The sequence below is a fragment of the Oncorhynchus tshawytscha genome, linkage group LG33, assembly GCF_018296145.1.
Source record: "Oncorhynchus tshawytscha isolate Ot180627B linkage group LG33, Otsh_v2.0, whole genome shotgun sequence".
Lineage (NCBI taxonomy): Eukaryota > Metazoa > Chordata > Actinopteri > Salmoniformes > Salmonidae > Oncorhynchus > Oncorhynchus tshawytscha.
In genome coordinates, this window is record NC_056461.1 from 31,275,748 (window position 1) to 31,336,695 (window position 60,948).

Genomic DNA, 60,948 nt, shown 5'->3' on the forward strand with positions numbered 1-60,948 from the left:
ATTCATACCCGGATCTCACAGCTAGCTAGCTGCTATCCGTGTGACTATCGGCCTTCGTCGATTCCGGAGCGAACATCAATTATTCCGGAGCTAGCCAGTTCCGTCAATCACTCCTGAGTTCCATCAATCACTCCTGGGCTGCAGTCACCTATCCGGACCCGTTTTACTGCCTACGCGGAGCCCCACCGGGCCTTCACAACTGGACTGCCGACGTTATCTACCCGAAGGAGATCCGGCTGGCTCCTCCGTTGCGACGTTACCTGAAGCCCATCTGCGGCCTGCTAACCGTTAGCTGTCTTACCGGCTGCTATCTGAATAGACAATCGGACAATTTATTTATTTTTATTATTATTATGTTTTCTTCTTGGGCCTCTATAACTATATCTATTGTTTTTATTTTTGTTGTTGTGTGATTTGGATTAATCCCCTCTACCACACGGAACCCCACTAATCTACTGACGGAACGCAAGAGGTGGCTAACAACAGACCTCCATCCTATGCTAGCTTGCTACCGATGGCCTGGCTAGCTGTCTAAATCACCAACCAACCTCTCCACTCACTGGACCCTTTTGATCACTCGACTAAGCATGCCTCTCCTTAATGTCAATATGTCTTGTCCATTGCTGTTCTGGTTAGTGTTTATTGGCTTATTTCACTGTAGAGCCTCTAGTCCTGCTCACTATACCTTATCCAACCTATTAGTTCCACCACCCACACATGCAATGACATCTCCTGGTTTCAATGATGTTTCTAGAGACAATATCTCTCTCTTCATCACTCAATACCTAGGTTTACCTCCACTGTATTCACATACTACCATACCTTTGTCTGTACATTATACCTTGATGCTATTTTACCGCCCCCAGAAACCTCCTTTTACTCTATGTTCCAGACGTTCTAGACGACCAATTCTCATAGCTTTTAGCCGTACCCTTATTCTACTCCTCCTATGTTCCTCTGGCGATGTAGAGGTGAATCCAGGCCCTGCAGTGCCTAGCTCCACTCCTATTCCCCAGGCGCTCTCTTTTGACGACTTCTGTAACCGTAATAGCCTTGGTTTCATGCATGTTAACATTAGAAGCCTCCTCCCTAAGTTTGTTCTATTCACTGCTTTAGCACACTCTGCCAACCCGGATGTTCTAGCTGTGTCTGAATCCTGGCTTAGGAAGACCACCAAAAATTCAGAAATTTTAATTCCAAACTACAACATTTTCAGACAAGATAGAACTGCCAAAGGGGGCGGTGTTGCAATCTACTGCAAAGATAGCCTGCAGAGTTCTGTCCTACTATCCAGGTCTGTACCCAAACAATTTGAACTTCTACTTTTAAAAATCCACCTCTCTAAAAACAAGTCTCTCACCATTGCCACCTGCTATAGACCACCCTCTGCCCCCAGCTGTGCTCTGGACACCATATGTGAACTGATTGCCCCCCATCTATCTTCAGAGTTCGTGCTGCTAGGTGACCTAAACTGGAACATGCTTAACACCCCAGCCATCCTACAATCTAAACTTGATGCCCTCAATCTCACACAAATTATCAATGAACCTACCAGGTACCTCCCAAAGCCTTAAACACGGGCACCCTCATAGATATCATCCTAACCAACTTCCCCTCTAAATACACCTCTGCTGTCTTCAACCAAGATCTCAGCGATCACTGCCTCATTGCCTGCATCCGTAATGGGTCAGCGGTCAAACGACCTCCACTCATCACTGTAAAACGCTCCCTGAAACACTTCTGCGAGCAGGCCTTTCTAATCGACCTGGCCGGGGTATCCTGGAAGGATATTGATCTCATCCCGTCAGTAGAGGATGCCTGGATATTTTTTTAAATGCCTTCCTAACCATCTTAAATAAACATGCCCCATTCAAGAAATTTAGAACCAGGAACAGATATAGCCCTTGGTTCTCCCCAGACCCGACTGCCCTTAACCAACACAAAAACATCCTATGGCGTTCTGCATTAGCATCGAACAGCCCCCGTGATATGCAGCTGTTCAGGGAAGCTAGAAACCATTATACACAGGCAGTTAGAAAAGCCAAGGCTAGCTTTTTCAAGCAGAAATTTGCTTCCTGCAACACTAACTCAAAAAAGTTCTGGGACACTGTAAAGTCCATTGAGAATAAGAACACCTCCTCCCAGCTGCCCACTGCACTGAAGATAGGAAACACTGTCACCACTGATAAATCCACCATAATTGAGAATTTCAATAAGCATTTTTCTACGGCTGGCCATGCTTTCCACCTGGCTACTCCTACCCCGGACAACAGCACTGCACCCCCAACAGCAACTCGCCCAAGCCTTCCCCATTTCTCCTTCTCCCAAATCCATTCAGCTGATGTTCTGAAAGAGCTGCAAAATCTGGACCCCTACAAATCAGCCGGGCTAGACAATCTGGACCCTTTCTTTCTAAAATTATCTGCCGAAATTGTTGCCACCCCTATTACTAGCCTGTTCAACCTCTCTTTCGTGTCGTCTGAGATTCCCAAAGATTGGAAAGCAGCTGCGGTCATCCCCCTCTTCAAAGGGGGACACTCTTGACCCAAACTGCTACAGACCTATATCTATCCTACCGTGCCTTTCTAAGGTCTTCGAAAGCCAAGTCAACAAACAGATTACCGACCATTTCGAATCTCACCATACCTTCTCTGCTATGCAATCTGGTTTCAGAGCTGGTCATGGGTGCACCTCAGCCACGCTCAAGGTCCTAAACGATATCTTAACCGCCATCGATAAGAAACATTACTGTGCAGCCGTATTCATTGATCTGGCCAAGGCTTTCGACTCTGTCAATCACCACATCCTCATCGGCAGACTCGACAGCCTTGGTTTCTCAAATAATTGCCTCGCCTGGTTCACCAACTACTTCTCTGATAGAGTTCAGTGTGTCAAATCGGAGGGTCTGCTGTCCGGACCTCTGGCAGTCTCTATGGGGGTGCCACAGGGTTCAATTCTTGGACCGACTCTCTTCTCTGTATACATCAATGAGGTTGCTCTTGCTGCTGGTGAGTCCCTGATCCACCTCTACGCAGACGACACCATTCTGTATACTTCCGGCCCTTCTTTGGACACTGTGTTAACAACCCTCCAGGCAAGCTTCAATGCCATACAACTCTCCTTCCGTGGCCTCCAATTGCTCTTAAATACAAGTAAAACTAAATGCATGCTCTTCAACCGATCGCTACCTGCACCTACCAGCCTGTCCAACATCACTACTCTGGACGGCTCTGACTTAGAATACGTGGACAACTACAAATACTTAGGTGTCTGGTTAGACTGTAAACTCTCCTTCCAGACCCATATCAAACATCTCCAATCCAAAGTTAAATCTAGAATTGGCTTCCTATTTCGCAACAAAGCATCCTTCACTCATGCTGCCAAACATACCCTTGTAAAACTGACCATCCTACCAGTCCTCGACTTTGGCGATGTCATTTACAAAATAGCCTCCAATACCCTACTCAACAAATTGGATGCAGTCTATCACAGTGTAATCCGTTTTATCACCAAAGCCCCATATACTACCCACCATTGCGACCTGTACGCTCTCGTTGGCTGGCCCTCGCTTCATACTCGTCGCCAAACCCACTGGCTCCATGTCATCTACAAGACCCTGCTAGGTAAAGTCCCCCTTATCTCAGCTCGCTGGTCACCATAGCATCTCCCACCTGTAGCACACGCTCCAGCAGGTATATCTCTCTAGTCACCCCCAAAACCAATTCTTTCTTTGGCCGCCTCTCCTTCCAGTTCTCTGCTGCCAATGACTGGAACGAACTACAAAAATCTCTGAAACTGGAAACACTTATCTCCCTCACTAGCTTTAAGCACCAACTGTCAGAGCAGCTCACAGATTACTGCACCTGTACATAGCCCACCGATAATTTAGCCCAAACAACTACCCCTTTCCCAACTGTATTTAATTTTAATTAATTTATTTATTTTGCTCCTTTGCACCCCATTATTTTTATTTCTACTTTGCACATTCTTCCATTGCAAAACTACCATTCCAGTGTTTTACTTGCTATATTGTATTTACTTTGCCACCATGGCCTTTTTTGCCTTTACCTCCCTTCTCACCTCATTTGCTCACATTGTATATAGACTTGTTTATACTGTATTATTGACTGTATGTTTGTTTTACTCCATGTGTAACTCTGTGTCGTTGTATCTGTCGAACTGCTTTGCTTTATCTTGGCCAGGTCGCAATTGTAAATGAGAACTTGTTCTCAACTTGCCTACCTGGTTAAATAAAGGTAAAATAAATAAAAAATAAATAAATCTCCCCTAATCATTTTCTATTTGTCCCAGATCTCCCCGAATCTTTCTCTATTTGGCCCAGATCTCTTCTATTCTTTCTCTACTTGACCCAGATCTCTTCTTTCTCTATTTGACCCAGATCTCTTCTATTCATTCTCTATCTGCCCCAGATCTCTTCTATTCTTTCTCTATTTGACCCAGATCTATTCTATTCTTTCTCTATTTGACCCAGATCTCTTCTATTCATTCTCTATTTGACCCAGATCTATTCTATTCTTTCTCTATTTGACCCAGATCTCTTCTATTCATTCTCTATCTGCCCCAGATCTCTTCTATTCTTTCTCTACTTGACCCAGATCTATTCTATTCTTTCTCTATTTGACCCAGATCTATTCTATTCTTTCTCTTTTTGACCCAGATCTCTTCTATTCTTTCTCTATCATTTGTTCATTTTTTTCATCATATAGAAACATGACTTGTCATACTTGTTTTGTCAGTGCTTTATAATGAACTTGAACTTAAATTCCAGAAGACAGAATGAGAACATGCCAGTCAAATTGGACCTCATTACATTCATGTGCTATTTAAACATTCATGTGCTATCTAATCAAAGAGGGTCAATACAGTTAATGTTAATGTGAAGATGAAACCAAGTCTTGTTAGGATTGCTCAGCAAATACCAATATAGTGTATAATGTGGTTAAGGGACAGTATGGGATGATCATTGTGGACGTTGGACTAGTTGCTTCAACAGTCTGACATAACATAAAGACTGTAGAGGGTCTGTTAGGCTCTATTACCCACAATCTCTGTCTTTGACATGTTAGTGTAATGTGATGATGAGTGATTATTATTGAATCTGGTTATCATGGTGATTCTATGTTGTACCCCTTGGTCTGCGACTCTGCGTTCCTCCACAGGTGTTCATGTTCAGCTCAGTTGCAGACATGCTTCGCTGCATCGATGAGAACCAGCTGACCTCAGTGTTTGGTGGAACTCTGGAGTACTGCCATAGTGACTGGATTGTCCTTCGTACTGTAAACATGCAGTCACACAGTGTCACTGTCACGAACGTTGTAAGAATCGGACCAAAATGCAACGTGGTTTGGGTTCATCTTCATTACGTGAACCGGCAAAAAACAATAAAGAACGAAATGAACGTGAAGCTATGCAGTGCTCAAGGCAACTATACACAAACAAGATCCCACAACCAACAGGTGGGAAAAGGCTGCCTAAGTATGATCCCCAATCAGAGACAACGATAGACAGCTGGCTCTGATTGGGAACCATACCAAGCCAAGAGTCCGGGTGGGCATCTAGCCTCGGTGGCAGCTCCGGTGCGGGGACGTATACCCCACTCCGCTCGTGGATCCATCCGCTTCGGTAGCGACTCTGTGGCGGGGATCGTCGCCGGAGGAACCGGACCGTGGATCATCGCCGGATGAACCGGACCGTGGATCGTCGCCGGAGGAACCGGACCGTGGATCGTCGCCGGATGAACCGGACCGTGGATCGTCGCCGGAGGAATCGGACCGTGGATCGTCGCCGGAGGCCGGACCGTGGATCGTCGCCGGGGCTCCGGACCGTGGATCATCGCCGGGGACTCTGGACCGTGGATCATCGCCGGGGACTCCGGACTGGGAACCGTCGCCGGAGGCTCCGGACTGGGAACCGTCGCTGGAGGCTCCGGACTGGGAACCGTCGCTGGAGGCTCCGGACTGGGAACCGTCGCAGGAGGCTCCGGACTGGGAACCCTCGCAGGAGGCTCCGGACTGGGAACCCTCGCAGGAGGCTCCGGACTGGGAACCCTCGCAGGAGGCTCCGGACTGGGAACCCTCGCAGGAGGCTCCGGACTGGGAACCCTCGCAGGAGTCTCCGGACTAGGAATCCTCACTGGAGGCTCTGGACTGGGAACACTTGCAGGAAGCTCTAGACCATGGATCATCACCGGAGGCTCCATGTCATGGATCATCACTGGATGTTCCCGGCCATGGATCATCACTGGAGGCTCCGGGCCCTGGATCATCACTGGAGGCTCCGGACTAGGAAACGTCGCTGGAGGCTCCGGACTGGGAACCGTGGAGCTGGCACAGGGCGTACCAGGTTGGGGAGACGCACTGGAGGCCTGGTGCGTGGAGCTGGCACAGGGCGTACCAGGCTGGGGAGACGCACTGGAGGTCTGGAGCGTAGAGCTGGCACAATGTGTCCTGGACAGATGACAACCTTCACACGGCAAGTGCGGGGACCTGGCACAGGACGCACTGGGCTGTGGAGGTGCACTGGAGACATGGTGTGTAGAACCGGCACAGGACGTTCTGGGCCGTGGAGGCGCACTGGAGGTCTGGAGCGTAAAGCTGGCACAACGTGTCCTGGACAGATGACAACCTTCGCGCGGCAAGTGCGGGGACCTGGCACAGGACGTACCGGGCTGTGGACAGTCACCTACAGCAACACAGCGATTATAGGCAGACCTGGTATTTTGGAATACTGTCCACATCAACAACGTGTACACAATTACACAGCAAGGCAGCCTAGATTTGCAATGTAACAGAATACATAACAAATTAGGGTTTTTGGTAAGAGACATAAATGCATTACTGTTTGTCTCCCTCTTCAGACTATTGAGAGATTTGCTGTGACGGTAAAGGAGATAGCCCAGTTGCTGCCAACATACTGACTCAACTCCAGCCACTTTAATAATGGAAATTGATGTAAAAAATGTATCACTAGCCACTTTAAACAATGCCACTTAATATAATGTTTACATACCCTACATTACTCATCTCATATGTATATACTGTACAATATACCATCTACTGCATCTTGCCTATGCCGTTCTGTACCATCACTCATTCATATATCTTTATGTACATATTCTTTATCCCTTTACACTTGTGTGTATAAGGTAGTAGTTGTGGAATTTTTAGGTTAGATTACTCGATTATTACTGCATTGTCGGAACTAGAAGCCCAAGCATTTCGCTACACTCGCATTAACATCTGCTAACCATGTGTATGTGACAAATACATTTGATTTGATTTGAGAACTCTTGAACATAAAATCGGAAGTTACTCACCCCAATTCCTGCTTCTCTTTCGACTTATCTGCCTGGGGCTCTCTGTAATTCCAACCCAATTTTCAGGCTACCCGAGAGGAAACGCCAGCGATACAGAGGCAAGAGATCCTGTGATTTTGTGGAATAACAATTATTTGCAGGATGACATCAGGTCAGTGATGAGGGAGGGCCGTCACCTGCTCTCCAACCTAGAGGCTGATGGCCAGGAGGAGAGAGATATCTAACAGGACTGGCACACAGTACAGAGGTACAATAAACTTGTATTATGTCTATTTGTATTTATTTATTGGTTTGTATATCTCAATTGTCAGTAGAAACACCGAGCACAGGTCATGGTCCCACTACACAAACAGCCCACGCACAGGTCATGGTCCCACTACACAAACAGCCCACGCACAGGTCATGGTCCCACTACACAAACAGCCCAAACAGCCCACGCACAGGTCATGGTCCCACTACAGAAACTACCCACGCACAGGTCATGGTCCCACTACAGAAACTACCCACGCACAGGTCATGGTCCCACTACACAAACAGCCCACGCACAGGTCATGGTCCCACTACACAAACAGCCCACGCACAGGTCATGGTCCCACTTCAGAAACTACCCACACACAGGTCATGGTCCCACTACAGAAACTACCCACGCACAGGTCATGGTCCCACTACACAAACAGCCCACGCACAGGTCATGGTCCCACTACACAAACAGCCCACGCACAGGTCATGGTCCCACTACAGAAACTACCCACGCACAGGTCATGGTCCCACTACACAAACAGCCCACGCACAGGTCATGGTCCCACTACAGAAACTACCCACGCACAGGTCATGGTCCCACTACACAAACAGCCCACGCACAGGTCATGGTCCCACTACACAAACAGCCCACGCACAGGTCATGGTCCCACTACACAAACAGCCCACGCACAGGTCATGGTCCCACTACACAAACAGCCCACGCACAGGTCATGGTCCCACTACAGAAACTACCCACGCACAGGTCATGGTCCCACTACAGAAACTACCCACGCACAGGTCATGGTCCCACTACACAAACAGCCCACGCACAGGTCATGGTCCCACTACACAAACAGCCCACGCACAGGTCATGGTCCCACTACAGAAACTACCCACGCACAGGTCATGGTCCCACTACACAAACAGCCCACGCACAGGTCATGGTCCCACTACAGAAACTACCCACGCACAGGTCATGGTCCCATTACAGAAACTACCCACGCACAGGTCATGTTCCCACTACACAAACAGCCCATGAACTACCCACGCACAGGTCATGGTCCCATTACAGAAACTACCCACGCACAGGTCATGGTCCCACTACACAAACAGACCACGCACAGGTCATGGTCCCATTACAGAAACTACCCATGCACAGGTCATGGTCCCACTACACAAACTACCCACGCACAGGTCATGGTCCCACTACACAAACTACCCACGCACAGGTCATGGTCCCACTACACAAACTACCCACGCACAGGTCATAGTCCCACTACACAAACTAAATCAAATCAAATCAAATTTATTTATATAGCCCTTCGTACATCAGCTGATATCTCAAAGTGCTGTACAGAAACCCAGCCTAAAACCCCAAACAGCAAGCAATGCAGGTGTAGAAGCACGGTGGCTAGGAAAAACTCCCTAGAAAGGCCAAAACCTAGGAAGAAACCTAGAGAGGAACCAGGCTATGTGGGGTGGCCAGTCCTCTTCTGGCTGTGCCGGGTGGAGATTATAACAGAACATGGCCAAGATGTTCAAATGTTCATAAATGACCAGCATGGTCGTATAATAATAAGGCAGAACAGTTGAAACTGGAGCAGCAGCACGGTCAGATGGACTGGGGACAGCAAGGAGTCATCATGTCAGGTAGTCCTGGGGCATGGTCCTAGGGCTCAGGTCCTCCGAGAGAGAGAAAAAAAGAGAGAATTAGAGAGAGCATATGTGGGGTGGCCAGTCCTCTTCTGGCTGTGCCGGGTGGAGATTATAACAGAACATGGCCAAGATGTTCAAATGTTCATAAATGATCAGCATGTTCGAATAATAAGAAGGCAGAACAGTTGAAACTGGAGCAGCAGCACGGCCAGGTGGACTGGGGACAGCAAGGAGTCATCATGTCAGGTAATCCTGGGGCATGGTCCTAGGGCTCAGGTCCTCCGAGAGAGAGAAGGAGAGAATTAGAGAACGCACACTTAGATTCACACAGGACACCGAATAGGACAGGAGAAGTACTCCAGATATAACAAACTGACCCTAGCCCCCCGACACATAAACTACTGCAGCATAAATACTGGAGGCTGAGACAGGACTACCCACGCACAAACTACACACGCACAGGTCATGGTCCCACTACACAAACTACCCACGCACAGGTCATGGTCCCACTACACAAACTACCCACGCACAGGTCATGGTCCCACTACACAAACTACCCACGCACAGGTCATGGTCCCACTACACAAACTACCCACGCACAGGTCATGGTCCCACTACAGAAACTAGCCTCACACTTTACCTTGATCTAGTACATCTTCATTAGATGACAGTTTCTGCCAGAGAAACATCCACTTCTCCAGACAGGTACAGTAGGATAGGGTTTTGTGATTGTGGTGGCTGTCAGGAGAAGATGGGCTGTGCCCAGATCATCATCCTGCGCGGCCACCAGCTGGCCACCAATCACCACTACGCTCTGGCCCCGATCAACCAGCGCTGTAACGAGCTGCGACACCACTGAGACGTGCTGACCACCGCCATCCAAGCCAAACGGGCTGCCCTCACCCGCATATGCCACCTGCTGCTGCATCTGGAGGTAGTATACACACACACACACACACACACACACACACACACCTCTCCATGTCCACTCATAAAGCCTGCAGTGTGCAACTGTCAGTGTATCATGCTCCCATGCCTTTTTGTCTGCCTTCTTAGCCAATCAGCTGGTAGATAAGTTCCAGTCCAAGGAGGGTGCGCAGGCAGCGCTGCAGGATATAGAGTAACTCCAGGAGGAGGCACAGTGGTGTCTGAGCCAAAGCCCTGAGGTCCTCCGCTACAGGTATACATCCCTGCTCCATAGTTTTTGCTTGGGTATCAGTCACTTTTACACCCAGTCTGGCTCCAAGCCATACAGTATCATTTCATCTCATTATCACTGGATCATTTCATCTCATCACTGGATCATTTCATCCCATCACTGAACCTGTCCATCCTGATCTTGTGATTGTCTCCACCCCCTCCAGGTGTCTCTTATTTTCCCCAGTGTATTTATCCCAGTGTTTCCTGTCTCTCTGTGTCAGTTCGTCTTGTATGTTCAAGTCAACCAGCGTGTTTTTCCCGTGCTACTGCTTTTCTATTCTCTTTTACTAGTCCTCCCGGTTTTGACCTTTGCCTGTTTTTCTAGACTCCATTCCCGCCTGCCTGACCATTCTGTCTACCCTGACCTCGAGCCTGCCTGCCACTCTGTACCTCATGGACTCTGATCTGGTTTTGACCTTTTGCCTGTCCACGACCATTCTCTTGCCTACCCCTTTTGGATTGTTAATAAACATCTTGGACTCTAACCATCTGCCTCCTGTGTCTGCATCTAGGTCTCGCCTTGTGCCCTTACAGTACCATTTCATCCCATTATCACTATCATTTCATCCCAAAGCTCTTTTGTATGACGATAACATTCGGTAACTGCTAACAAGGCAAACATGACATATTTCTATCATTACTACAATGCAACTACTGTAACACTATTACCAACACAAGCTTGTACTATCATTATCAACAACCTACTGTTGCCAGCACTTCCCAACTGTCTCCATCATGCAGATCAAATACTGTAGGTCTATCATGCAGATCAAATACTGTAGGTCTATCGATTTCTATCAGTAACATCTTTCACTCACTCACGCCAAGCATTGAATGATCCACAACAGACATCAATTTTTGAGGAAGCTGGCTGACATTTACGTGCGGCCCATCCAGCTAGGGGCCCCTCGGCCTGAGCACTCTCCCCGAAGAAAACCCCCCTTCTCCCTCCACCACAGTACGTTACTATAATTACAACTCTTACCCAGGCCTAAGGGACACTGGATGTAAATGTGCAGTGACTTCTCACAATCTGATTATTAGGTATTAGTGTCACGTTCTTTCAAAATCGAACCCAGAAGCAGACCAGGACAAGGACAGTAGGAAGAAGGTGAGTATTTATTTACAAGTGAATGTGAATGGGTAGATATATCCAGGTGGCGTAGCGGGCAGCGGTGGTGAGTTGATGGGAGTAAATAGGTGGATCCAATGGGGTAGCGGAATCCTCCGACGACCAGGCGGGAATGGGGTAAATGATCCGGGTGAGTAACTGAAGACAGAACAAACGGAGGTAAGTTTAAGGCAAGCAATACGTAAAAAAACAACAAAACAAATTCTATCCAACTTGAGGCTGATACTATGGCACAACATACTGTTCATGGCTAACGATCCGGCAGGGAATGGATGTCAGGTCAGAGCTTTTGAAGGGGAGAGGTGATGATGAGGACAGGTGTGCAGATTACTGATGGGATACAGGTGCGGGTGAACATCGATCTCCCAACAAGCTAATTCGCCCGACAACCAGACAGGGTGCGTTCCAGGACACCGGAAACACACTCCAGGACAGAAACACAGGCAAACACAGACTCAGGAAGCGGGATTCGTGACAATTAGTTAGAAAAGGTTTTCAAGAATAATAGTGGACATTCAGCAGCCTGTCTCCCTCAGGTCAGGTGAAGTATTTAGTATTTATTTTATAATCATTCTGTGTGTCTTCATGTCGCAGGTCTAGATTTAAACCCGGTTCTCAACTCAAGGTTCTCTTTTGAACTCTTACCTGGCAAAGAGAGCAGCTCGGAAAAGCCCTACAATGGTTAGAGTTGGGTTATTACACATGAAGATCAAAAAGTTCTGTAACATCTGCTGCATTAAGGACGTATTCCTAGAATGTCCCAGCTTTACATTTCAAATCTCTAGCCACTTTAATGATGAAAAAATAGATGTAATAAATGTATCACTAGTCACTTTAAACAATGCCACTTTATATAATGTTTACATACCCTACATTACTCATCTCATATGTATATACTGTACTCTATACCATCTATTGTATCTTGCCTATGCAGTTCGGCCATCATTGATCCATATATTTTTATGTACATATTCTTATTCATTCCTTTACACTTGTGTGTATAAGGTAGTTGTTGTGAAATGGTTAGATTACTTGTTAGTTAATACTGCATGGTCGGAACTAGAAGCACAAGCATTTCTCTACACTCGCATTAACATCTGCTAACCATGTGTATGTGACAAATACATTTGATTTGATTTGATCTTGATGTGAATAGTATTAGCATTTTTTCCAATGTGGTTTAACATATTTTTGTCTGTCCTCCACATGGTCTATGTGCTCTAGAGAGGTTTATCATTCATCATCTTGTCATGTTGACTAAACTCCATGCTGACACAATACTTGTGTCCTCTCCGGTCTCTCCTCTCCAGATAGAGGTGCTGCATGATCATGAGGAGAACCGCAACTGTCTCTCCTACAGCCAGAGGGGAGAGGAGAGCCCAGACCAGCTGAAACGGTGAAACAGCATCCCACCCCACTCAACATTAGTCTGCATGTACAGTCCGACTCCAGTTTGGTTTCAACATCTGTTTATCTGTCTGTTATCTGTCTAGAATGTTTCATCAGGGTCACATCATTTAATTGAATAAAGCAATTCACATTACTGGTGCTTATCTGACTCGCTCTTTCTCTCTGTGCATCTTGCTGACCGTGCTCTGTGTCTTCAGACACATAATGAAAGAGTTTATTGAGACAGAGAGGATCTATGTTGAGTAGCTGCTTTTTCTCTTGCTGGTAAGGTGTTTCATTTGACAGTTGCACAGACACACAAACCATCCCAAAGGGTACAGGATAAAAACCTAGTCTCCATTTCTCTAGGGTTATAGAGCGGAGATGGATAACCCTGTTCTCTTTGGAAATATGCCAGAGATCTACAAATTCGACAGCAGGCAAGGATGTACACACAAAACACACAGATATACTCTTTCTTTCACTGTCTCTCTCGCACACGCACACACACACGCACACACACACACACACACACACACACACACACACACACACACACACACACACACACACACACACACACACACACACACACACACACACACACAGAAGCTCTGACTCATTTTTTGCAGTGAATAGTGTATTGATTGAAGTTAAGCCTGCCATGTCTGCCCCTCCTCCTTTCTGCAGGACCTTCCTCCAGGACTTGGAGGAGTGCCTGGAAACTCATGAGAGGGTAGGAGCCTGCTTTCTACAACGGGTGAGCAAGCTTGTGATCACCCCTCTCTGACCCACTGTCAGCATGTGGTATGAGGTCATCAGTCAGAGACCACTGTAACCATCTACAGACATGCTATTGAGATTTCTCTGTCATTTCAGAAAGAAAAGTTTCAGGTGTATGAGCGCTACTGTCAGAACAAAGCCACAATCTGAGTTGCTATGGAGACAGTGCTCTGCTTGGCTATTCATCCAGGTACTCTCGCTAAGTGCACTGTCAAGCTTTTTTATTGACCAGAGATTCACTTCTACTTACTTTCTGCTTTTAAATACCCTTTCATCTATTGATAAAATGTTTATTTATTTTTTATTTGAAGCTATAGTTTTGACAAATGTGTGTCTTCTGGATAAATTTGAGACATTTCTTCAATCTTTCCATCCAGTGGCGATTGTAACCTGTAAATCTCGGTGGGGCATGCCAGCAAAGCCACACCACAACACAAACAAATACATGAATTGCACTATAATGGTGACAAACGGTCCCCAGAAACTGTTAGGGACATAAAGCTGTCCCAACATCAGAGCTTTCTATTCAGCACAATGGAGTGAATCCTTACCACTGCTACACCTGGCTATCAGCGGAGCCTTGTCTGGCAGCGAAACAGTTCATATAGCCTCATTAACTGCCTTTAAAAAACATAGCTGATATGGCTGACTTGCTTAAACAAATGTGGTTTCTACTGACAATTTCGATTAAGACATTAATGAGTGAGCTAGGACGGATGTAGTCAATATAACTATTTGTTCAGCACTTTTGAAATGTACAGCGACAGAATTCAGAACAGTTTTCTCCCTGTACACCAAGTCAGAACCGTAGGATAAATAAATGGCATATGAACAGACAATGAAAGCTCCTACAATATTCAATGATTACATTTCTCCAAAACAGGCTATAGTCTACATGTGCACCACCAAGTCAGGACAGTAGACTAAATTATGAGGGGGAAAGGGACCAAATGATTAGGGTGAGGCACAGCTTACTACACAACACACACTTAGTATTACTTTCTTAGCTACAGTATACATATCTTCCTGGCATATTACATCATTGATGCAGCCATTTTTGGACTCATCTTGTTGTGCTGTGCTCAGTTGAACAGGCAGTCCTTGTGGGCAAATTTTGCAATCAATCTTTGTCATCAAAGTCTGTCATTCTCTCGATTTATGGTGCTTTCAAGACAACTGGGAACTCTGAAAAAAAACAAGGTTGCATCATGACGTCAGTGATCTTCAGGTCGGAGATCTAGAAAGAGGCCCGAGTTTCCGACTTGGAATTCCGAGTTTTCCGAGTTGGATGACCGTTCAAAGAGTATTTTCCCAGGTGTCTTGAACTCACTGGAGTCTGAGATTTACCAGTTCCAAGTCTCCAGTTGTTTTGAACACGGCAGAAGTCATCCTGGATTGACAGCATGGCCAATGTATTCAAACTTTTCTGTTTGAACTTTTCTTATGAATGTTTATCCTTTTAAGCTTGTAAAAGAGACCTTTAAACCCAGACTTGGACCACACACCCACTCCACTGGATAGTAGGCTTTGCTTTGCAAAGCTTGCAGTTAGCCACTGATTCCTTCCAAACCACTCATGGTTGAATTTGCAATTTCCAACTTGTTGTCTAATGTTTATGTACAATGGCTGATGAGCACCAATACGTTTTATCTATCATTTATCTTCATATGACAACGATTGAAAAGGATTTGCAGTAGATTGGCGACTTGATTCATGATGATGACTGCTAGCTAAGATTTTGAAAGTATGATGTTGACATGATCAGTCCAATCAAAGCTACGGTAGATATAACATGATTTGACGTAATTTTATCTGTGGCCAATGACCTTGAGCCTTCTTGGATGGGCACTTCTAATGTAACTCTATGGCAGCACCCAAGGGGCTTGAATTTTCGAGCTCTCTCTGTAGATTTTGTGGTGACGTAGTGTCCCCATGAGTGACAGAACACTGAGCCAATCACGGCGCAACTAAAGAACATTACCAACCCCTACGCTCCGTATTCCCCACCACCATAGAAAGCACTGATCTAGACTGAAACACCTGCATTTTGGAGCTGCCTTACTTCAGAAAGCAAAAAAAAAAAGACCATGTTTGTATGCAGCTTTATTAACTCAATTATTCTTTTTTTAAATATTTTTTTACATTGTTTGCAAACTGATATGTGACACGTATTAATGCCAAAGTAACATACAAAACAGGCATGGGTCGCCACTGTTTCCGTCTCCATCCTTTGCAGGAGTGTGAGAAAAAGCTGGAGCACAAACTGGGGTTGGACTCATACCGCCGACAGCCAGTCCAGAGGCTGACTAAGTGCCAGCTGCTACTGAAGGTACAGTAGGGCTTGGGCTCAGCCAACAACATCTTGACTTAGATGGTTCATGTATGAGTTTTAACATTGTGACATTGTCTTTGTAACACATTGGACCTCTGGGCTCCTGTCTTTCCCAACAGGATCTGTAGAAGCACAGTGTGGACAGTGCTTATATATTTGAGCTGCAGGGGGCACTAGAGGCCATGTGGAATCTCCTCAAGTCTATCAAATACTCCATGTACCAGACCACCATCACAAGGTATGAGGTAGGGTGTGAGTGAGTGAGAGACCATATGAGTGACTTAGAGAGAAGGAATCATTTTTCCTAATTATTACAAAGTGAACTTTGTAATAATTGTGTCCTACCATATCCCACCATGCTGGGTTGTGTTGTGTCTGGTTGCGTCCCCAGGGCGAGCTGAGTGACCTGTGGCGGGTGCTGAGGCAGGGCTCCTTCAGTGTGTGGATCAGCCATAAGAGGGGCCCCACACTGTTGAAGGAGCTGACCAGCTTCAAGCCCATGCAGAAGCACCTCCTCCTGCCTGAGCACACTGCTCTTCTGCAAGCACCGTAAGGAGCATGGGGAGGACCACGACCGCACCCCCTTCTACAGCTTCGAGCGCTGCCTGAAGGTAACGCTGGGGGGACACTACTAGTACTGCTGATCTTATCATATGAACCCACATGTTCAATTTTATTGAGGGACAATCATTATGCTTTCAATGGTTAATTGTGTTTTCTCTGCAGATGAGTGCTGTTGGGATCACAGAGAACATCAAATGAGATGTGGGAAAGTTTGAGCTCTGGTACAGTGGCAGAGAGGAGGTGTATGTTGTTCAGGTGAGGGCCAGATCAGTGATAATTTGATTTGGATTATCTTGTGCTCTGTCTAGTCTGGGATTTGGCAAGTGACAAAGTGGTCTCTGTCTGGTCTTCTTGACTCACTGACCCACACAGTACTGTTCCCTGTGATTGTGTTCCCCAGGCCCCGACAGTCCAGATCAAGATTGCCTGGCTCACAGAGATCAGGAAAATACTCACCAACCAAGATTTCTACTTTGGATCTACTTGTCTGTCATCTTCCATTTTAGGTGTTTGTTCCCCATGTCCTCTATTGTGGTGTCTGTCTGCATGCTGTCTGCATGCTAGTAGTTTGGTTAAACTACCGGGAGTTTTAAAGTCCCTTTAATCTGCCCCCCCCCTCCCTTTCCCCCTCCCCCTCCGAAGACATTCCCCCTATTCAACTCTTAGAGAAGACTCCTGTCTCGTCCCTCTACGACAGGTGATGCTCTTTGCATGTCCTCTCATGTCATCTCATTTCCTCTCATCTCTCCATTTTACAATTTGCATGGTGAACAAAGAGACCATTCTAATTTCATGGACATTCTTTCAAATGTAATCGTCATAGCATGTGGGTTTGTTTGTTGTGGAACTCCATCATAACTTGGTTTCAACTCATCTTCAACTTACTGACTGTGATGTCAGGATTGTTTCTGTGGTGTGATCTAGAGCAGGGGTATTGAACTCTGACCCTACGAGGTCCGGACCCTGCTGGTTTTCTGTTCTACTTGATAATTAATTGCACACATCTGGTGTGCGAGGTCTAAATTAGTCCCTGATTAGAGGGGAACAATGAAACAAAGCAACTGTGCCTGAGGCCAAACCTGTGCCCATGTGGATATTATTTTTCTGTCCCATTCCTTTGCAACTCGGGACAGTCCGGCTCGCACGACGGTGTGCATGTCAAGGAGTCCCGGGTAGATCGCTGGCTCTTCAGGTTGTTTTGATGTCCTTCCTCACAGTAATATCCCAGACCAGTCCCTAAGCACGGAGGAGGCCGCATCGTTAGGACGCACCAGCTCCGTCCTCACAGACCCTGTGGTCTTCTCCCCCCAACCCTGGCACAATAACAGACGCAGTGAGTCAGCGTGGGAAACAGCAGCCATTTTGTCACACCAACTCACTTTAGTAGTAGAGCATACTCTATGTCTATAAGACGGGCCTGTTAGTGAGGTTTTTCAACTGGAAACTCCAGCATGTTACAGTGGAATGTAGTTTGTGTAGTCAGTGGAAAGGTATTCTATATGAATTGTTTTAAAAGCGTCTAGTATAAGTGACATTTAGGTGGATATGTATAGTAAGTAGTGAGGCCTTTGCCGTGTGAGGTGGTTGTATTTTAGAGGTTCTGTCTGTCAAACGTAGGTTGGCCTGACACCTCCCACTCAGTGGACATCTTTGAGGGGTCCGGAGGCCTGGAGCACCACTGACTTGTCCAACCTGTCAGAGTCTGACGAGGATGACCACACTACTCCACTGGTGAGCCGGTCTAAACATCATTGTAGTGTTATTGTTCTGTAAAACAGTTGCGGAATTGTCAATAATGTCAGAATGTGTAAAATATGACGCTATTGTCAATCTGTGTTTATTACAGGTCTTAAGATCACATGTGTTCCTCTCGCAGGGCCCTGGCAGGTACAGAAAGTAGTGTGTGTAGTACATCTAACCTCATCGTTAAGTGCGGTGATGTCATCCAGCTGCTGCATCAGGACACTGTAGGGAAGTGTAGCTATTCCCTCCGCAAGGCAATCAAACAAGCTAAGCTTCAGTATAGAGACAAAGTAGAGTCGCAATTCAACGGCTCAGACACAAGAGGTATGTGGTAGGGTCTACAGTCAATCACGGATTACAAAAAGAAAACCAGCCCCGTCACGGACCAGGATGTCTTGCTCCCAGACAGACTAAACAACTTATTTGCTCGCTTTGAGGACAATACAGTGCCACTGACACGGCCCACTACCAAAACCTGCAGGCTCTCCTTCACTGCAGCCGACGTGAGTAAAACATTTAAACGTGTTAACCCTCGCAAGGCTGCAGGCCCAGACGGCATCCCCAGCCGCGTCCTCAGAGCATGCGCAGACCAGCTGGCTGGTGTGTTTAAGGACCATATTCAATCCTTATCCCAGTCTGCTGATCCCTCATGCGTCAAGAGGGCCACCATTGTTCCTGTTCCCAAGAAAGCTAAGGTAACTGAGCTAAACGACTACCGCCCCGTAGCACTCACTTCCGTCATCATGAAGTGCTTTGAGAAACTAGTCAAGGACCATATCACCTCCACCCTACCTGACATCGACTACAGCTCGGCATTCAACACCATAGTACCCTCCAAGCTCGTCATCAAGCTCGAGACCCTGGGTCTCGACCCCGCCCTGTGCAACTGGGTACTGGACTTCCTGACGGGCCGCCCCCAGGTGGTGAGGGTAGGCAACAACATCTCCTCCCCGCTGATCCTCAACACTGGGGCCCCACAAGGGTGCGTTCTGAGCCCCCTCCTGTACTCCCTGTTCACCCACGACTGCGTGGCCATGCACGCCTCCAACTCAATCATCAAGTTTGCGGACGACACAACAGTGGTAGGCTTGATTACCAACAACGACGAGACGGCCTACAGGGAGGAGGTGAGGGCCCTCGGAGTGTGGTGTCAGGAAAATAACCTCACACTCAACGTCAACAAAACTAAGGAGATGATTGTGGACTTCAGGAAACAGCAGAGGGAACACCCCCATCCACATCGATGGAACAGTAGTGGAGAGGGTAGCAAGTTTTAAGTTCCTCGGCATACACATCACAGACAAACTGAATTGGTCCACTCACACAGACAGCATCGTGAGGAAGGCGCAGCAGCGCCTCTTCAACCTCAGGAGGCTGAAGAAATTCGGCTTGTCACCAAAAGCACTCACAAACTTCTACAGATGCACAATCGAGAGCATCCTGGCGGGCTGTATCACCGCCTGGTATGGCAACTGCACCGCCCTCAACCGTAAGGCTCTCCAGAGGGTAGTGAGGTCTGCACAACGCATCACCGGGGGCAAACTACCTGCCCTCCAGGACACCTACACCACCCGATGCTACAGGAAGGCCATAAAGATCATCAAGGACATCAACCACCCGAGCCACTGCCTGTTCACCCCGCTGTCATCCAGAAGGCGAGGTCAGTACAGGTGCATCAAAGCTGGGACCGAGAGACTGAAAAACAGCTTCTATCTCAAGGCCATCAGACTGTTAAACAGCCACCACTAACATTGAGTGGCTACTGCCAACACACTGTCAATGACACTGACTCTACTCCAGCCACTTTAATCATGGGAATTGATGGGAAATTATGTAAATATATCACTAGCCACTTTAAACAATGCTACCTTATATAATGTTACTTACCCTACATTGTTCATCTCATATGCATACGTTGATACTGTACTCTATATCATCGACTGCATCCTTATGTAATACATGTATCACTAGCCACTTTAACTATGCCACTTGGTTTACATACTTATCTCATATGTATATACTGTACTCGATATCATCTACTGTATCTTGCCTATGCTGCTCTGTACCATCACTCATTCATATATCCTTATGTACATATTCTTTATCCCCTTACACTGTGTATAAGACAGTAGTTTTTTTTTGGAATTGTTAGTTAGATTACTTGCTCGTTATTACTGCATTGTCGGAACTAGAAGCACAAGCATTTCGCTACACTCGCATTAACATCTGCTAACCATGTGTATGTGACAAATAAAATTTGATTTGATTTGATTTGATTTGACACCCTAGACCCACTCCAATTTGCTTACCGCCCCAATAGGTCCACAGACGACGCAATCGCAACCACACTGCCCTGACCCATCTGGAAAAGAGGAATACCTATGTGAGAATGCTGTTCATCGACTACAGCTCAGCAGTTAACACCATAGTACCCTCCAAACTCGTCATCAAGCTCGAGACCCTGGGTCTCGACCCCGCCCTGTGCAACTGGGTACTCGACTTCCTGACGGGCCGCCCCCAGGTGGTGAGGGTAGGTAACAACATCTCCACCCCGCTGATCCTCAACACTGGGGCCCCACAAGGGTGCGTTCTGAGCACTCTCCTGTACTCCCTGTTCACCCACGACTGCGTGGCCATGCAAGCCTCCAACTCAATCGTCAAGTTTGCAGACGACACTACAGTGGTAGGCTTGATTACCAACAATGACGAGACGGCCTACAGGGAGGAGGTGAGGGCCTTCGGAGTGTGGTGTCAGGAAAATAATCTCACACTCAATGTCAACAAAACTAAGGAGATGATTGTGGACTTCAGGAAACAGAAGAGGGAGCACCCCCCTATCCACATCGACTGGACAGTAGTTTTAAGTTCCTCGGCGTACACATCACAGACAAACTGAATTGGTCTACACACACAGACAGCGTGGTGAAGAAGGCGCAGCAGCGAGGCTGAAGAAATTTGGCTTGTCACCAAAAGCAATCACAAACTTTTATAGATGCACAATCGAGAGCATCCTGTCGGGCTGTATCACCGCCTGGTACGGCAACTGCTCCGCACACAACCGTAAGGCTCTCCAGAGGGTAGTGAGGTCTGCACAACGCATTAAATATCTTACATTTCAGTGTGAAAGCTAAAAGCAAGCAAACTGCACCAAGCTACGTTCACTATTCTGCATAAATGACGCAGGAGGTCAGTTGCAAATGCTTATTTTTATGTGCACTGCAGTTTTGTTCCAGTAGGGGGTGATATGTCAGTGGTCTGACCATTGATGTAAGAGGAGGAGTCCTGCAAGTTTCAAAGTTTATTTGCCATTGCACAGGATGCAACAGGGGTAATACAGTACAGTGAAAGTATTACATTGAGAGCTCTCTCCCAAAAATACAGTGATATGAATGATAAAAGAAAATACAATACAAAATACAATTGAGTTAGAAACACGAGAATGCAAGTATATACAGTGGGGCAAAAGAGTATTTAGTCAGCCACCAATTGTGCAAGTTCTCCCACTTAAAAAGATGAGAGAGGCCTGTAATTTTTATCATAGGTACACTTCAACTATGACAGACAAAATGAGAAAAAGAAATCCAGAAAATCACAATGTAGGATTTTAAATTAATTTATTTGCAAATTATGGCTCCCGCTCCCGCTATCGCTACTGCTCCCTCTGTTGCTACCGCTGATGCTCCCTCTGTTGCTACCGCTGATGCTCCCTCTGTTGCTACCGCTACTGCTCCCTCTGTTGCTACCGCTGATGCTCCCTCTGTTGCTACCGCTGATGCTCCCTCTGTTGCTACTGCTGATGCTCCCTCTGTTGCTACCGCTGATGCTCCCTCTGTTGCTACCGCTGATGCTCCCTCTGTTGCTACTGCTGATGCTCCCTCTGTTGCTACCGCTGATGCTCCCTCTGTTGCTACCGCTACTTCTCCCTCTGTTGCTACCGCTGATGCTCCCTCTGTTGCTACTGCTGATGCTCCCTCTGTTGCTACCGCTGATGCTCCCTCTGTTGCTACCGCTGATGCTCCCTCTGTTGCTACCGCTGATGCTCCCTCTGTTGCTACCGCTACTGCTCCCTCTGTTGCTACCGCTACTGCTACCGCCGCTACCGTTATTACCGCCACAACCACTGTTGTTGCTGCCGCCGCCACTGTTGCCACTGCCACTGTTGCCGTTGCCGCCGCCACTGTTGCTGCCGCCACTGTTGCCACCGCCACTGTTGCCACCGCCACTGTTGCCACTGCCACTGTTGCCGTTGCCGCCGCCACTGTTGCTGATGCCACTGTTGCCGCCGCCACTGTTGCCGCCGCGACTGTTGCCGTTGCCGCCGCCACTGTTGCCACCGCCACTGTTGCCGCCACCACTGTTGCCGCCGCCACTGTTGCCGCCGCCACTGTTGCCGTTGCCGCCGCCACTGTTGCCACTGCCACTGTTGCCGTTGCCGCCGCCACTGTTGCCGACGCCACTGTTGCCACCGCCACTGTTGCCGCCGCCACTGTTGCCGCCGCCACTGTTGCCACCGCCACTGTTGCCGTTGCCGCCGCCACTGTTGCCGCCGCCACTGTTGCCGTTGCAGCCGCCACTGTTGCCGCCGCCACTGTTGCCGTTGCCGCCGCCACTGTTGCCGCCGCCACTGTTGCCGCCTCCACTGTTGCCGCCTCCACTGTTGCCGCCGCCACTGTTGCCGCCGCCACTGTTGCCGCCTCCACTGTTGCCGCCTCCACTGTTGCCGCCGCCACTGTTGCCGCCGCCACTGTTGCCGCCGCCACTGTTGCCGCCGCCACTGTTGCCGCCTCCACTGTTGCCGCCTCCACTGTTGCCGCCTCCACTGTTGCCGCCTCCACTGTTGCCGCCGCCACTGTTGCCGCCGCCACTGTTGCCGCCACCACTGTAGCCGCCTCCACTGTTGCCGCCTCCACTGTTGCCGCCGCCACTGTGGCCGCCACCACTGTTGCCGCCGCCGCCACTGTTGCCGCCGCCACTGTTGCCGCCGCCACTGTTGCCGCCGCCACTGTTGCCGCCTCCACTGTTGCCGCTGCCACGTTTGCTGCCTCCACCGTTGCCGCCGCCACCGTTGCCGCCGCCACTGTTGCCGCTGCCACTGTTGCCGTTGCCGCCGCCACTGTTGCCACCGCCACTGTTGCCGTTGCCGCCGACACTGTTGTTGTCGTTGCCGCCGACACTGTTGTTGTCGTTGCCTCCGACACTGTTGTTGTCGTTGCCGCCGACACTGTTGTTGTCGTTGCCGTCGACACTGTTGTTGTCGTTGCCGCCGACACTGTTGTTGTCGTTGCCGCCGACACTGTTGTTGTCGTTGCCGCCGACACTGTTGTTGTCGTTGCCGCCGACACTGTTGTTGTCGTTGCCGTCGACACTGTTGTTGTCGTTGCCGCCGACACTGTTGTTGTCGTTGCCGCCGACACTGTTGTTGTCGTTGCCGCCGACACTGTTGTTGTCGTTGCCGCCGACACTGTTGTTGTCGTTGCCGTCGACACTGTTGTTGTCGTTGCCGCCGACACTGTTGTTGTCGTTGCCGCCGACACTGTTGTTGTCGTTGCCGCTGCTGCTGCATGTTTCAGATTATATGTAAATTATGCACATTTTAGGGATTAATGTAAATGTACAGAGGAATTTATGTGCATATATTATTTGGGTGAAATTATTTGACCAAATAAAAGCAGATGGGAGAGTCTTTACTATTTATTAACCTTTATGCGTAATGAAGTCCAGTAAATGTTGAATGATACTACTATACAAGGTCTGTATTGACTTGCCTAGTTCAATAAAAGGTTTTTGAAAAAAGAAAGAGGCTTCGGGGCCCTGGAAGTGCATCCTGCTCCATTTGGAGGCCTCTCTCAGCAGGGTCTCAGCCTTGGGCCCCAGGCAGATGGGGAGGCTGTAGTTAGAGAGGACTGCAGGTGTGTGGAGCTTCAGCAGGGCTATGTCGTGGTTGTACAGGCGTATCACGGGTGCACGTGATGCTCAGCAACAGCTCCGTCTCCTCTCTGACCTGCATTTTGTGCTCCCCTGCAGAGTGATGTTGTGATCAGATACAAAATCTGAAGAACATTCACACATCCAGGTACTTTTTTGCAGGTGCTGGAGTTATAGGTCAACTCATGAAAAATAAAAAGGAAAATGCTGCACACTGCTGTTCATGTGATTTTATTGACAGCGTTTCGACCCTTAGGTGTTCGTTCATCAGGTAAATGGATGACTAATGAAGACAGGTAAATGGATGACTAATGAAGACAGGTAAATGGATGACTAATGAAGACAGGTAAATGGATGACTAATGAAGACAGGTAAATGGATGACTAATGAAGACATGTAAATGGATGACTAATGAAGACAGGTAAATGGATGACTAATGAAGACATGTAAATGGATGACTAATGAAGACAGGTAAATGGATGACTAATGAAGACATGTAAATGGATGACTAATGAAGACAGGTAAATGGATGACTAATGAAGACAGGTAAATGGATGACTAATGAAGACAGGTAAATGGATGACTAATGAAGACAGGTAAATGGATGACTAATGAAGACAGGTAAATGGATGACTAATGAAGACATGTAAATGGATGACTAATGAAGACAGGTAAATGGATGACTAATGAAGACATGTAAATGGATGACTAATGAAGACAGGTAAATGGATGACTAATGAAGACAGGTAAATGGATGACTAATGAAGACAGGTAAATGGATGACTAATGAAGACAGGTAAATGGATGACTAATGAAGACAGGTAAATGGATGACTAATGAAGACAGGTAAATGGATGACTAATGAAGACAGGTAAATGGATGACTAATGAAGACAGGTAAATGGATGACTAATGAAGACAGGTAAATGGATGACTAATGAAGACAGGTAAATGGATGACTAATGAAGACATGTAAATGGATGACTAATGAAGACAGGTAAATGGATGACTAATGAAGACAGGTAAATGGATGACTAATGAAGACAGGTAAATGGATGACTAATGAAGACAGGTAAATGGATGACTAATGAAGACAGGTAAATGGATGACTAATGAAGACAGGTAAATGGATGACTAATGAAGACAGGTAAATGGATGACTAATGAAGACCTAAGGGTCGAAACCAGTGGAGGCTGCTAAGGGGAGAACAGCTCATAATAATGACTGGAATGGAGTAAATGGAATGGTATCAAACACCTGCAAACCATCCAAGTAAAGAAAGTAGCACACTCCATGTATAATCTCCCAGCAATTGAATGGGTATTTACCAACGTTTCGGCATCACTGTGCCTTCCTCAGGGTTATGTCATGAGTACTTGAACCAGGTTATGAGGACACACAGTGCAATTAGTGTAACCAATGATAGTAGTGAGGGGTGTGTCATAATGATTAAGTTAATTCAAAATGAATTAGTGAAACTGTTAAAAAATTGTATATGGCATATTAAATATATTACGCTATTGTTATCATATAGAAACATAATGGAATATTGTACATCATATTAGCATCAACATACATTATTGTTTCATTCAATTTCACGTAATAATTTTGTATTTCATTTTTGTTACATGTAATATTGGTTCAACCTTAATATATAATGAACATCATCAACAGGGGGAACATATTAGGTGTACGCTAATAAGCTGTAAAAATCTTTTTTACATTTATAAGTCTTGTTCATAAAGGAGAATGTGTCCATAAGGGCTTGAGATCAAAGTCAATATTCAGACCACTAGGGGTCAATGTTTTTAGACAGGATCTCCAGTAAGCCTTTCTTCGTTTTGGTAGTTTATAGTTTATTCGCTGTTAGTCAGCACCTCCACACAAACTATTATTCTGGCTGTGCGCCAGCTCATGTTGTTTTATCAAACACCTGGAAACCACGAGTTTAAAGTATTTGATACCATTTCACGGATTCCAGTCATTACCACGAGCCCGTCCTCCCAAATGAATGTGCCGTAAACCTCCTGTGGTCAAAACATTGAGTCAATAAAATCACCTGGCAGCATGAACAGCAGTGTGTCACGTTTTTATTTGTATTTTGTATTCTGATCAGATAAACATGATTTTAATGAGTGAAGCACAAAGACAAAATAGTCAGTGTCACTCCTACCTGGTTTAACTCGCCCACTCTGATGAAGGATCCAATCTTGCCCTCGCTCAGACAGTGGGCAGCAGTAATGACCCACAGATCACTGAGGAGGGAGCCGTCACAGAAGTTCTGCCCGGTCAGCTTGCTCATCAGAGACACCTGGCAGAGTCCCAGAGATTAGCACAGACAACAGCAGTCTTAACACATTGACTGGAGGGGCTTAATTACACTCACTCACTCACTAAACACACACAAAGTCACAAACACACACGCACACACACTTGACTGTCCTTCCTGCCAGGGGATCACCCCAGGGCTCCCTGTATTCCCCCCAACGATGCGCTGTCTGCTGGATGACTCTTCCTGGATGGTGGGCAGTGTTGGGAAGAAGGCCCAGGAGGGCAAGTCCTCGAGCACCGAGGAAAAGTGTCTGTTGCTGCTGGTGCTGCTGCGGTGGGGGGTTGTGGTAGCACTGACCGCAAGAGAAGCCACAGTGATGTTGAGGGCGTCATTGTAGGAGTGTGGAGTTTGATCAACATTTACAGCTGTGATGATTGTCCTGGAGGACAGGGTTGAGCATATAACGTGGCTAAGAAGACCACGGGGAAATAGTCCTGGCAGACACACAGGCAAAAGATACAGAAGGGATGGTTAGATATCTTTGTGTTATAACTGAAATGTTAATCGAAAATCATTCTCATGTTGATAACCAATTTGGAATGAGAATCAGAGTATGTGAATCAGTGGAGGCTGCTGAGGGGAGGATGGCTCATAATAATGTCTGGAATGGAGCGAATGGGAATGGCATCAAACACATTGAAGACATGGATGTATTTGATACCATCCTCCAATTCCGCTCCAGCCATTACTACGAGCCCGTTCTCCCTCAATGTAGGTGCCACCAACCTCCTGTGATGTGAAACCATTATGCAGGTTGAAAATAAAAGATAGATGTTCTTCATAAATATTATCAGGAATTTAGTGCACTGATTATATGTAGGATTAATCAGCACCTTCTGGTTCACAGGTGGACTTGTTCATAGCAGTTCATACCCTGCTGCACAGACACACACTGCATGCTGGGCCTTCACCACACAGAAGTGGGAGCAGCCACCGTTGTAGATGTCACACTGCTTAGCCATCGCTGAGTAGGGAGAAGCCATGAAAACATAGGGGATTAGGAGAAAAACACATGCAATGAAATCTTTAGGTAAAGCAGGAATATCTGCAAATCCAATCAAATGACCAGTGGATGAAAAGTCTGTCACTGTATTCAAAATAAATAAAAAATAAAAAAGGCCACAAAACATCACACTTTTTGATTTCAGGTGGACACCAGCATACATAAACACCCTGTCTGGAAGGGCACACAGTCAGAAACATCACACCAGATAGAACACAGAGACAGAGACATCACACCAGATAGAACACAGAGACATCACACCAGATAGAACACAGAAACATCACACCAGATAGAACACAGAGACATCACACCAGATAGAACACAGAAACATCACACCAGATAGAACACAGAAACATCACACCAGATAGAACACAGAAACATCACACCAGATAGAACACAGAGACAGAGACATCACACCAGATAGAACACAGAGACATCACACCAGATAGAACACAGAGACATTACACCAGATAGAACACAGAAACATCACACCAGATAGAACACAGAGACAGAGACATCACACCAGATAGAACACCCAGACAGAGACATCACACCAGATAGAACACAGAGACATAACACCCAGACAGAGATATCACACCAGATAGAACACAGAGACATCACACCAGATAGAACACAGAGACAGAGACATCACACCAGATAGAACACAGAGACAGAGACATCACACCAGATAGAACACCCAGACAGAGACATCACACCAGATAGAACACAGAGACATCACACCAGATAGAACACCCAGACAGAGACATCACACCAGATAGAACACAGAGACATCACACCAGATAGAACACAGAGACAGAGACATCACACCAGATAGAACACCCAGACAGAGACATCACACCAGATAGAACACACAGACAGAGACATCACACCAGATAGAACACCCAGACAGAGACATCACACCAGATAGAACACAGAGACAGAGACATCACACCAGATAGAACACACAGACAGAGACATCACACCAGATAGAACACACAGACAGAGACATTACACCAGATATAACACACAGACAGAGACATCACACCAGATAGAACACACAGACAGAGACATTACACCAGATATAACACACAGACAGAGACATGACACCAGATAGAACACACAGACAGAGACATCACACCAGATAGAACACACAGACAGAGACATTACACCAGATAGAACACACAGACAGAGACATTACACCAGATATAACACACATACAGAGACATTACACCAGATATAACACACATACAGAGACATTACACCAGATAGAACACACAGACAGAGACATTACACCAGATAGAACACACAGACAGAGACATTACACCAGATATAACACACATACAGAGACATTACACCAGATATAACACACAGACAGAGACATCACACCAGATATAACACAGAGACATTACACCAGATATAACACAGAGACATCACACCAGATATAACACACAGACAGAGACATCACACCAGATATAACAGACAGAGACATTACACCAGATATAACACACAGACAGAGACATTACACCAGATATACACAGACAGAGACATTACACCAGATATAACACACAGAGAGACATTACACCAGATATAACACACAGACAGAGACATTACACCAGATATAACACAGAGACATCACACCAGATAGACAGAGACATTACACCAGATATAACACACATACAGAGACATTACACCAGATAGAACACACAGACAGAGACATTACACCAGATATAACACACAGACAGAGACATTACACCAGATAGAACACACAGACAGAGACATTACACCAGATAGAACACACAGAGAGAGACATCACACCAGATAGAACACACAGACAGAGACATTACACCAGATAGAACACACAGACAGAGACATTACACCAGATAGAACACACAGACAGAGACATTACACCAGATAGAACACACAGAGAGAGACATCACACCAGATAGAACACACAGACAGAGACATCACACCAGATATAACACACATACAGACATTACACCAGATAGAGACATTACACCAGATAGAACACAGAGACATCACACCAGATATAACACACAGACAGAGACATCACACCAGATATAACACACAGAGAGAGACATTACACCAGATATAACACACAGACAGAGACATCACACCAGATAGAACACACAGACAGAGACATTACACCAGATATAACACACAGACAGAGACATTACACCAGATAGAACACACAGACAGAGACATTACACCAGATAGAACACACAGAGACATTACACCAGATATAACACAGAGACATTACACCAGATATAACACACCAGGAGACATTACACCAGATAGAACACACAGACAGAGACATTACACCAGATATAACACACAGACAGAGACATTACACCAGATATAACACACAGAGAGAGACATTACACCAGATATAACACACAGACAGAGACATTACACCAGATATAACACACAGAGAGAGACAGATATAACACACAGACAGATATAGAACACACAGAGAGAGACATTACACCAGATATAACACACAGACAGAGACATTACACCAGATATAACACAGAGACATTACACCAGATATAACACAGAGACATTACACCAGATATAACACACAGAGAGAGACATTACACCAGATAGAACACACAGAGAGAGACATTACACCAGATATAACACAGAGACATTACACCAGATATAACACAGAGACATTACACCAGATATAACAGATATAACACAGAGAGAGACATTACACCAGATATAACACACAGACAGAGACATCACACCAGATAGAACACACAGAGAGAGACATTACACCAGATATAACACACAGACAGAGACATTACACCAGATATAACACACAGACAGAGACATTACACCAGATATAACACACAGACAGAGACATTACACCAGATATAACAACACACATTACACCAGATATAACACACAGACAGAGACATTACACCAGATATAACACACAGAGAGAGACATTACACCAGATATAACACACAGACAGAGACATTACACCAGATATAACACACAGACAGAGACATTACACCAGATAGAACACACAGACAGAGACATTACACCAGATAGAACACACAGACAGAGACATCACACCAGATAGAACACCCAGACAGAGACATCACACCAGATAGAACACAGAGACAGACATTACACCAGATAGAACACCCAGACAGAGACATCACACCAGATAGAACACAGAGACATCACACCAGATAGAACACACAGACAGAGACATCACACCAGATAGAACACACCAGACAGAGACATAGAACACCAGATAGAACACACAGACAGAGACATCACACCAGATAGAACACCCAGACAGAGACATCACACCAGATAGAACACAGAGACAGAGACATCACACCAGATAGAACACACCAGACATCACACCAGATAGAACACACAGACAGAGACATTACACCAGATATAACACACAGACAGAGACATTACACCAGATAGAACACACAGACAGAGACATTACACCAGATATAACACACAGACAGAGACATGACACCAGATATAACACACAGACAGAGACAGACAGAGACATTACACCAGATAGAACACACAGACAGAGACATTACACCAGATAGAACACACAGACAGAGACATTACACCAGATATAACACAACAGAGACATTACACCAGACAGAGACATTACACCAGATATAACACACAGACAGAGACATTACACCAGATATAACACACAGACAGAGACATTACACCAGAGACATACACCAGATATAACACACAGACAGAGACATTACACCAGATAGACAGAGACACACACAGACAGAGACATTACACCAGATATAACACACACAGAGACATTACACCAGATATAACACACATACAGAGACATACACCAGATATACAGATATAACACACCACAGAACACACAGACAGAGACATTACACCAGATATAACACACAGACAGAGACATTACACCAGATATAACACACAGACAGAGACATTACACCAGATATAACACACAGACAGAGACATTACACCAGATATAACACACAGACAGAGACATTACACCAGATATAACACACAGACAGAGACATCACACCAGATATAACACAGAGACATCACACCAGATATAACACACATACAGAGACATTACACCAGATAGAACACACAGACAGAGACATTACACCAGATATAACACACAGACAGAGACATTACACCAGATATAACACACAGACAGAGACATTACACCAGATATAACACACAGACAGAGACATTACACCAGATAGAACACACAGACAGAGACATTACACCAGATAGAACACACAGACAGAGACATTACACCAGATAGAACACACAGACAGAGACATTACACCAGATAGAACACACAGAGAGAGACATCACACCAGATAGAACACACAGACAGAGACATCACACCAGATATAACACACATACAGACATTACACCAGATAGAACACACAGAGAGAGACATTACACCAGATAGAACACAGAGACATCACACCAGATATAACACACAGACAGAGACATCACACCAGATATAACACACAGAGAGAGACATTACACCAGATATAACACACAGACAGAGACATCACACCAGATAGAACACACAGAGAGAGACATTACACCAGATATAACACACAGACAGAGACATCACACCAGATAGAACACACAGAGAGAGACATTACACCAGATATAACACAGAGACATTACACCAGATATAACACAGAGACATTACACCAGATATAACACACAGAGAGAGACATTACACCAGATATAACACACAGACAGAGACATCACACCAGATAGAACACACAGAGAGAGACATTACACCAGATATAACACACAGACAGAGACATTACACCAGATATAACACACAGAGAGAGACATTACACCAGATATAACACACAGACAGAGACATTACACCAGATATAACACACAGACAGAGACATTACACCAGATATAACACACAGAGAGAGACATTACACCAGATATAACACACAGACAGAGACATTACACCAGATATAACACACAGACAGAGACATCACACCAGATATAACACACAGACAGAGACATTACACCAGATATAACACACAGCCAGAGACATGACACCAGATATAACACACAGACAGAGACATTACACCAGATATAACACAGAGACATTACACCAGATATAACACAGAGACATTACACCAGATATAACACAGAGACATTACACCAGATATAACACACAGACATTACACCAGATATAACACACAGACAGAGACATGACACCAGATAGAACACACAGAGAGAGACATTACACCAGATATAACACAGAGACATTACACCAGATATAACACACAGACATTACACCAGATATAACACACAGACAGAGACATGACACCAGATATAACACACAGAGACAGAGACATCACACCAGATATAACACACAGACAGAGACATTACACCAGATATAACACACAGAGACAGAGACATCACACCAGATATAACACACAGACAGAGACATTACACCAGATATAACACACAAACAGAGACATTACACCAGATATAACACACAGAGAGAGACATTACACCAGATATAACACACAGACAGAGACATCACACCAGATAGAACACACAGAGAGAGACATTACACCAGATAGAACACACAGACAGAGACATTACACCAGATATAACACACAGACAGAGACATGACACCAGATATAACACACAGACAGAGACATGACACCAGATAGAACACACAGACAGAGACATTACACCAGATAGAACACACAGCACATCTAATTCAACTTGTCAACTAATCATCAAGCCCTCAATGAGTTGAATGAGGTGTGCTTGTCCAGGGCTACATTGAAAATGTGTTCTGTTGGGAACCACTGCTCTAGCCCACTGGGTATATCAGTATAGCACTAAGTGGAATAGTATTTGCATAGCTGGCAAAGCTGGCAGCTCCTGATCCCTTACTAAAGACTCAGGCTGAGGAGGTTTTGCCTCATTAATGATGTCTTTCCCAATATCCAGCTGTCCTGCTGTTTTCTCTGTCTGCGTTTTAGTGACCTTTGGAGGATAAGAAAATAACCAGGGCATTAGGCCTCAAACAGATCACACACAGTCACAACGTGAGTGTGGTAGTATGGTTCCACCAGCAGCCAAGTTACTTTCTAAATGTAATCTGTTACAGGTACTAGTTGCCTGTCTAAAATTGTAATCACTAACGTAACTTTTGGATTGCCCAAACTCAGTAACGTATTCTGATTGATTTATGTTATTTTTGGATTACTTTCCCCTTATGAGGAAGACAAAAAGGGTTCATCAAATGCATTTGGTGTGTCATCATAGGCGTGTCTGATTTATAGTCAGACTCATTTATGCGGAACAAACTTAAACTTGCATATATTTTCTTTTTTTACCCCCTTTTCTCCCCAATTTTGTGGTATCCAATTGTTAGTAGTTACTATCTTGTCTCATCGCTACAACTCCCGTACGGGCTCGGGAGAGACGAAGGTCGAAAGCCGAAACACAACTCAACCAAGCCGTACTGCTTCTTAACACAGCGCGCATCCAACCCAGAAGCCAGCCGCACCAATTGGTCGGAGGAAGCACCCAGCCCGCCACAGGAGTCGCTAGTGCGCGATGAGACAATGACATCCCCATCAGCCAAACCTTCCCTAACCCGGACGACGCTAGGCCAATTGTGAATCGCCCCACGGACCTCCCGGTCGCGGCCAGCTGCGGTGCGACTGAGCCTGAGATGCACTGAGATGTAGTGCCCTAGACCACTGCGCCACCCGGGAGGCACCTATTTTCAATGCTGAATTGAATGTTATTGAGAAAATAGCAAAGTGTCATAATGTATTTTTTAGGTTAACATCCTTTCTGAATTTAAAAGTAATCCAAGTAGTAATCATGTAGTTTTTCAAAAGTATCCGTAATCTGATTACAATAGTTATGCTGGTAAAGTAATTGATTACAGTTACAGTTTTTTATAATCCCCAACCCTGCCAGTAGTAAAGACAGTGTGAAAGCGTCAGGACAAAACATAGTACATCAAAACTATTGGGAATATGAATCAAACATAAATAAATGCATTATATATATATATCTATATATATATATATATATAGATATATATATTTCATTACAGTGTCCTAAACCATTTTGTAGTTTTACACAGCTAACAGAATGTAAAATTGATCACAGATAATGCTGTATTCAAGCAATGATACACACAGCAATGACTTGTTCACACAGAAATAACTGTGGCTTGGCAATGACAATGGCGAGATTAAATATTCATTTGGTTCCTGCTTATGAAAGCTTGGCCCTCTGAGTCGGAACTTTGATTTGCTGTTTTTGTAGAATAAGTTTAGTGTAAATTCACCCCAGAGCTACACCGGAAGGGAACAAGAAAACTCATTGTGTCAATTATGAATAATGTTTCCCTTGCACTTACAAAATAAAACACTTAACATTGAAAAGATACTTTAATCTTGTTGCAATATAATAACAAAAATGTCAATTGTGGATAGCCTAAGGTAATCTTTTGCATTCACAAATACTGTATTTCTCATAGGCCTATATTAAAGGAACACCGGCCAAATCATTTCAAAGTAATCCAAGTAGTAATCATCTAGTTTTTAAAAAGCATCTAATCTGATTACAATATATTTACTGGTAAAGTAACTGACCAGTTTTTAATAATCCCAAACCCTGCCAGCAGTAAAGGCAGTGTGAAAGCATCACGACAAAATATGTACATCAAAACTATTGGGAATTTTAATCAAACACACAACAAAAGCATTATGCATATATTTCATTACAATGTCCTAAACCATTACGTACAATGCATTCGGAAAGTATTCAGACCCCTTCACTTGTTCCGCATTTTGTTATGTTACAGCCTTATTCCCCATAATGACAAAGCGAAAACAGGTTTTAATAAATGTTTGCAAATTTATAAAAAATAAACAGAAATACCTTACTTACATAAGTATTTAGACACTTTGCTATGAGACTCGAAATTGAGCTCAGGTGCATCCTGTTTCCATTGATCATCCTTGAGATGTTTCTACAACTTGATTGGTGTCCACCTGTGGTAAATTCAACTGATTGCACATGATTTGGAAAGGCACACACCTGTCTATATAAGGTCATACAGTTGACAGTGCATGTCAGAGCAAAAATCAAGCCATGAGGTCGAAGGAATGGGCCGTAGAGCTCAGAGACAGGATTGTGTCAAGGCACAGATCTGGGGAAGGGTAACAAAAAATATATACAGTATTGAAGATCCCCAAGAACACAATGGCCTCCATCATTCTTAAATGGAAGAAGTTTGGAACTGTCACACCCTGGCCATAGAGAGGCTTTTATTCTCTATTTTGGTTAGGCCAGGGTGTGGCTAGGGTGGGCATTCTAGTTTCTTTATTTCTATGTTTTCTATTTATTTGTGTTTGGCCGAGTGTGTTTCTTAATCAGAGGCAGCTGTCTATCGTTGTCTCTGATTGAGAACCATACTTAGGTAGCCCTTTTTTCCACCTGTCTTTGTGGGAAGTTGACTTTGTTTGGGCACATAGCCTTTAGCTTCACGGTTTGATTGTAGTGTTATTTTTTTTGTTCGGCGTCATTTTGATTAATAAAAGAATATGTACGCTCACCACGCTGCACCTTTTGTCCTCCTCCTTCAACAGCCGTAACAGAACTTCCCACCACCAAAGGACCAAGCAGCGTGGTAAGAAGGAGGACTGGACATGGGAGGACATTTTAAATGGCAAGGGATCCTGGACGTGGGAGGTGGACCTGGCCGGGAAGGATCGCCTGCCCTGGGAGCAGGTAGAAGCAGAGAGGAAGGTGAAGGCAGCAGCAAAAGCAGAGTGGCAACGTTATGAGGGAACACGGCTGGCAAGGAAGCCAGAGAGGCAGCCCCCCAAAAAATGTTTTTTGACAACCATCTTTGCAGCACTCCACCAATCAGGCCTATATGGTAGAGTGGCCAGACGGAAGCCACTCCTCAGTAAAAGGCACAACACCCCTCTTGGAGTTCGCCAAAAGGCACCCAAAGAACTCTGACCATGAGAAACAAGATTATCTGGTCTGATGAAACCAAGATTGAACTCTTTGATCTGAAAGCCAAGTGTCATGTCTGGAGGAAACTTGGCACCATCCCTACTGTGAAGCATGGTGGTAGCAGCATCATGCTGTGGGGATGTTTTTCAGAGGCAGGGACTGGGAGACTAGTCAGCATTGAGGGAAAGATGAACGGAGCAAAGTAAGGAGAGATCCTTGATGAAAACCTTCTCCAGAGCACTCAGGACCTCAGACTGGGGCAAAGGTTCACCTACCAACAGGACAATGGCCCCTAAGCACACAGCCAAGACATCACAGGACTGGATTCGGGACAAGTCTCTCAATGTCCTTGAGTCGACCAGCTAGACGCCAGACTTGAACCCGATCTAAGATCTCTGAACATAGCTGTACAGCGACACTCCCCATCCAACCTGATATAGTTTGAGAGGATCTGCAGAGAAGAATGGGAGAAACTCCCCAAATCCAGGTGTACCAAGCATGTAGCCCCCAAGACGAGGCTGTAATCGCTGCCAAAGGTGCTTCAACAAAGTACTGAGTAAAGGGTCTGAATACTTACAGTACCAGTCAAAAGTTTAGACACACCTACTTCAAGTGGTTTTCTTTATTTTTACATTGTAGAATAATAGTGAAGGCATCAAAACTATGAAATAACACATATGGAATCATGTGGTAACCAAAAAAAGTGTTAAATCAAAATATATTTTGTATTTGTGACTCACAACCTGGATTCGGTCTTATGAAGTGTTTTTTTACATTGGATAAAAGTAGAGCTACAAAATGGTATATCAAACACTGCATTTGAGGAACAATGAGAAAGTAATTCTGCTTTGAAAGTTGATCAACTTGTAAACTGTTTTGAGAAAATGTAATTTTAGTGTTTCAGTGAGAGAGCTCTTCTTTGTCTACACCCATTCAGTATCGTTCACACCCTCTTAAGCTTTAGCCCCACCCATACCCTTGCATTCAGAGCGTACACTTGACGCTCTGGCCGATGATTTGTTTACCTCTTGATAACATGAAAACAGCATAACAAGCTCAGCTGGCAACATTTTCATTAAGCTTTTTTGCCTGACGTTTACTGACACCAGGCATGTTCACCAGGTGTTGTACACTTTAGCTTAAGACATGTAGCGAGCTACCTAGGTAAACAATGAACCTATCTAGGTAAACATGTAAGATCACACACATCCACGTCACGTTAGCTAACGAGCCAGCCACCTAACTTTAGCTAGGGAGACAGCCAGCTAACGCTAGCTAACAGTACACTTTAGCTTGAAATGAAACAATTTTTTGTTAAAATTAGAAACGTGTAATACCTGAAATGTAGCTAGCAAGACTATTTTACCCATATACATCATCATGCATGATGGACTTGTCTCCCTGTCACAGATTTATGCCACAAATGCCCTTAGTTAGAAGACGTAATCCAGAAACATGTGTTTTCCCATCTCTTTTGCTATCATACTCCAATTCCACTGATTCCAAAACGTAATCCTCCAGAAAGTGGAGAGCAACACTTCTGCAGCTAAACATTTTTTTAAAGACGCATTCGACAGGATTACCAACACAGACTGACGAGCTCAAATAGACAAAGGTCTTCTATATGGCAGACCAATCCGAACTCATCTCTCTGCATGTCCAGCCCACTCATTATCTCAGCCAATCATGGCTAGTGGGAAGGTTGCTGTCTTTTTATGTGGCTTAACCAACAAGGCTCGCAATTTAACAAATGTATTCATATTTACTGATTGCATACAAGTTTGTAATTATGGCACATAAAAGCTCACATGTTCAAGAAGGTATTTCTGCCAAAACACACGTTTTGAAGATTTATTTTTCTTTTTAACATTCAAACAACTCTCCTGTGAAGTCGTGACTTGCGACATACGCCTAGTTTACTGAATCGGGTTAAATTTGAGATACTTTGAAGTAGCCACCCTTTGCACTCTTGGCATTTTCTCAACGAGCTTCATGAGGTAGTCACCTGTAATGCATTTCAATTAACAGGTGTGCCTTGTTAAAAGTTAAATTGTGAAATTTCTTTCCTTCTTAATGCGTTTGAGCCAATCAGTTGAGATGTGACAAGATAGGGGTGGTATACAGAAGATATTGGTAAAAGTCCAATTGGTAAAAGACCAAATCCATATTATGGCAAGAACAGCTCAAATAAGCAAAGAGAAATGACAGTCTCTCATTACTTTAAGACATGAAGGTCAGTCAATGTGGAGAATTAAGAACTTTGAAAGTTTCTTCAAGTATATTCACGAAAAACATTAAGTGCTATGATGAAACTGGCTCTCATGAGGACCAGCACAAGAAAGGAAAACCCAGAGTTACCTCTGCTGCAGAGGATAAGTTCATTAGAGTTACCTGCACCTCAGATTGCAGCCCAAATAAATGCTTCAGAGTTCAAGTAACAGACACATCTCAACATCAACTGTTCAGAGGAGACTGTGTGAACCAGGCCTTTATGGATGAATTGCTGCAAATAAACCACTACTAAAGGACACCAATAAGAAGAAGAGACTTGATTGGGCAAAGAAACACAAGCAATGGACATTAGACCAGTGGAAATCTGTCCTTTGGTCTGATGAGTCCAAATTGGAGATTTTTGGTTCTTTGTGAGACGCAGAGTAGGTGAACGGATTATTTCCGAATGTGTGTTTCCCACCGTGAAACATGGAGGAAGAGGTGTGATGGTGCTTTGCTGGTGATAATGTTGGGGATTCATGGCTACCACAGCATTCTGCAGCAATATGCCATTCCATCTGGTTTGCGCTTAGTGTGACTATTATTTGTTTTTCAACAGGACAATGACCCAACACACACCTCCAGGCTGTGTAAGGGCTATTTGACCAAGGAGAGTGATGATGCTGCATCAGATGATCTGGCCTCCATAATCACTTGACCTCAACCCTATTGAGATGGTTTGGGATGAGTTGGACTGCAGAGCGAAGGAAAAGCAGCCAACAAGTGCTCAGCATATTTGAATACTCCTTCAAGACTGTTGCTAAAGCATTCTAGGTGAAGCTGGTTGAGAGAATGCCAAGTGTGTGCAAAGCTGTCATCAAGGCAAAAGGTGGCTAGCTTGAAGAATATAAAATATATTTTGATTTGTTTAACACTTTTTTTGCTTATATGATTGCATGTGTTATTTCATAGTTTTGATTTCTTCCCCATTAATCTACAATGTAGAAAATAGTAAACATAAAGAAAAACCCTTGACTGAGTAGGTGTGTCATCTTTTGACTGGTACTGTATGTAAATGTGATACTTCCGTTTTATATTTAATACATTTGCAAAAATGTCTAAGCCTGTTTTTGCTTTGTCATTATGATGTATTGTGTGTAGATTGAGGGGGGGGGGGACTATTTAATCCATTTTTGAATAAGGCTGTAAGGTAACAAAATGGAAAAGGGGAGAGGTCTGAATACTTTCCGAATGCACTGCAGTTTTACTCAGCTAACAGAATGTCAAATGTATCACAGACAACACTTTGCTCCTTGAAAGTCCATTATCTTGAAAACTTGAAGGCTGCAAAACATTGTGACTATCATCAATGGACTAATGAAAAAAATATATATATAGTTTGAGGGGAGTTTCTTTTAACTTCCACAGAGTAGTAGGCACTGTCAGTTGGCCTTATGCCAGAAGCAACTGACTGTCAACAGCAGGCAAGCATTTACTTATAACAGATATAAAAAACCTCCATCAATCTACTCGGCCATAAATCTTGTAGGCTGTCGTTAGGCTTTGAGCCAATTAGACTGTACTCTTGATTAGTTCATTAGTATAAGAACTAAATGGAACTCAGAAAGCCATAACGATCACGGCAGAAAAGAAAGCCAAGACTAACAGAATAAAATGTTCCAAGTAGGCCTACCACTAAATACCTTTGATTACGTCAGCATTGATAGTCGTGATAATCACATCCGTAGAATTATGAATTAGAATAGTAATTGAATAGGATATCTTTGATCACAACAACCTAAGAAGTATGACAAAGGTGATTCTGATGATGATTGTTGGAGTAGGCTGATGCCTGTATTGTGAGAAATAATGCAACGACAGGGACTATGTATTGCATTTCAGATTATTTAAATGATTGAGTCCCAGATAACGTTCTCCATAGATTTGAGGGTCCGGACCTGTGTTGTTGCGTGGCAGAGGCGTTATTTGTGTACATTTTGATATAAAAACCATCATATAGAAGTACATTTGGAGTCACGCGATTATATTTTGTGGTCCTCCCACTACGACTCTGGAAAAAAATGCAGTTTATTAGGCTACAGATCAAATAAATTACGATGAACTTCACAGGGTGGTGAATATACACGGTGTTGAGGTTGGTACTGCTTTAATACATATATATTTTTTCTCGTGACATGATGATCGATTCTTGGCGGTCGTTTGAAAAATGAAAATAATCTCGCTGATTTGTCCATAATGCAGGTAACCTACCCTCACTGTATCCGAGCTGTTGGCAAGAGCGCACGTGCCAAGACCAGAGTGGGCACATTGGCTAAAAACACCTCAACATTTTTAGGGACAAAACCATCAGTTGAGTTGAAAATGGGATGGAAACCCAGTGAACTTCGATACATGGGAATTTAACCGCAAGCGTTCTTTTATGTACACTCTGTCATCACGCAGACTTTAATACCCGCAAGAAGTCAATTTGATGGAACATTTGTGGGAAAATGTGCATATTGTTTTTCTGCGGGTTTTAGAATAGTCGCATGAAAATCTGTCGTATATTGGATAGAGACCTAGCTAATAACCACGTTAACAGTTTTTAAGTCATACCATGTAGAAGAAAAACGTTTTGGTGCAATTTTATAATTGCCAACGTATAATTTGTTTGTTCGACATGGTGGGATCTTTGTGTCGATGCAGTTCAATATGCGAGAAATGGCGGTGGAAAGGCCTTTATGCGATAATATTGATATAATAGCCACAATATTGAAGTAAACTTGTAATCACACGATGATAGGGCGTGTAGTCCTCCCACTACGAATCGGGAAACAATGCGGTTTATTAGGCTACAGATGAAATAAATTGATTAACTTTCAGGGTGGTGAACATGCAGTGATGAACTTGATGCTTCTTTCCAAAAAATATCTGAGGGTCTTATTCTGGTGACATGATCAATGTTTGACTGTCTTTTGACAAATACAATGATGCTCTTATCCATAAGGATGTACAAAAACTGAAGAACATACGCACATCCAGTGATTTTGCGCTGAAGTTGTAGGCAAACTCATGGAAAACAGAAAGGAAATCGTCGCACACTGCTGCTCAGGCTCCATGTGATATTTATTTACGTTTCGACCCTTAGATCTTCATCAGGCATCCATATCCCAGGTGGGGGTGGAAGGTCTTATATATAGGGGCAGTACTCAGTGACATCACTTCCTGAAACAGGAGGTTTAAAAAATGTATAACATAGGTTCACAATATTAACATTCAATGTATCAAAATATATGATCATAGACAGAGAATGTGATCAATATTTACAGTAATATACATGCACATACACTATTCAATTAGGATATCCATAATCATCTCATCATGTACACTAGCCTAACCGCAAAGCCTGCCAGCCTGCGCTGTATTGGCAAGCTGTTGGCTAGAGCTCATCTACCAAGACCAAAATTGAACATTGAACTTTAGATTTGTATTAGGTACATGAAACGTAGCGAAAAAGTACATTTTGTGTGCACTATGTCATCGCGCACTGATTTTTTTTCCGCAGCAAGCCAGTTTGGTGGAAACACACCACTTGTGGCGAAATGCGCATATTTCTATATGCATATGTCTGAATATTCGCATAAAAATCTGTCGCCAATTGGATGGAAACCTAGCTAATTATACCAATTTGTATGTGTCTGATTCTCTATGTTATGGCAGTTTTGCTTTCAAAAACGTGGTGGTGTGGAATCTGAGAGTATGCTATCAAACTATTTTATGTTGTTTATAACAATGCTGAAAATATATTGTTTAAAATTATTTTATTGAACACTGAATTCAAATGGTAGGCTTAATTATGTTTTCCAAATGACCGCTCTCAACAAATCAAGTCAGCAGCTTTGTTTAGGCTTAACGACCAGTAGGACTAGCCTACGGTCAAATAGACTGCCCTTTGTGTTTTTGTTCCACAGAGCCCCAGCTGATGATTTCTTAACTGGAACCGCTTTATGGAATCTGCTATTTCGAAAGAGAACTAGTGTGGCGTTGTTCTGCTGAGTTGAAGTTTCATTGTGGGATTTCCAAACCCAAGACAGGGCTCTATCTCCATGAGCCCGAAAACGGCAAAACAAGTGACTAAAGAGGAAAAGGAACATGCAACCAGAGGTGAGTAAGTAGCCTACTTAAATTACAGAATTTATGTAGCTTTTTGGAACGCTTTATACGTCACTTTAACTGAAATTTAGGGGTTTAACATAATGTCGGTTAATTATATTTTAATTAGACTAATTCAGTCCCCTCATCAATAATTTAATATCACAACGGTTTTGACTATTAATAAGGCTATCTAAACTCAGTCGATACAATTATACAAATAACAGGGGGAAACGACTGGATAAAAATGTGAACAGTGTAGGCTAAACAGAATATTTACTGTGCATGGATTTTAGCAGTGGCGAGAATATGACGGTATGGGCGTGAAACGAGAGAGAGACACCCAGTCTGTTATGCCAACTGTAAGTGCCATAACAGACAAGAAACAGAAGAGCAAGTAGACCGCGAGCTCTCACTGGTTTCACTACAGGGAGTACAGCGAGCTTTCATAATAACCTCACAGTTATACATTAGAAGAAGAAAAAAGTTCATTCATATGATTTCAGGAAATTAGGAAAATAAAAGCACATAATGCCATCAGATTACATTGCCATAACTTTTAATAATAGGCTAAATGTAATTAAAAATACATATTTAATCATGGTGGGCACTGCAGGCACCTCAGAGACTCCAGGTAATTGTAGCTATTCAGACTCCGGGTAAATCAAAACCGTTATTTCAGTAAGGATGCAACAAAACATCTCTCTCTCTCTCACTCTCTTTTGCTCTCTCCCTCTTTCACTCTTTCTCCCCCCTCTCTGGTAAAAGGTTAGATGTCATTAAGCCAATTTCTAAGGATCCCAAAGGATCTTGAATTTTTAGACTATGGAGCAGATGAAGTTGGTGTAGACATAAACTAATTAAAGTTTATTGAATCATGTGAATTAAGGGGGTTAAATAAAGTGCAGATAAAAGCCACAGAAAGGTTGATAAACATGAGGATTTATAAGTTGAGATGATGGAACTTTTAATTGCCTTTTCCTTAGAGGGAAGTAACATTTAGGTATCTGTGGCAATGTTTCAGCTCAACATCCATATTGGACATTCCAGACAGACTGTCAAAGGGGTATTGTTTTTCTGTGTCAGACTCCAACATCTTGCATAAACAAATGTTTTGTATTTTTATTCCATATGAATTGTTGTGCTATAATGCCCTGTTCTATGCTGTAGACACGAAAACAAGTGACTGGCAGGTTCATTTTTCAAAGTTAATTGACAGTTCAAACTACCTTATTCTAGATTGTTAGGAGGCAGATGGGGCTCTATCTCTGACCATAGCCACAGCTGGCCCTAGGGCTGCAAAACTGCTGTCTCTCAACGCACACCGATCATGTCTGGATACTACCATAGCCATCCTGTCAGCTTATCATGTGCATTAAAGTGTAGGAAGCTGGGGATAAAATAACTTATCATAACTTAACTACACACATATATTTTCTTTCTGATTGAAACATTTTCACCTTATTCATTTATGCCAACTGATCATTTACAGTGCCTGCGGAAATTCAGACACCTTGACTTTTTCCACATTTTGTTAGTTTACAGCCTTATTCTAAAATAGATTAAATAAAAAAACATCCTCGGTAATCTACACACAGTACCCCATAATAATGCATGAAGCAAAAACAGTTGAAAAAAAAAAACAGTTTTTCAAATATATAATATATATATATATATATATATATATATATATATATATATATATATAAAACTGATACCTTATTTACCTAAGTATTCAGATCCTTGGCTATGAGACTTGAAATTGAGCTCAGGTGCATCCTGTTTCCATTGATCATCCTTGAGATGTTTCTACAACTTGGAGTCCATCTGTGGTAAATTCAATTGATTGGACATGATTTGGAAAGGCACACACCTGTCTATATAAGGTCCCACAGTTGACAGTGCATGTCAGAGCTAAAACCAAGCCATGAGGCTGAAGGAATTGTCCGTAGAGCTCCGAGATAGGATTGTGTCGTGGCACAGATCAGGGGAAGGGTACCAAAAAAAGCTATGCAGAACACAGTGGCCTCCATCATTCTTAAATGGATGAAGTTTGGAACCACCAAGACTCTTCCTAGAGCTGGCCACCCTGCCAAACTGAGCAATCAGGGGAGAAGGGCCTTTGTCAGGGAGGTGACCAAGAACCCAATGGTCACTCTGACAGATCTCTAGAGTTCCTCTGTGGAGATGGGAGAACCTTCCAGAAGGACAACCATCTCTGTAGCACTCCACCAATCAGGCCTTTATGGTAGAGTGGCCAGACGGAAGCCAATCCTCAGTGAAAGGCACACGACAGCCCGCTTGGGCCAAAAGGCACCTAAAGACCCTCAGACCATGGAAAATATTTTTTTAAAGATTGAACTCTTTGGCCTGAATGCGAAGCGTCACTTCTGGATGAAACTTGGCACAATCCCTACAGTGAAGTATGGTGGTGGCAGTATCATGCTGTGTGGATCTTTTTCAGCGGAAGGGACTGGGAGACTAGTCAGAATCGGGGTAAAGATGAACAGAGCAATGTACAGGGATATCCTTGATGAAAACTTGCTCCAGAGCACTCAGTACCTCAGACTGGGGCGAAGGTTCACCTTCCAACAGGGAAATGACCCTAAGCACACAGCCAAGACAAAGCAGGAGTGGCTCGGGACAAGTCTCTGAAGTTCCTTGAGTAGCCTGAAAATAGCCGTGCAACGACGATCCCCATCCAACCTGACAGATTTTGAAAGGATCTGCAGAGAAGAATGGGGGAAACTCCCCTAATACACTGTCAAAGGTGCTTCAACGAAGTACTGAGTAACGGGTCTGAATACTTATGTAAATGTCATACTTCATTTTTTATGAATTAGCAATAATGTCTAAAATCCTGTTTTTGCTTTGTCATTATGGGGTATTGTATGTAGATTGATGAGGGGGGGAAAAAACATTTTAATCCATTTTTGAATAAGGCTGTAACGTAACAAAATGTGGAAAAAGTCAATGAGTCTGAATACATTCCGAAGGCAATGTATCTCAAAGACAAAGCAAAATGTATGAGAGGAATCAAGGCTTTTATTGAGGACATTTAAATTCAATTTTGGGCCACCCAACCCCCACCCAGCATTTGTACTAAAAAACCCTCTGTCCAATGTCCTTCACCACAGGCCCTGCTAGTAAACTTTCACATGGCAGGAGCTCCATCGACACATGTCTTGGCAGCATACTCACTCATCCTCAGTACTGGCAGTGCCACTTCACATGTTGCAGTCCAAGTGGTGTACATTACATTCAGAAGAAAGATGCTCAGGCAAGAGATAATTAATATTGGTGTTGTTCCTTTATCTTGCAGGATATTCTGCTGTCTCCGGTGAGAGGCTTATAGACATCAATAATGTGTCAGTTTCTCACTGCGTGTACAGTATGTGTATTGGTAGTGCCAATCTAACTCCTACTAACTTTATGGTAGGCTTTACTATAACCACAGCGCGAGATGTCGCCTTAAGTACCCTGCATTATGTTCTGTTGCTGCAGGACTCTAGCTTCTCATCTGTGGATGTGGTGATTATTGAGTCTCCCTGCCATAATACGTGTTACAAAATCTTCTGCTGTCGATTGAAGAAAGCCATCCGAATGGGAAGAGAAATCTCTCCTGAAGGTTTGTCAACAAAAAGGTTATGTTTGCATCTGGTTTGGCTTTTTGATATAGGGCTTTGGGTTTTGCTTGAATTCAAGCTTTCCTTTGAATGACACGTTGATGTCATTCACCAGGATTATTATGTCCCCTTTCACAGCAGTGGAATCCCCTACCCCCAGCCTGCATGCCCCCCCATTACTGCAGTATACAGACTACATTACTCAGTTTTATTACTCTTACATGCATGTGTGCGCTTGTGCAATATAGCTGAATGGGCTGTGAAAAGAAGTATTGCCATGTACAGTATTTGGTCGAATCTTTCAGAAATGGATCTGATTCTGAATGTTGCAAACACAAATATTCTACCACAACTGCATTCACAATCTGCACTCCACACAAAAAAAGATATGCTTCTGATGATGATAATTTTATTGATGTGATGTTGACCCGTGCTAGACACAACAAACTGCCAACATCCAGAACAGATTTGATTCTGATTCCTTCTGCCCTGCCCTCAAGTGCTTCACAACAATCACCTTGGATTTCACAACTGAGTCGGTGTCTCTCTTCTGCATGTCCGTGTCTCAATGGTGCTGGATGCAGCACAGTAAACCTTCAATGCTTTTTTCCTTCATGGGAGAAGTACTAAGTGATGATGTCTTGTAACACATTATATGAACGTGTGCAGAGCTCTGGGCCCGTATTAATAAAGCATCTCAGAGCTCTGGGCCCGTATTAATAAAGCGTCTCAGAGCTCTGGGCCCGTATTAATGAAGCATCTCAGAGCTCTGGGTCTGTATTCATAAAGCTTCTCAGAGCTCTGGGTCTGTATTCATAAAGCTTCTCAGAGCTCTGGGCCCTTATTCATAAAGCTTCTCAGAGCTCTGGGTCTGTATTCATAAAGCTTCTCAGAGCTCTGGGTCTGTATTAATAAAGCTTCTCAGAGCTCTGTGTCTGTATTCATAAAGCTTCTCAGAGCTCTGGGTCTGTATTAATAAAGCTTCTCAGAGCTCTGTGTCTGTATTCATAAAGCTTCTCAGAGCTCTGGGTCTGTATTCATAAAGCTTCTCAGAGCTCTGTGTCTGTATTCATAAAGCTTCTCAGAGCTCTGGGTCTGTATTCATAAAGCTTCTCAGAGCTCTGGGTCTGTATTCATAAAGCTTCTCAGAGCTCTGGGTCTGTATTCATAAAGCTTCTCAGAGCTCTGGGTCTGTATTCATAAAGCTTCTCAGAGCTCTGGGTCTGTATTCATAAAGCTTCTCAGAGCTCTGGGTCTGTATTCATAAAGCTTCTCAGAGCTCTGGGTCTGTATTCATAAAGCTTCTCAGAGCTCTGGGTCTGTATTCATAAAGCTTCTCAGAGCTCTGTGTCTGTATTCATAAAGCTTCTCAGAGCTCTGGGTCTGTATTCATAAAGCTTCTCAGAGCTCTGGGCCTGTATTCATAAAGCTTCTCAGAGCTCTGGGTCTGTATTCATAAAGCTTCTCAGAGCTCTGGGTCTGTATTCATAAAGCTTCTCAGAGCTCTGGGCCTGTATTCATAAAGCTTCTCAGAGCTCTGGGCCTGTATTCATAAAGCTTCTCAGAGCTCTGGGTCTGTATTCATAAAGCTTCTCAGAGCTCTGGGTCTGTATTCATAAAGCTTCTCAGAGCTCTGGGTCTGTATTCATAAAGCTTCTCAGAGCTCTGGGCCTGTATTCATAAAGCTTCTCGGAGCTCTGGGCCTGTATTCATAAAGCTTCTCGGAGCTCTGGGTCTGTATTCATAAAGCTTCTCAGAGCTCTGGGTCTGTATTCATAAAGCTTCTCAGAGCTCTGGGTCTGTATTCATAAAGCTTCTCAGAGCTCTGGGTCTGTATTCATAAAGCTTCTCAGAGCTCTGGGTCTGTATTCATAAAGCTTCTCAGAGCTCTGGGTCTGTATTCATAAAGCTTCTCAGAGCTCTGGGCCTGTATTCATAAAGCTTCTCAGAGCTCTGGGTCTGTATTCATAAAGCTTCTCAGAGCTCTGGGTCTGTATTCATAAAGCTTCTCAGAGCTCTGGGTCTGTATTCATAAAGCTTCTCAGGGCTCTGGGTCTGTATTCATAAAGCTTCTCAGAGCTCTGGGTCTGTATTCATAAAGCTTCTCAGAGCTCTGGGTCTGTATTCATAAAGCTTCTCAGAGCTCTGTGTCTGTATTCATAAAGCATCTCAGAGCTCTGGGTCTGTATTCATAAAGCTTCTCAGAGCTCTGGGTCTGTATTCATAAAGCTTCTCAGAGCTCTGGGTCTGTATTCATAAAGCTTCTCAGAGCTCTGGGCCTGTATTCATAAAGCTTCTCAGAGCTCTGGGCCTGTATTCATAAAGCTTCTCAGAGCTCTGGGTCTGTATTCATAAAGCTTCTCAGAGCTCTGGGCCTGTATTCATAAAGCTTCTCAGAGCTCTGGGTCTGTATTCATAAAGCTTCTCAGAGCTCTGGGTCTGTATTCATAAAGCTTCTCAGAGCTCTGGGTCTGTATTCATAAAGCTTCTCAGAGCTCTGGGTCTGTATTCATAAAGCTTCTCAGAGCTCTGGGTCTGTATTCATAAAGCTTCTCAGAGCTCTGGGTCTGTATTCATAAAGCTTCTCAGAGCTCTGGGCCTGTATTCATAAAGCTTCTCAGAGCTCTGGGCCTGTATTCATAAAGCTTCTCAGAGCTCTGGGTCTGTATTCATAAAGCTTCTCAGAGCTCTGGGCCTGTATTCATAAAGCTTCTCAGAGCTCTGGGTCTGTATTCATAAAGCTTCTCAGAGCTCTGGGCCTGTATTCATAAAGCTTCTCAGAGCTCTGGGTCTGTATTCATAAAGCTTCTCAGAGCTCTGGGTCTGTATTCATAAAGCTTCTCAGAGCTCTGGGTCTGTATTCATAAAGCTTCTCAGAGCTCTGGGCCTGTATTCATAAAGCTTCTCAGAGCTCTGGGTCTGTATTCATAAAGCTTCTCAGAGCTCTGGGTCTGTATTCATAAAGCTTCTCAGAGCTCTGTGTCTGTATTCATAAAGCATCTCAGAGCTCTGTGTCTGTATTCATAAAGCTTCTCAGAGCTCTGGGTCTGTATTCATAAAGCTTCTCAGAGCTCTGGGTCTGTATTCATAAAGCTTCTCAGAGCTCTGGGTCTGTATTCATAAAGCTTCTCAGAGCTCTGGGCCTGTATTCATAAAGCTTCTCAGAGCTCTGGGCCTGTATTCATAAAGCTTCTCAGAGCTCTGGGTCTGTATTCATAAAGCTTCTCAGAGCTCTGGGTCTGTATTCATAAAGCTTCTCAGAGCTCTGGGTCTGTATTCATAAAGCATCTCAGAGCTCTGGGTCTGTATTCATAAAGCTTCTCAGAGCTCTGTGTCTGTATTCATAAAGCTTCTCAGAGCTCTGGGTCTGTATTCATAAAGCTTCTCAGAGCTCTGGGTCTGTATTCATAAAGCTTCTCAGAGCTCTGGGTCTGTATTCATAAAGCTTCTCAGAGCTCTGTGTCTGTATTCATAAAGCTTCTCAGAGCTCTGGGTCTGTATTCATAAAGCTTCTCAGAGCTCTGGGTCTGTATTCATAAAGCTTCTCAGAGCTCTGGGTCTGTATTCATAAAGCTTCTCAGAGCTCTGGGTCTGTATTCATAAAGCTTCTCAGAGTCGGGGTGCATCTTGGATCAGATTCCCCCTGTCCATATAATCTTAATCAAAAAGGCAAAACTGATCCTTGATCAGTACTCCTACTCTGAGCCACTTTATGAGGGAGAGGTAGAGGTCACTCCTATTTAACTTTCATTTGGCTCCATCTACTGGAGAGTATTCAAGTATAAAGAGTGACAACTCAACAGAGAGAAGTTACCATCAGTTTGTGATTCTCATGCTTCACATAACATAGCTTTCCCTTTGATGATGGTGTCCCTGATATAGCCTATCTTGCAAATACAATATGTAGACTAAAGGATTGGAATTGGATTGGAAAATAATGCCCCTGCCCTGAGATGAGATTATGGGAAATTGTTTCTGGAAGCTGACTATTGTTTCTACCTTGAAGCTTTTCCCAATGACTGTGGAAATGATGTTTGTAAGAGTGGTCAGTTAGTCTTTAGAACGTTACCTAATAATAGACAGGGTCATAATATGCCCGTGTCATATATATATATGTCGTTTATATATTAAATAGCCTTCTCCCTGGACTAATTAGGACTGATTTTAATCTAATGCTTGAAAAGCTAATTTTATTTTGATAATTTCTCTAATGCAAAACCGTTATGATTCACCATGATGACGATCATCTTCATGTCTAAACAGATTATTTGGGGTCGTAACAGGATGGATGCTAATATAATCGTCCGGCGCAGTAGGCCTAGGAACACTCTTCTTCATTACTTCAGCATCTTATTAGCTGCTGATCAAATCTTTAAGGGTGGGGGATTGCTTTGCGTCAGTTTTCTTTCCTTGCCTGTTTTACTAATGTTGTAGGAGAATTCTATGTAATGGAGACCTGCGGTCTATTGGATGTTTATCAATTCAGCCATGAAGACATCAATGTCACAGTCCATAACATTCGCAATTTACAGTATTTTTAACGCCAGGGTGAATAAAATGAACATTTGCCATAACAAAGAATATACGTCTAAGCCATTATAGGCTATTTGATGTTTGTAAAGGGGTTCCCTTATCTTCCCGCACACCAGCGTAGGCTACAGTGGCCCAGTAATGGACGTTTTTGGCCGATCAGCGATGCCTTGGGATAAATCATTAATGAGCATTCCTGAAGACATAATGGCCTTCCACTAATGCGTTCTAATGATCTCCTATCACAACCACGTGCACGGATTTAATGGATGGAATGCCTTTGAGAATTCTCCGTTTAAACTTCGAAAAGTCCTCTCCCCTTTCAGTGTGCATATCGAGAAGAGCTAAAACATTAACACAGAGCTCCTCCTTGGCTCCGCGAAGCATGACTTTCCCTCTCCGGAGATCAACATCAGGTGCGCTCATTTAAATACATTTTATTATTAAAAGATAGACTAATCTTTATGTTTTTTAAATAAAATACAAAAAAAGGCGTTTTGTTCTGGAAGGAGGCCCAGGTCAATTCAATCAAATATTAGGCCAAGCCTACTGATGCCCTCGCCTAATGCTCATGTGAGCATGGATTGAAGTAGTCCCCCCAACCCGGTGTTGATCTTAAAGGTTACGGTCCAAAGAGCTGATGTAGTGACATTCCCTGTCGAATATAATTTAATAGGTGTTTCACAGAAATAGAAGTGTACTTTTGCGCTGTCTAAGGTGCTGAAGTTATAAGTGACGCTCCCTGTCCAACGTTATAAGCGATACATTTGATACATTTGTTTGCTTTCCTGCGATATTTTATGTAAACAAAATGGAACTGTACAAAGTTTAGTTGTTGTTGTTGTTTCTGCGGTTGCTATTTTTAACTGTTGACAATGACAAATGCAGGTGGCGCAATTGAAGATATTATCTGGCCAATATCTTCAGCAAAAGGGCCGAAGACAGAGGGCAATTGAACACCAAAGGAAAGGAAACTGATACTCAAAACAACGAGATTTATAGCACGAATGAAGCAAGACCTATCATTTTATAGCCAAATACTAAAACGGTTATAATAGGGGAAAGTTCTAATAATCTATGGGTAAATGTTTATTTCACATTCAGTTTCAATCACAAATAGTATTGCTTATGCTTTAATTATTCATCAAAATAAAACTAGGAGTCGTCACTCATTGATCCCCTATCAACTTTCATTTATTTTTTAGGTCAAATCATACTCAAATCAACGATTTGTTATTGTTGATGTCGTTGACGTTATTGTTGTTATTGCCGTTTTATTTGTACTCTTCTTATTTTATTATATTGGATGAAAGGTTAATTCAATTTAGGATAGGCCTAAATGCCGCCAAATCCGACACCACAACAAAACGTCAATGCATTTCAATCTGATGACAGATGTGGTTGTTACCTGACTCAAGAGAGGCAACAGACAGATGTTACCCCAAGATGAAGACCCCCACCAAAGCCTTTCTTGAGTCCGAGCTCATGTTCTCAGCGCTTCGGAAAGCACCAATTTAAGCCTCTCGAACGTATAGGCTATTATGCAGATTCACTTTACATGGCCGCAGCCCTATTGGAGAGGCGACAGGGGAGCTGAATGAGCTTAATCTGCCGAAAACACAAGTTAGTTTTAGCAGAAAGCACAAATCTAGGAACACCTCCCTCCCTTGATTATTTTTGCCATGAGACCATAGGGTGCTATCAGTGATCTTCTGTTCTCCCTGGATTTATATGATGCGACGATTTATTTCTGTGTTTTGCATCAGCGTCTCATGCCTTGCCTGTCACATGCCGATATTCAGTTACGAAGATGCCTGCAAAAAGCGCCCGCAGTTTCTCCTAATGCATTTTGTTCAGACTCCTATGCCGCAATTCATATCGCAGAGGTGGAAGGAATAGTAGCGGAATCTCTGCACCAAAATGAGGCAAGACCTCCCCCTCTCGCTCCCTCTCTCTCGCCATAGCCTAACATATATGAGTGTTATACCACGTGGCGCTAACAGCCTTTACTGTAAATCATACTGTAGGTTATGTGGCATTGGCTCCAAACCTGAGGAGAGGATTTGCTTGCGATTGCTGCATTAATGGCACACACAACTATGACAAGAGTTGTTTCATTGATTGAAAAGCATTTTGAGGACTACATTTTTCTCACGGAGGGTGGATGGATGCATCACAGCGGGTGTGCACGCATGAGAAGCTGCAGTGATCAACAACAAATCGAATGTATAAATTGGAGAGGCTAGCTGTTGATTCACAGCTGAAGGCGCACGAACCCATTGGGCACAGACGTCAATTCAACGTCTATTCCATGTTGGTTCAACGCAATTGCATTGAATTGGCATTGAATTGACGTGGAAACAACGTTGATTAAACCAGTGTGTGTCAGTGGGAGGTTTGTCTGCTCGGAACATCCAGTATCTTTTTCTCCAGCTGTGACAATAAAACTATAATGACTTTGTTACGCACTTTAAGGATATAATGGATTATTTGGTTTGCATAAAAACAATACTGCTTAGATTTCATTGGATAATATTCATTATTTGGTGAGTGGTGAATATAGAATTTTCTTCTGGGACGTTTTGCCATCACTAAACCGCCAAACTGGCTATGGCCGCTGCGATCGCCAGCTCCCTCATTCGGCAAAAGAGGGAGCGGGAGCGGGAGAAGGCGAATGCCTGCCGCTGCGCAAGCAGTCCGAATATTTGCAAAGCAGGGGACAGGGGACCCTGTGAGAAACCGAGCAAGCTGAACGTGTTCTCACGCGTCAAACTCTTTGGCTCTAAGAAACGGAAGAGAATAAGTCGACCAGGTGTGCTCTTGAGTGTGATTTCTCGACATAACATAATAACTGTCATCATCATAATCATCATCACCAACAATTCGAACACCACGAACACTTCCATCCTCTCCCATTTTAAATTTGAATACCTCAGAGTAATGGCACATCTGTCCAAATTGTGATGGTATAGTATAAGAAATACATTATTTGACTATCTATCCATCAACCTGTCGTGATCCTGCAAGTCCATGCACTCATCAATTAATTACCTCACTCTAACACATGACACTGTCATCATCGGAAAAGTGCACAACGTATTCACACTGCCATGCTTCTGTTGTGCATTATATTATCATCTTAACAAGAATGCCATTCAAAGTACTGTGTCAGTGTACAGTATCCAGACAGGTAGATGACCTGTTTTTGAAAGTATGAATGAGCTTGATATTGCATGACCAGCCACCACTATCCCAGGTACCCATCACACTGTTTTGGGTTTGTGCCACAGTGTGATGTCTATGGGATGCCTGAGGTTTCTCTGGTATTTTACTACTGACTGTGTGTGAAGCAGTAGAAAACGAGCTAGTATAATTGGACTATAGACTTGGTATATGTCCAATATCTCCTCTCTTCCCTCTTCTCCTGTTCTCACATTCTTCCCTGTTGTATCCACAGAGCCCCAGCTCAAGGGGATAGTGACGAGGCTGTTCAGCCGCACAGGCTTCTGCCTTCAGATGCAGGCTGATGGAACCATCGATGGAACGAAGGACGAGGACAACAGCTATGGTAGGACTATGTGTTTTTGCCTTGAATTCGTTCATATTTCAGATGATTGTGATATAGAATTCAAGAAGAGAGAATAGTCAACTTCACCTCTTTTGCTCAATGTTTTCTGTAGCTCTATGTTCGCTACTACATCTCCAGTAGAATGTTTCTCTTATATTGTCTACACGCATAAAAAAGGTGCTATCTAGAACCTAAAAGGGTTCTTCGACTGTCCCCATAGGAGAACCCTTTGAATAACCCTTTTTGGTTCCAGGTAGAACTATTTTGGTTCCAGGTAGAACCCTTTTGAGTTCCATGTAGAAGCCTTTACACAGAGGGTTCTTCATGGAACCAAAAAGTGTTCTACCTGGAACCAACCATGGTTCTCCTATAGGGACAACAGAAGAACCATGTTTTCTAAAAGTGTACTACCTACCCTCTCTTTTTTATTCCACATTGCAGCTGTGTTCAACCTCATTCCTGTTGGGCTGCGAGTGGTGGCCATCCAGGGGGTTCAGACCAAGCTTTACCTAGCCATGAACAACGACGGCTTCCTCTACACTTCAGTGAGTCTCACTTTACATTTTAGTCATTTAGCAGACACTCTTGTCCAGGGTTAAGTGCCTTGCTCAAGGGCACATCAACAGATTATTTACCTAATCGTCTCGGGATTCAAACCAGCAACCTTTCGCTTACTGGCCAAACACTCTTAACTGCTAGGCTACCTGCTGACTCCTTTGTGTCTCCTACATACTTCCCTAGTTAGGCTTCCATGTGGCAGGATCACATTATAAACATGGTGGGTCGAGCCCTGAATGCTGATTGGCTGACAGCTGTGGTATATCAGATAGTATACCACGGTATGACAAAACATTTATTTTTACTGCTCTAATTGGTAACCAGTTTATAGTAACAATAAGGCACCTCGGGAATTTGTGGTATTGGGGTAATATATAGCGTTGTGTCTTGCCTAAGAACAGCCCTTAGCCGTGGTATATTGGCTATATACCACAAACCCCTGAGCTGCCTTTTTGCTTAAGTATACTACTACCTGTGTTACTGAGCTAATTGATTACATTGAAGGTCACCTTAACAGTCATGTTAATTATATTTAAGCATCAATTGTTGGTGTGAAAACCAAAGTGACTGGAGTGATGACTAAGGTCAGTAGTTGTGCAGTAGTTGCTGTTGCGAGTGTTGCAGTGGCCACCACATTGTGTTTTTAACTTGTAATAGCGATCTTGTCCCTCTGTTTATGTCTCCATTGGTAACCTGGGGGCCATCTTTACGAGAGGGCTGGTTTGTATTCTGGGGAGTTGGAAGTTACCATGGAGACACATGAGTATGGAAATGCTCTCTGAAGTTGGGATTGTTTCAGCTCTGGTGAGGTCATTTAGCAATCTGGATGGAAAAATACAGCATGGGCTGAATGTTAGACAGCGTATTTAGATTCATTCTGTTTATTTAGCTAAGTTGCCTAAAGCTGCCCAATGATTGGATGTGTGTGTGTTTGTGCACGTGTGTGTATGCGTATGATTGGATGTGGGTGTGCATGTGTGTGTGCGTGTGTGCGTGTGTGTGCATATGATTGGATGTGGGTGTGTGTGTGCGTGTGTGTGCATATGAATGGATGTGAGTGTGTGTGTGTGTGCGTATGATTGGATGTCGGTGTGTTTGTGTGTGGGTGCGTGTTTGTGTGTGCGTGTTTTTGCATGCACGTGTGTGTGTTTGTGTGCGTGCGTGTGATTGGATGTGAGTGTGTTTGTGCGTATGTGTGTGTGTGTGTGTGCGTGCGTGCGTGGGTGTGTGTGTGTGCAAGCGAGTGTGTGATTGGATGTGGGTATGTGTATTATCACCATAGACATTGGTGTCTCTTGTAGAATGAGGTTTTGTATCCATCTTTGCCAATTAAAGTATTGACCTTTGACCTTTGTCTGGCAATTGAATGAGTCTGTGTTTTCAAACTGTGCAGGTGAAAAGTAATCAGATCGCCACAACAATCTGAGCTGTTAGAGTGATGGATGAGCAAGCTGTAAGAGTGATGGACATTCCCATCATAGGTCTGTTCACACAGTATGGCAAGCGAGTTTAATTCAGCTCATCAGTCAACTGATGTTTTCACAACTCAATTCTGAAAGCGACCAGTTGTAAGGGATCTCTTACTGCAGATTTGCAGCTGAGCACTTTGCGGCAGGCCTATGCCGTTTAGCAGCTGGGTACTTTGCGGCAGGCCTATGCCGTTTAGCAGCTGGGCACTTTGCGGCAGGCCTATGCTGATTAGCAGCTGGGCACTTTTGGGCCTGCATAGGCTGTTTAGCAGCTGGGCACTTTGCAGCAGGCCTATGCTGATTAGCAGCTGGGCACTTTGGGGCCTGTCTATGTTGATTAGCAGCTGGGCACTTTAGGGCCTGCCTATGCTGTTTAGCAGCTGGGCACTTTGGGGCAGGCCTATGCTTATTTGTAAACTGTGCACGTAAAAGGTTCCCAACCATAGAAATGGAATTGGTCCCAACTTTTAGTACAGCCTTCTGTACTGCTCTGGACAGATTCTGGTAGTGCTTCATGCCAGGTAGTTAGTCCATCCCTTCTGTCCTCATTCACTTCACTTTGGACATTTGATATGAATGGGTAGCCTGGGTGAGAGGGAAATGGCTGAAACTAAGTGAAGCTTTCTTTCTTTCTCTCCCTCTCTTTCTATCCCTTTCTGTTTCTTATCTCTTTATTTCTCTCACATTCACACTCCTGTCTTTATCGCCTCTCTGACTCCCTCTTTAGGAACACTTCACCCCGGAGTGTAAGTTCAAGGAGTCAGTGTTTGAGAACTACTACGTGACCTACTCCTCCATGCTCTACAGACAGCAGCAGTCTGGCAGGGCCTGGTACCTTGGCCTCAATAAAGAGGGAGTCATCATGAAAGGGAACCATGTGAAGAAGAATAAACCATCAGGCCACTTCATCCCCAAGCCACTGAAAGGTGAGTGGGTCTTACTCTAAGGCAGGGGTGGGCAATTCCAGTCCTCGGGGGCCTGATTGGTGTCACAGCTTTGCCCCAGCCCCAGCAAACACACCTGACTCCAATAATCACCTAATCATGATCTTCAGTTTAGAATGACATTTGATCAGCTGTGTGTGTGACACCAATCAGGCCCTCGAGGAGTTGCCCACCCCTGCTCTAAGGCGTCCACATGCTTCCCAGCTGAAACCGTTTGGAAGGGTTGGTGCATATATTATGATGACGTTTTGTGACGTTTTTGTTTGTTTTGGACTTTTTGGGGGACTGTTCAGCACACAAACATTTTTCTGGAGACAAGCCGAAGTCGGTAGCTGAAGTCTACGCCCCTTCGTTGGTGATTGGTCAACAGTAGGGATTCTTCAATAAAGTCTGTTGTCATTCAACAAGAGACAAATCATTTTTTCATGCACATTTTTCATTGAGAAATACTGCAGCATAAATCTTAAATGTAAAAGTGCACGACTAAGATTACCTCGACAAAAACGTCAAAATTAATGACAGCAATTTACATATCAGATTTCTTGAGTTATCTTAATTCAGACTATTTTGAGGAAGTGTATACTGGCTATGGCATCTCAAAATGGACAAACTGTAAGGGCCGACGCCGGACAGGAGAAGCAGGTACGGGGAGTCAGACATTTATTCGGGAACAGACAAGGAAACAAGACAGGAACAGCGTCGGAACCCGGGTAACACGGACATGAGACAATTAATCCTGAACCAGGGAACAGAGCTTGGGAACAGACAGATATAGGGAAGGTAATGACACAAGTAATTGAGTCCACGTGAGTCCAATGATCACTGATGCGCGTGACGAGGGGAAGGCAGGTGTGCGTACTGATGGTGGCTTGAGTGCGTAATGCTGGGGATCCTGGCCCCCTCGAGCGCCAGGGGGAGGAGGAGCGGGAGCAGGCGTAACACAAGCAGTACTATTGCCACTTTTTTTCTTATTTTTCAAGCTAATGTCTTTTAAGGGAGCCGAATGGAAGCATGCTGATGTCTTTACTCTGAGAGGCTGTGAGTGGGTCTTACTCTGTGTGTGTTGAAGTTTGTTGGGGTAACTGTTGAAGTTACGGGCCTTGTTAGAAAGACTCCCCCTAGTATATCGTTGCATTTTACAGAAGAATATCATGTTTGTCAAAGGCTCTGCACAATACAGATAACCAGAGTTGATTTTTACCAAACTTGACACCCTATCTGCTTCTTTGTCTTCCAGTTGCCATGTACAGGGAACCCTCTCTCCATGATCTGACCGAGTTCTCCCACTCCGGCAGCGGTACTCCCACCAAGAGCCGTAGTGCATCAGCCCTGCTGAATGGAGGAAGGAAGACACTGAGCCAGAACGAGCAGTCCACATAGCTGTGGTGGTCAGCGTCAGGCAGAGGGCGGTTCTCACTGTAAGCAGACTCAACTGATCCTCATCAAACTGAACAGGTGGAGAGGAAGCAAATTAGCTTAGCTTAGTGTGTACTGAAACCACTGTGACAGACTATGACATCATCAATTCAATAAATCCATGAGCGAGCTTCTGCGGGTCAACTTTGCTATGAACTTCGATACGAAAAGCCATTTTGCTGGTCTGGAATTTATATTCTTCCTTGTATTCTTGAGCATATGTAGTGTATTACCAATGTATATCTCTCTGAAGGTCTTGAGAGGGAGAGTTACTGGTCAGTATTTATGTGGTCCATCAACTGTTGCTTTCATGCCTCCTAAAAAAAGCTTTTTTGTGTGTTTGAGTCCAAGGTGTACATATCTGCAAGCCTTCTGCCTCGTCTACCATATAAATTGCTTGCCAGCTATACTGATTGCGATCATTTGTTCCTGTGTACCAAAGAGTCAGCGTGTTTCTCTAGTTTTACTCAAGGCAAAGAAAGAAAGGAAGAAAGAAAGAAATCGAATCACAAGCATAGGCCAATTCCTAAATCTGTCTTACCTACTACTAAAACGACACACTGTGTAGTGTGTACCAATCGTACTACAAACTGTGTAGTGTGTACTAATCGTACTACATACTATTTAGAACGTACTGTTTAGTAAACATTTATGCAGTAAGCAACAAATATCAACATACTAGGCTCCCATACTGAGAATGCATCATCTAATGCACAATTGCGTTGTTTTCCGACATTCATTCATTCTTTTTGGTACAACCCATCCCCCCCTTTTCTGATTATCAGCTGATATGTTGTCAAACACACGTGGGTCTAAAAAGACTCATCTCTTCCTCAATAGCATGACATCCTGGCATTTAAAGCATTTTCAAAATGTGTCATACTATGAAAGGTTCTATTTTGGCATACCCATCAGTCTACGAGTTACAACACAAGGAGACGAGGGGTAATCAGACACGGACAATGTGTGGTCTACAGCAACTTGTTTTAATAATACAATAGAGAAGCAGAGTAGTTGTTTAAAAACTTATGCCAACCCTTTTACAGTATTGTGTCATTAGTAGTCTCCTTTGACAAACTATAAACAACATTTCATATGGTATTTAGATGTATTCAGTCATTTGTTTGTGTGTGTGTGTGTGTGTGTGTGTGTGAAAGGATATTAACATAATCCTTGATTTTTTTTTCACCATCAAATGGGGATTATTAGTGAAATTGAGGGCTCTTACAGATTAAATGATTGTTTGTATTCTCCTGCATTGTTTTTTCCCCCTGGAACCGAATAGATGCTTATGTCTATCATTTTGATTGATTGATTGTTTGATTGACACTATTATTGCATGGAAGACTGTGGACCTCTGGGAAATAGCAGCATGATGTACTGTAGGTCTACTATGCTTATTATCTACCTGTTTTGGACGCTGTGCTCCAGTCTATACCAGACTACAAGTGAATGATCCACAGAGCACAGATACACTTTTAATCTGGTACCTTCTTGCAGTAGGTTATTTGTTGTTCTAACGAAAATGCACTGAATAAAATGTTTATAAGGAAATACGATTTTTGTTAAATTGTGCTTTATTTTTTGTCCTTCTTTCCCACCTGTTGATATTGGCTCCACCCCAGGCATGAATGGGTTATTCATTAATCCACCATCATCAACACCATCATATGGAAGGTATAGATAGATCATCATCAATTAATCCCTAGGGAACTGAGCCCATACTCATTCACAAAGCATCTCAGAGTAGGAGTGCTGATCCAGGACCAGTTTT

General features: G+C 44.0%; 1 protein-coding gene across 3 annotated transcripts; it reads left to right on the forward strand.

The window, feature by feature from the left end:
• Positions 1 to 42,888: 42,888 nt before the first annotated feature.
• On the forward strand, positions 42,889 to 60,730 carry LOC112231165 (fibroblast growth factor 13). Of its 3 annotated transcripts, none has more exons than XM_024397757.2 (5): positions 42,889 to 43,075; positions 54,677 to 54,787; positions 55,229 to 55,332; positions 57,542 to 57,740; positions 58,996 to 60,730. In XM_024397757.2, exons 1-5 carry the CDS (start codon positions 43,018 to 43,020, stop codon positions 59,136 to 59,138), a joined length of 615 nt encoding a protein of 204 aa, XP_024253525.1. In that variant the 5' UTR covers positions 42,889 to 43,017; the 3' UTR covers positions 59,139 to 60,730. The 3 variants fall into 3 exon arrangements, with proteins under 3 accessions (XP_024253525.1, XP_024253526.1, XP_024253524.1); XM_024397758.2 differs by lacking the exon at positions 42,889 to 43,075 and adding an exon at positions 46,574 to 46,691; XM_024397756.2 differs by lacking the exon at positions 42,889 to 43,075 and adding an exon at positions 52,953 to 54,031.
• Positions 60,731 to 60,948: the final 218 nt, after the last annotated feature.

Bases quoted from the DNA above. Each gene is read 5' to 3' on its own strand.
- LOC112231165 (XM_024397756.2), top strand. From the start codon at position 53,830: ATGGCCGCTGCGATCGCCAGCTCCCTCATTCGGCAAAAGAGGGAGCGG. The intron at 54,788-55,228 runs GTAGGACTATGT...TCCACATTGCAG, and splicing joins GGACGAGGACAACAGCTATG to CTGTGTTCAACCTCATTCCT. The intron at 55,333-57,541 runs GTGAGTCTCACT...CTCCCTCTTTAG, and splicing joins ACGGCTTCCTCTACACTTCA to GAACACTTCACCCCGGAGTG.